We start from the raw sequence: 71,926 nt of genomic DNA on the forward strand, positions 1-71,926 counted from the left end.
CAAATTCAGGGACTGGTTGAGGGGCCATGTCTCTCTACTGTGATGATTTAAGCCAAACTTTTGCTCACCAAACCTGGAGCTTTTCCGCTTACATGCTGCTCACCACTTGCAACTCTATGTACATGACAATGGATTAGCCAAAGATCATTTTGGCTTAGACTACGCTGATTACTGCTTAGGCTTTGCTGCCCATTACAGTCACCATACTTTCATTGTTTTTGCCAAATAAATGCTGCCGCTTGACCCCTGCCAATCTATAATCTCATCATTCCCACTGAATTCAGGAAGCCCTGAAATTGCTACTGTCATTTCTGGTTTACAGAAAACCATTACCATAGATCTCTTCAAGGAGACCAGGGCTCACTTCATAAATCTATTTCTCACAGCTTTGTAGAAGGAAGGAGATACATTTAGCCGGTGGATGAGCAGGATAAAGGTGGCTCTGCGGTACAGAATCTGCCTGCCATTGCAGGAGACCCAGCTTCAATCCCTGGGTCAGGGGTAGGTCCTCTGGAGGAGGAAATGGCAGCCCACTCCACTATTCTTGCCTGGGAAATTTCCTAAGACAGAGGACCCTGGTGGGTTATAGTCTATAGGGTTGCAAAGAGTCGGTCACAACTGAGCACACACGCATAGCACACATGAGCAGGATAAATCAAATTTAACATTCCAATCTCCCTAAGGCCTTGGATACCTTCTTTTATGGCAAAGTTTCTCAACCTCAACACTACATTTTGGACTGGATTATTCTTTGTTGTGGAGGACTGTCTGTCCTGTGCATTTTAGTAAGTTCAACAGTATTCCTGGCCTCTACCTGCCCCCTACCCCTGACCCCCGCTTTGTGATAACCAAATTATCTCCAGACATTGCCAGATTCCCCTGGGCAACACAATCACACCAGTAAAGAATCACTACCATGGAGGTATACTAAGGAAGTTCTGGTATTTCAGCTTCTTTAAGTGGAGGCTACTTTTTGGTCCAAGTTTCAGTCATTATCAGACAGAGATCAAAGGACTGTTTCTCCTGGCAAAGGAGTGTCTGTAAGATACTGGGGCTCAAGGACCCATTTTCACTGAAATCTGCCCATTTATCCCCATCTCAATTTTCAGAGTCCAAAGCAATGCCCTAAACTTTAACACAAGAGGTTGTGAGGTTGGGAATTTAGTTTGTATTGTAATTAATCACTTACAAGATTGGCCTCTTTGTATATTTTTAAAAAATATCAATCTCATGGCTAAGGAGTTAATAGTTTCTTTTTGCAAAGTCATAAAACTTTCAGGTGCCTCACACAAACTTAAGCTAGAAATTAAGAGCCATGGGCCCAGGGACTTCCCTGGTGGTCCAGTGGCTAAGACTCTGAGCTTCCAATGAAGCGGGCCTGGGTTTGATACCTGGTCAGGGCATTAGATCCTACATGGTGCAACTAAGACCTGGTGAACCTTAATAAAGAAATAAAGTTGCTTCTCAAAACCAAAAAAACAACCCATGAACCCATCATCTAGTTTTCCCAAGGTCTCCAGCACACTTAGAAGTAACCAATTGTAGTAGACTCCTTATTTCCACTAAATGTTCTATGGCAGTAAAAACCTGATCACCCGAAGCCTTGCTTTCTATAGGCACCCGATTAAGGCTATCTGCAAAGTGGTATTTTTTTTAATGTTTTGCTAACGCATGCCATGGACTGCCAGCATACTCTTTGCCACTGGAGTGGGGGAAAAGGCCATTAACACTTTATAGCAGATCAAGAGAACCAACCCCAGATAACCCAGAATCCTCGGAGTTATGTTCCTCTGAAAGCTTCTAATACCAAATTTTGTTTCAATCAGATAAGCAAAACTACTAGTTGTTTTGGTTGTTGTTTAGCTGTTAAGTTGTGTCCAATTCTTTTGCGATTTCATGGACTGTAGCCAGGCTCCTCTCTCCATGGGATTTCCCAGGCAAGAATACTGGAGTGGGTTGCCATGTCCTTCTAAAACTACTAGTGAAGTTGCTCAGTCGTGTCCAACTCTTTGCAACCCCATGGACTGTAACCGACCAGGCTTCTCCATCCATGGGATTTTCCAGGCAAGAATACTGGAGTGGGTTGCTATTTCCTTCTCCAGGGGATATATAAAAAGAGATTTATTATAAAGACATGACCTCAAGCAATTTGGGGAGCTGGTTAAGCAGTCCATGTTAGGCTGTTGGTTATATTTCTAATCCTGGTACCCAAAGTTAACCCGGCAGCAATTGAGAAGGAAAGAGAAACTAGAATCTGCAAGGATGAACTAGAATCACAAAGACAGGTGGAAACTCGAGTCAGAGTCTTGCTGACTCTAACCTTGACGGCATGACTTTTAGGAAAAGCTGGCAGCTTCTACCATGGAGCTAATTCACACCTGGCCCACGAGCCAGACAAGCTGGCTTGTGGAGGAGATCCACAAGCAACTGAAGAATCTGTGGGCCTGACTGCTGCCCAACAACTGTGAGGTGAGCCAGCAGATAAACAACACACACAAACTGGAATAGCACCACTCTGTACCAAGCCTTCCAAGTGCAAAAAGAATTTGGCGGCTGCTGCTTCACCTTTTACCTTCAAATCTCAAGCACAATGCCACTCATGGCCAAGCTGACCCATAACTCTGCAGAGAAGGCAATTCTGGAAAACATAAGAACAGGTTAGCTAAACTGATATAAAACAAATACCCCAACAGATTAACATGGTTGCTAGTTGAGGAGTAACAAGATGAAGTAAGCCACTGAAGAGTTTAAACAGGGGAGTAAAATAGAATAGCAGTTGAGAAAGATGCCTGCTAGGGGATTTCCCTGGCAGTTCAGTGGTTACACTCCCAATACAGGGGGCATGAGTTCAATCCCTGGTCTGTGGGAATTAAGATCCTGCATACCACACTGCAGAGCCAGAACCAAATCTAAAAATCTTTACCAGTAATAGACTGACTATAGTACATTTTCATGGTTTATAACTGCACATTTTGAGTGGCATGCTCAACACTTATTATTTTTTTTAACTTTAATTGGAGGCTAATTACTTTACAATATTGTGGTGATTTTTGCCATACATTCACATGAATCAGCCATGGGTGTGCATGTGTTTCCCATCCTGAACCTCCCTTCCACCTCCCTCCCCATCCCATCCCTCAGGGTCATCCCAGTGCACCAGCCCTGAGCACCCTGTATCATGCATCGAACCTGGACTGAAGATCTATTTCACATATGATAATATACGTTTCAATGCTATTCTCTCAAATCATCCCACCCTTGCCTTCTCCCATAGAGTCCAAAAGTCTGTTCTTTACATCTGTGTCTCTTTTGCTGTCTTGCATATAGGGTCATCATAATCATCTTTCTAAATTCCGTATGTATGCATTAATATACTGAACTGGTGTTTTTCTGACTTACTCTACTCTGTATAATTGGCTCGTTTCATCCACCTCCCAACTGATTCGAATGCATTCTTTTTAATAGCTGAGTAATATTCCATTGTGTATATGTACCACAGCTTTCTTATCCATTCGTCTGCTGATGGACATCTAGGTTGCTTCCATGTCCTGGCTATTGTAAACAGCCAACACACTTTATTTATATTGGCTCAGACGGTAAAGCGTCTGTCTACAATGTGAGAGACCCGGGTTCGATCCCTGGGTCGGGAAGATCCCCTGGAGAAGGAAATGGCAGTCCACTCCAGTACTATTGCCTGGAAAATCCCATGGACAGAGGCGCCTGGTAGGCTACAGTCCATGGGGTCACAAAGAGTCAGACATGACTGAGCAACTTCACTTTCACCTATGTGAGGCAGAAACGTCACATATACTATAATCTATATATAGGTCTCACACTCAGAAGACAGATCTTACTTGCCTACCAGTGAAGCAACAGGTGTGAATGAGGTGAGAAAAGGGATGGGATCAGAGCTCTGGGGAACACCTACATTTAAGTAGTGTGGATGTGGAGTCAGTCGTGTCCAACTTTTTGCAACCCCATAGACTGTAGCCCACCAGATATTTTGTCTGTGGGATTTTCCAGGCAAGAATACTGGGTTGGTCCAAGTGGGTTGCCATTTCCTACTCCAGGGGATCTTCCTGAATTAGGGATTGAACCTGAGTCTCCTGTGTCTCCTGCATTGGAAGGCAGATTCTTTTTTTTTTTTTTTCTTTTATTCATATTTGAAATTTTGTGTGTATGTGTACAAATTATTATATTTTAAAAATAGTGAAATATATCCCACAACCCCTTATTCTTATTGAAAAAAAATTTTTTTGTGCTGCAATCACTGTTTTATTTTATTTTTTTATTTTTTTGACAGCTTTAATTTTTCAGCACTTTATTATTTTTTTTTATTTGATAAATTTAACGCCTTTTATTGCCATATCTCATTTTACTGTGCTTTGCTTTAGTGAGCTTTATAGATACATGTGTTTTTTTTTTTTTTTTTTCCTTGTTAATTTTCTGTTTAGTTGATCTATCCATAAGTGTGAGTGGGGTATTAAAGTCTCCCACTATTATTGTGTTATTGTTAATTTCTCCTTTCATACTTGTTAGGATTTGTCTTACATACTCATGGTGCTCCCATGTTGGGTGGATATATATTTATAATTGTTATATCTTCTTCTTGGATTGATCCTTTGATCATTATGTAGTGACCTTCTTTGTCTCTTTTCACAGCCTTTGTTTTAAAGTCTAATTTATCTGATACGAGTATTGTGACTCCTGCTTTCTTTTGGTCCCAATTTGCATGGAAAATCTTTTTCCAGCCCTTCACTTTCAGTCTGTATGTGTCCCCTGTTTTGAGGTGGGTCTCTTGTAGACAACATATGTAGGGGTCTTGTTTTTGTATCCATTCAGCCAGTCTTTGTCTTTTGGTTGGGGCATTCAACCCATTCGTTTAAGGTAATTACTAATAAATATGATCCGTTGCCATTTACTTTATTGTTTTGGGTTGAGTTTATACACCATTTTTGTGTTTCCTGTCTAGAGAATATCCTTTAGTATTTGTTGGAGAGCTGGTTTGGTGGTGCAGAATTCTCTCAGCTTTTGCTTGTCTGAAAGCTTTTGATTTCTCCTTCATACTTGAATGAGATCCTTGCTGGGTACAATAATCTGGGCTGTAGGTTATTTTCTTTCATCATTTTAAGTATGTCTTGCCATTCCCTCCTGGCTTGAAGAGTTTCTATTGAAAGATCAGCTGTTATCCTTATGGGAATTCCCTTGTGTGTTATTTGTTGTTTTTCCCTTGCTGCTTTTAATATTTGTTCTTTGTGTTTGATCTTTGTTAATTTGATTAATATGTGTCTTGGGGTGTTTTGCCTTGGGTTTATCCTGTTTGGGACTCTCTGGGTTTCTTGGACTTGGGTGATTATTTCCTTCCCCATTTTAGGGAAGTTTTCAACTATTATCTCCTCAAATATTTTCTCATGGTCTTTCTTTTTGTCTTCTTCTTCTGGAACCCCTATGATTGAATGTTGTAGCGTTTAATATTGTCCTGGAGGTCTCTGAGATTGTCCTCATTTCTTTTAATTTGTTTTTCTTTTATCCTCTCTGATTCATTTCTACCATTCTATCTTCTAATTCACTAATCCTATCTTCTGCCTCTGTTATTCTACTATTTTGTTGGCTCCAGAGTGTTTTTAATTTCATTTATTGCATTATTCATTATATATTGACTCTTTTTTATTTCTTCTAGGTCCTTGTTAAACCTTTCTTGCATCTTCTCAATCCTTGTCTCCAGGCTATTTATCTGTGATTCCATTTTAATTTCAAGATTTTGGATCAATTTCACTATCATTATTTGGAATTCTTTATCAGGTAGATTCCCTATCTCTTCCTCTTTGGTTTGGTTTGGTGGGCATTTATCCTGTTCCTTTATCTGCTGGGTATTCCTCTGTCTCTTCATCTTGTTTAAATTGCTGAGTTTGGGAGTCCTGCATTGGAAGGCAGATTCTTTACCACTGCGCCACCTATAAAGCCTTAAGAAGTAGGCAAAAGGTTAATAACTGTGTCTAATAAGCACAGGGAAATGAATCATATAATTCTCTTTGAACCTGAGAATGTTATTTCCATAGATACCACAATGATTCAAGTTTAAACATGTTTTGGCTTGAATTTTATGCATCTTTGATAGTTACAGTACTATTGCATTAGAAAATGATGCAGACATCTGCCTCATTTTGCTGATTAGGATGAGAACAATGAACTTACTGACACTATAGACTCTGTGTACTCTGTAGTTATTAACAAGAAGTGTCATAAATAAAGCAGAAGGAAAATGAAGCAAAGGTTTAGTTTAGACAACCTAAGATAGCCGATGCCTTGACAACTGTTATGGAATGTAGTTTAAATCTGCTGCTCCCTATCTTGCTTTGGTTATGAACATTTGCTGACTTCCCTGAATTCACTGAATCAGCTCTTTCTCATGCTATCTTTCCAGGCCCTCCCCCATTTCTGCAGGGCCCTAGGATCTCATCCTTGGGGAAGATGTACACCTGTCTCATCTGCCTAAACACAGCTAATTCATCCACTGAATGGTAAATTCCTAGAAGCAGGGATTATAATCCATTTACTTTCCTTTTTATCAGAATACTAAGTACAATACTGAGAACAATAATGAATAGATGTTTGCTAAGTAGAAGTGCTTATTGTTTTTAATCTCAAGATCTTGCCAAATCTTCCCACTTTCCCTTTTAATATTTTAAAATTCAAACTTTAAGGTGGCATAGTAACATCATAAACTCAGATTTATACTTATCCTAAAGGGCTCTTAATTTTTTTTCCCCCCAGTTCTGGAGTGAGCTGTATGATCCAAGCCAAAAAATAATAAGATAGAGGGTGTTTGCTTTCAATTGTTTTAGAAAAATACAAGTGATGAAATTCAGTGTTTGTTTCCTATCAATACTCTATTGATATACAACTTTTTGCTTATAGGTATTCTCTACTCTATAAGGGTTACAAAAAAATGAAGCCACATACAAGAAAAATAAGAAGTCTTCTGAAAAGTACCTACAAAAATGAATTTTCAATATGTAGCATATTATACTACAGAAATTTCAGTCAGAATTCTCACAGCCTTCAAATTTTTAAGACGTTGATTTCCAAATCAATTACCATAAATAGTCAACTCAAAAATACCTCTGTTGATGTCCTTTAGAACCTAGGACCGGAGAAGGCAATGGCATCCCACTCCAGTACTCTTGCCTGGAAAATCCCATGGATGGAGGAGCCTGGTAGGCTGCAGTCCATGGGGTCGCTAAGAGTCGGACACGACTGAGAGACTTTACTTTCACTTTTCACTTTCATGCATTGGAGAAGGAAATGGCAACCTGCTCCAGTGTTCTTGCCTGGAGAATCCCAGGGACGGTGGAGCCTGATGGGCTGCCGTCCATAGGGTCGCACAGAGTCGAACACAACTGAAGCGACTTAGCAGCAGAACGTAGGACATGATTTTCTGACTTTCACAATTTTTATTTTCTAGTTACCAGCAGAAAACAATCTATATTATGCCAAATCAACCTGAAAATTAGGAGTTATATAATGGCTACAGAAAAACTTTCACTATCCATATTAGACATGACACTCTATTCATCACTTAATTCTCTCCAAACAGGGCAAGGTAATTAAGGCTTTCATAAACTCCTTTTAGAATGGGCAAAAATCACATCAGAGGCGAATGAATGGCCACGTCGTTATTTAAATTTGGTTCAGCTGGGAGGCCGCGTGTGGGAGTGTACCAGACAAGCACAGGAACACATGCAGGTTAGCACAGGTTAGCACGCTGCCTGGGGCTCAGTGAAATTTTTAAAAATAATTGGTTCACCACTGTGCACCTCACTCTTACACAGAAACCTGACTAATTTACCACAAACATAAATGTCTAATATTGAAATATTTGTGTATTCATTTTTATACTTCTTGAAAGTATTTCTGGGAATACAAAGGTAAATTCCAAAAAAACAATCCCTTTTCCCTCAAATGGCAGTACTGTGGGAGTGGAAAGATTTAGTCCATTTGTGCTACTGCTAATCTGGGATGACACTGCAGAAAACACAAGAAACAAAGAAGATAATAAATGTGAAGTATACCTGAGGCCTCAAGCTCCTCTGTAAGCCTGGGGTTCTAAAAACTAATTCCATCTTGTTGAAGTCATAACTGCTATGCCTCAGATTTATTCTGACTCCAGGCCTGGGAAAGAAATGTGCTTAGTCACTCAGTTGTGTTTGACTCATTGCAACCCCATGGACTGTATAGCCTGCCAGGCACTTCTGGGAAAGAAAACCAAAGGAAAAAAAAGTACCCACTGAGATAAAATCAAGAATGCAAGGTGAAAAACAAAAAGTGCATTAAAATGCATGTAATATGATCTGTGGTAATGATTTCCTCTTCTTTATGTTTTCTGTAGTGGAGAAATACTCTGACTGGAAGGTCATCTAGTATTTGGAGAAGGGAAAGATGCAACAATATTGAAAATGTATCTGCATTCTAGACATTAACTCTTTGTTCTGTGTATTATATGCACTCTTCTCTACTGGCTCAGGGTAATTATTTTTAAAGTTGCCATCTGCACCTACTATGAGGCTCTTCAAGTGCCACCAACAGACAGACATGTTCCAGTCAACACTTTAGAAACAGGCAAGGAAAGAATCCAACTACTCTACTTCACTACAGTAAACATTCCAGCAGTTGGCTATAATATCTTCCATGAAATCAGGAAATTTTAAGACCTCTGGCATAGAAATGTCATCCTTCATGTTGATTACACAATGAAGATACTTCTCATCAGGCTACCAGAAAGATCCCCCTCTCCCAAAACATGCTCAGCATTAAAAATAGATGAACTGAAGTATTAACTCAGAAACGGGCTCTTCTCAAAACCAAAAAGATTCCAGAATTTTGTGATAATCTTACTCTGAAAGTACTAATGTACTTATTGCTTGAAAAAAAGCAATGAAAAATATTAAAAGTAGCTATACATAAGAGCTCAAAAATTATGCTTAAATTAAAATGTAAAATCATTGATGGAGAAAAGTACGCAGGAAGCCCATTTGCCCACATTAACTTGGACAAACAGCGGAGGTCATGGAGGGAAGACCCTATAAACAGATACAAACCTGAATTTGCACAATACTTCTGGGGCAAAGGCTCGGTGCTTAGTATCATAATGTTTAAAATTGAGAAGGCTATTTTTATCAGCTGCTATAATCTCTGATGCCTCCCTGACTATTGGGTATGCTCTGACTACTTTTTTATTAGGCCATCACACAGTTATATAGCAGCAGCTGTTGAGTAACAGCTATTTAATTGCGTTTTTCTGATATCCTGGATATAGACTATCAGAGTACCCTTTTACAAATTGACTCCATAGTGTTAAACCTCAGAAACCGAGTGAGTATATGAATCTAGGTTAATCTTAAGACTGACTATATTGGGACCTCCCCTTGTGGTCCAGTAGGTAAGACTCTGCACTTCCACTGCAGGGGCGGGGGGGCATGAGTTCAATCCCTGATGGAGAATCCCACATTCCACACAGTGGGGTCAAAAAAGGGGGGAGACTGATTATATTATTTTCTATATAAGCATGTATCATGAAATCCAGACTGTAAATCATAAGGAATGATTAAATATTAACTTAGCAAAAAAGTCTGTCCAAGACTTACTGTTAGACATCAGTCTCCTCCACTGGTTTTAGCATGATTCAGCTTGCTTTATTATAAAGTTTTCTGATTACAGGAGTTGTATGAACTGAGAGGTATACTTATAAATTTTTGCTGTAAACTCTAGTCTGTTCCTAATAAGATACAATTTAAGAATGGAGAAAAGCTACAGAAACCCCTCAAGTACTTAATCTCTATGTAACCAACCACCTTATCTTTTTATGAGTTATAAAACAGGATTCTTCCTGCCTTTTTTTTTTTCTTTTCCCAAACATCCTCTGGTAATCAAACTACTGAGAAATGGAACTGCCCAGGGAGGGAGAAAAAAATTCAACAAACTGATTCATATAGAGTTGCTGTCTCTGTATAAACAAACCAAAACACTGAAACCCATTTTTAAAGTCTCTTTTTCAAATAAAAGCTCATAAATGATGTTAACTGTTTTACTTTTAAGATCAGAAGGTCTCTAACCTGAGTTGCAAGGCTATTGCTCTTATCAGAAGTTTCAAGGGTCACAAATTAGAAATGAGGGAATTTAAAGAATCATCTTAGAAAAAAATCTGTGCCACTTACAGGATCAAATCATTATAAATGACAAATCCGTGCCACTTACAGGATCAAATCATTATAAATGACAAAGGCGATGTCTGGATTTTTTTTAAGTCTTACTGAAATGTGCCAAGTTTTAGAGTAAGGCAGCGAGGTTTATGCTCAAAGAGGAAAATGATGCTCAAACATACAAAGGCTGCAGGGTTTGCAAACTCAAAGCCTTTGGGGCTGGAAGGAAATGAGAAGGCACAGACTGCATTCCATTAAAAATGGATAGCTACCATTCAGTGTAAGTCAAATGCACTATCATGAAGGGGTGTGAGCCTGGTGTTCAAAATGTTCTGACTTTTCAATCAGATCAATATGCAGAAACTTTCTGCAGAAAGTTTTAAGTATTTAATGTTTTATTATAAAAATGTTATGGAAAAAAATTCTGGTTAGGAAGAAGAATCAAAATATCTATAACCCATACGTGGGCAGGCAGTTTATAACATGTGGACCAATCTTCCAAGTCCCAGTGTGGGTCTAATCTCATACTACTTGGTATAAATAAACTTATAATGCTTAGCATTCCCTAGGAGAGTCAGCATTAGAAACATCAGCCACTCCAGGATATAGACTTTGGCCTAGAAATGGTGTCTGGAGTATTAATGGGAAAAGGGGGAAGACAAAGACATGGTGGGACTATACACACATTAGAAAGAAAACTAATGCCTCCATTATCTTCGTTGGGCTTTGTAAAGTTGGGCTTTGTAAAGTTGGGCTTTGTAAAGTTCAGTGTTAGAATTCTTTTTATACCTAAAATGCTAGAATGGGCTGAGTTCCAATGTAGCATGGAAAACTGATTATTGGTTAAAGTATGATTTCTGGATATTGTTACTAGGTAGTAAGCTCTTTGGAAAATACCATCATATCTCTGAAAAAAAACTCAAGAAAAACAACAACAGAGAAAAATAATAACCACAGAGCACACCGACAACCAGGATGAAACAAGACTGCCAAAGAAAAGAAACGTCTTCTTTTGGAAATGATGTGTTAGTACCAGCAGTTACCAAGGGTTGGTTGATTAAATCCAAGTCAAGTTTAACTGGCCACAGTCAAGTATCACTTTAAAAATCGGTCTATTTGACCAGTTCATTCTGAAAAAGAGCAGTGCTCTTTTTCCTTTGTTACATGTGATTTAGACAAAATAAATATGGTTTATCTGAACAAATTTGTTTAAAAAATACAAAATATCATTTTTATATAAAACTCTACCCAAACCAGTAAGTTCAGGTTTACATAAACATACACACATATATTTAATTCCAGAAGTCCAGGCACAAGCCCATAGGGGTGTGTGGCCACCATAGGCTAATCATTTAACTCTGGCAGCTGTAGGACTGTTGTGAGGTGGTGGGTCTCTGACCTACACTTAACAGCTGTCAGCTTTGACACCCTTCCCATGAGGAAATTTTTAACTTTTGTTCAAAATGTTTGAACAAAACTCACGACTGAACTAACAGAGAAATGTTAACAGGACACTTGGCACAAAAGGACTAAGAGAAAGTGGGTCTTCTATAGTCCCTGAGGCTGTCCGTCATCTAGACACAAGTGAGTCAGCGTCCACGGTGTTCAGAAGGTAGAGTTCAGGTTGAACTGTCAATCCCAGATGGTACTGAGGACAAAAAAGATGGAAAAGAGTTAGACTGATTTATAAGTATTTAAAATTGGCATTCAAGTATCTATAATCAGCATATAAAAGTAGCTCTTATTTCAGTTCTGCTATACTGATTCTCTTTCAGAAAATAAATGGCTTATAAATATATGAATGGTTTACGACATATATAAAATAACTGACAGGAGCTGAAATAGTTAAGGATTTGTTAAATGCCAAATACAAAATTTGCACTTTTAACTATTCTTGTGACATACTCTACTTTGGCATGGGTGTTTCTGATCAGGATATTAAGAGCAAATGTACTGTGAGCTTTTATACCTTAATACTAAGTGTGTTAGAACTCAAATTTCAGGGAGTTCCCTGGCGGTCCAGTGATTAGGACTCTGTGCTTTCCCTGCAGAGGGTTCAGGTTCAATCCCAGGTCAGGGAACTAAGATCCTATTAGCTGCACAGAACGGGCCAAAAAAAAGAAAAGAAATCAAATTTCAAATAGTCTAAATTCTAAGCCCTATTGTCTGGGCCCTAATTATCCTTTGGCACCTGAGCAGAAAAAGCCTTTCATTAAACAAAAGAAAGAAACATAAAACGGCATGTGCTAAGAGAAAAGGCTCCCAGATGTTTATCAGACTTTCTAAGAATGACTTTAGCTGCCTTTAAAACACATTGCCAGGAACTTCCCTGGTGGTCCAGTGGTTAAGAATCCAACTTGCCAGGCAGAAGAAGGTTTGACCCCTGGTCAGGGAACTATGATTGCACATTCCTGGAGGCAACTAAGCAAGCTCTGGCTCTGGAGCCCACAAGCAGAAACTAGAGAGAAGCTTGCACACGGCAATGAAAGATCCTGCGAGAGGCAACCAAGACCCAGTGTGGACAAAAAATAAATATGAAAACAAAGCAAAAAAATATATTGCCAGACTCACTCCGGGAGGCCTAATCCAGATGATGTGTATCAGCATTTGTGAAGTTGTAGCTTACTCTTTTCCTCTCCTTTGCATTCACCCTGGGACAATCACTGAGCCTCCTTTTAGCCCTACTGGTATCACCAGGGGTTTTAGGAACATTGTTGCCCCTTGGTACCAACAGCCTCTTTTGGGCCATTCAATTGTCTCATCTGTATAGAGACTGAACCTTCTGTTGTAAGAATCAAATGAGATCATGTGAGTGCTCAGGATGCACACTATAAATTCACATAAGTATTTCTAGTAGAATAGAGTGCAAAAGGCACTGGGGCTGGGATCAAGCTCCAACTCTGCCATTTCCTATGACCTTGAGCACATTATGTTTCCTTCTTGAGCCTTATCCTACTCCTTTGTAAAACAGGAATAAATGCTGCACTTTAAAATGCCAAGGACATTAATAAACTATCTCATTTTGTGTGTGTGTGGGTGGGTGTGATGTCGTGTCCGACTCTGTGATCCCATGGACTGTATAGCCCACTAGGCTCTCCTGTCCATGGAATTTTCCAGGCAATAATACTGGAAGGGGTTGCGGTTTCCTAATCCAGGGAATTTTCATGACCCAGGGATCGCACCACGTCTCTTGACTCTCCTGCACCGGCAGACCGATTCTTGACCACTGTGCCACCTGGGAAACCTATCTCATTTTAGTCTTCAGCAATTTTTTTAGACATTAAAAATGCCCATCAGAGGTTTATGATGACTGTGTGACGATGAGACAAAATGGGGCCCATGATAAAACTATTCTCAACTAGAAGGCTAGGAACTACTGAGTCACACTGGCCTTAGGGCAGCAGCACAGCACTTCAGGTTTCAGCCTTTATACTCACTTCAGGGTTTTATGACTCAGGTTTTAGTAACCAAGAGCAATTGTCAGATTCACTGACAATCCACTGCAGCCTTTTCTTAAGTGAACTACGGTGGTGGGGTGGGCATGTAGTAAGCAAGGGCTGCATTTTTAGCCCCAAGACCTCCAGGTTGTATCACTTCATGGCTTAGTAGAGAAAACTCCTTCATTGGAAAAGTTTGTTGTATTGCTCAGGGACACTGAGAAATGGAGCTAAATAGCAGAGGAACTGGCTAAACCTTTCAAGGGAAGAGAGGTACGCAAATGAATAAACTATCGGTTCTTACTTACTGCTGGCCCTGTCCATTTTCCACACCCACCAGAAAAAGTATTCAGGTACTTTTGAAAATTTAGCACAGACCAGGCATGCTGCGATTCATGGGGTCGCAGAGTCGGACAGGACTGAGCGACTGAACTGAACTGAACTGCAACAAAATTAGTCTATGAATTGGCAACTTTTGACCTAAAACATATTCTAGCACTCATCAGAGTATTAAGAGGAGTATCTTTGATATGGTACTGTTTTGGTGCTGCTAAACACCAAAGCTTGGTGTCTAAAGTGTACTATTAAGTGTATACTACGTATTGTATCGGATGATTAGTAAAAATAACATGGGTTCTGGAACTAAGCTAGTCAGGCACAAATGCCAAATGCCTACGATTAGTGATGTGTTATTTTAGTTTCTGGCCCTTCAGTCGCCTTATATATATATATATATCCTTTTGCAGTAAGAATTACATGAGGTCATGTGCGTGCTGAGGGCTTCCCAGGTGGCTCAGAGGTAACGAATCTGCCTGTCGATGCAGGAGGCCCAAGAGATGCAGGTCCAATTCCTGGGTTGGGAAGATCTCCTGGAGTAGGAGTACCCACTTGCATATTCTTGCCTGTAAAATCTCATGGACGTAGGAGCCTGGCGGGATACAGTTTACGGGGTTGAAAAGAGTCAGACACAACTAAACCTGCACGCACACACACACACACATACACACAGTGTGCTTAGACCCCAACTACCATAATAATGTGTTATTTTTAATGTTCCAAAGCTAAGGTGTCAAAAGGTGACACATCTGGACTCACTGGTCCTGTCCAAGGAAGGAACACAAAGCACTGCAGAGGGCAGAGCTAAAGGAAGTCTCAAACCAGGATCTTCAAATTGTGATGCATCCTATGTTAGCTATGAAATTACACCCAAATAAAGAGTTGCCTAGTGTCTTAGTGGTTAGAATTCTAAGCTTTTATGCCATGAGTCCAATTCCTGCCATGGGTTCAATCCCTGGGCAGGAGCTAAGATCCCCAAAGGCATATGGTAGAGCGAAAAAAAGATTAAAACAAAACAAAACAAAACCAGGGTAAGAAGGATGAGTTAAATGAGAAGAACAACATGGAAAAGAAAATTCTCAGATGATGTCTATGGTGTTTATTCACAGGATTTAGTTCCTGTAAGACAGACAGGGAAGGCTTGCAACAGAGAAAGGGAAAATGAAGTTCTAGTGACACTCTTGGAACAAATTAAGGGTTGACTTAGTTTTTCATGCCATGTGTTTGGTGACAAGCCTAGCAGTTTACTGTGTCTGAGTTTTGTATTTCTATCCGGTCTTTGTATTTATATGCTTTCATTTCTAAGTTAAACAATTTTCCTTTCACCTTCCAAATATGCACACTTTTTATTGGCAGCATATACAGAATATAAACGCCTACCTCAATGGTGAAACAAGACTACAGACAGAAAAATGTTCAGCTTAGAGCAGAAAAAGGCAGAAGGACAGTTTTTTTCTCAATTTTAAATATTTTAATGATGTAAACTTTAGCAATGGCAAAACTAATTAAATCAGTGATAGAAATTAGTGCTTGGTGTCTATAATTCATCAAGTCTTCTGGGAACTAAACCTATATTGAGCCTTGAACAAACTGAATTTGAACCTCAAGAGTCTCCTCATATACATTTTTTTTCAAAGGTAAATATGACAGAAATACATGATCCCAGGCAGGATGAATCTAAGAACATGAAATCACACGTTCGGAGGAACACTGGACATGAAAGGCTGAGTATACACATGAAGAGCTGACTATAAATTACACGCCGAATTTTTATTTAATGCCTCCATGAAACACCCCTAACACCTAGATGTCCAGGGAGGTCAACTGTATTCCTCTATCCCTTCTACAGAGAAAAATCATGAACAGCGTGAATCTAGTATGTCAATCCAGGTGGTAGTTGATGTTTCAGTATTTCAAAGTTGTTGAGATCCCATTCATAGAGTATTTTCAAGGTTTAAAAAAAAAAATATCCAGGAAACCAAATTGGAAAAAGGAAAAAAAAAACTTTTTAATTACAAACCAAGTTTACATATTGTTAAATGGTCCCTAAAAGCTCATTGTAACCACTCCTAAAACCACTAGCAGGACCTCACAGGAGCCAAACTGCAGTTCTTGTCCATTGCTGATAATTCCCAGTATGCTATAGCAGCGGTTATTTCATGCCATGTTTATAAAGAACAAGGACCAATTTACACAAAGTACAATTGTATATCCTTAAACATTTCACACAAACAGAGTGCACATGCTGGCACTGGAAGATGTCAGCTCTAAACACCGTGTACTGTACCCGAAGTAGTGGCTGAAGAGAAAGCACACTTTCTATCTGAAAGCATGAGGTGGAATACAGCATGGGAGTGTTGTTAACACTGTAAAATACTACACACATAGTGACATAAACTGACATTTAACTGGGAAGAAATTTTCGTCATTCCAAGACATATATATAACTTTGAAAAGAAAACTAGCAGCTTTTACCTGGGCTTCTAAATATTTGTGAATCTGAGACTGACTGCACCCAGCCAGACTCCAAGCAAAGGTAAATGATGTTAGTGTACCATCTTTTACAAAGAATTTCGTCAACATGGCCCTCACCTACTGAGGCCAGACGAGAGCTTAAGAGGTCAGTGCCCGATGTCTCCAGAGTGCCCTTGTGAACAGCTTAGGGAATGATGGTAGGGGAGAGGGAGGAACGGTTGGGGAATTTGTCTCTCATGATTCTGTGCTATGTCACTGGAGGGGCTGAGGTAAAGGTTTGGTCAGTGGAACACACAAGTTTACCCTTAAAGCCATGTAAAAGACAGTCCATTCAGTCTGTGCTTTTGACTGTGTACAAAGTACTGGAAACAATGCCTTTAGGGGCTCAGGTGATCAGAGAACATCAATCAATAGGCACTCCAGAAGGAAGACACCAGAAATGCAGTCCTTCAATTGCATTCCCATTACTGTTCTCACCAAGTCAGTGGCTATAAAAGACCTGATTGTTTATCTCCACCGGGCAATGTGACTTGGTTTGACATAATCACATGGTGTCAGGCTCCACATGTAAAAATGTCAGAAGTGGCTGAAGAGCAGCAGCTCCATGCTGAAGGGACCCATTTCCTCTGACTCCAGAGCTCCACCATCTGGTCTCAAAGTTTTTCCCTCTGAGGGAATGGCTGAAGAGAGGTAGCCCAGTGCAACCCTGCAGAGAGAACTTGGCAACCAGTGACACCAAAGGACTCGCTGAGAGGGAGCGAGCTTTCCAACGCTTACATCCAGAGCTCCTGAGATTGCCTTGCAAGTCGTCTTGGGCATGCTTCAGAAAAACATGATGATTCTGGTAGAAGGTGTTTTTTAGGAATAAAACAGATGGCTCCTCTTCTTTCAAGTTTTTTCACCTCACCCCAAAGTATCTTGAGAACATCAGTTCATAAATGCTACCATCTTTTTCTATCACTACCCTCCTGGAGGAAGGGGAAGGTTTCTCCACTCTAAGTGCTCAAGAAGAAATACCATTGAGAGAGCTCTGTACTAACATGAGAGTTATTAACATTGGGACTCCCAAGAACATTTCAGTAAGCTCTCAATCTCTGAGGGAAATCATCAGAGTGATTTTTGGAAGAGATTAGTATTAGTCACCATGACCACAAGTGAGTTTTACCATCTGTCCATTTATCATCTTCTTTAATGCTTTCTTACCCCTCTTAATTTTCAATGAAATTAAAGTGAAAATAAGTTAAAAGAATCCTGAACCTGATGGAGGTAGACTATCTCATAATTTTATCTTTAATATGACTCAAACCACCCTAACTGAGATTTTATTTTTTATAGTTAATTCAAAAGGTATGCATAAGGAAAGTATTTCTCAGACTTTTCAATCCATTATCTTTTTATAAATAAAACTTGCATACCTATTCTGTAATTTGTATTATGTTTTTTTAACATATAGTCAGTCTTGTTAAGAATCATGCATTGAGAACTATCTCACATAAAGATAAAACAACTGACCCTGGGACAGTGAAAGAATTCAGTGCTGTTTGAGAGCAGGTATCAAGCTGTCAAAGATCCTAAATCCAGTTACCAGGTTAGGAGTTCAGGAGGAAAAATAATGCTATCTTTCAAACAAATATGCAACAATGTCTTTCCCAACAAAGGGCTGAGTCCTAAATGCAGTCTGTGCAACAGCACATACCTTTGGCTATGTTCACACAGTAAACCATAGAAACACACTGGCTCTGATGGCTACCTGTGAACAGTGTTTACTTAGTATAGCCACTGGTGGCTTCTTCGGTCAGCAGGACTTTAGAGATGCTTACCGTGTGCCCACAGTCCAGGAAGGACATGCCCAGTGCAATCAAACATTGCCAACCCTAAAAGAGAAAATATAGTCATCATTCGCTGACCCCTCTGGAGAGCCCACTTACCCCCCTCACCGCCCACACTGCACTGCTCAGATGCAAACCTCTTTGCTGTACTAACTGCAGTCCTCAGCTCCCTCTGTTCCTACTGCTTTGTGTTTGTGGTGTGTTTGTGGCAGAATTCCTTGAAGACCACTACCCATTTCAGTCCTACTCCACTCCTCACAATGCAGGGCAATGACTGACTGGCTAATACAACTGCAACAGTCTCCTGAACTAAACAGTAGGAATTCACCTAGAACCAGTCCTCAGGCTTGAAAATGGGTCTTCAACATTTTCTACAGCCTCAGGGTGACTAAGAACGACTCGGCACTGTCATAACTGATCTGCATGAAGGAAGGATCCTCTTAAGTTCTACAGCACTCTTTTTTTTGGGGGAGGGGGGGCGGGGGGGGCGGTTGCAGAGCTCAGTTCCCTTACCAGGGACTGAATCTGGGAGTTTGAAGTGAAAGCCAGAAATACTAACCACTACACCACCAAGAGTCACCCTACAGCGAATTGTTAAAACAATTTCTGTCAAGGCCATACTGAGTTACTTGGGTTTCCTGGGAGTAAGTCCTTGTATTGTAGGGTCAGTATAATCTTAGTGTGCCCATGGTTTACTGAGGAAAAAAGCAGAGCTATATCTATCTAAGACATAATTTCTCGATATTCATTAAAATGATGTTCCCAGTCAAGTATCTGGCAGACCCTGACACGGGGGCTAGGTAAGTATTGTCAGATGAGCAGGGGGTTTCTATCATCCAGTCTTCCCATTCTCTGTAGCAGACATGGTATAAATTCAGCTGTCCCCAGTCCTCAGCCCCTGTGATTTTTAGAGAAACCTGTCTAGAATAATGAGGGAGATGTGTTGTTGGCATAGCTGCTTTTCACTGATATAAGTAATGTTACAGAAGAAGGTGAAAATAGAGAAAAGAATATATCCATAATCCCACCATCCAAAGGCAACTACTATTACCATTTTACATAACTTACTCTAGACTCTTGACCATTTTTTTATTATCTAGGTGTTTATAATTCTGCATTCCTTTTCTTTTCATTATTATTTATTTTGCATTCCTTTTCGATATAGCTTGTTTTATAACCACCATTCTTTAGTAATTCTAGAATAATTCAACGAGAGATTATCACTATTTACTTGAGTCGTCACTGGACAGCTATTAAGCAGTAGAGCTGGGCAGGGCTGTGAACCCACATGTGCTCCCCGCAAAGATCTGAAATCACAAGACACAGCTCCATTCTCCAACCCCATCTCATACCACTCTACTTTCTACACGGCTGATCTTTGAGTTCTTCAAACATACTACACTCTCTTGTTAGGAATTATTAGGAATGGAAACCAGACAGAGTGACAGATTTTGAAAAATGATGGCTCTTAAGAACAGAGGGAAAATTTATGATTAAAAATATTCTTTAGTCACAGCTGGTTTAACAATTTCATACAAATCGTGTCAGTAACCTGAAGACAGGTAACCATATGCTCTTTTGGGTCCTTTCTCTTCTGAGTGTTAGATGCACCTCACCACCCCTGCCTCCTCCCAGCTGGACTTACCAAGTAAAAGACAAAGCTCAGATAAGCTACGCTGACCACTGCAGCCACCACGTACAATACCACGTGCCCTAGATCCTGCACATAAACCACGACAAAGTACATGTTGATGGAACAGATGATAAGGACCAAGATACCGCCTGCAATCCTCCAGCCTCTGTCAAAAGAATCAGCACAGTTATTGGTAGAACAATCCAACCTGTCCACAAACAGAAAAAAACACTGTGTCTTTTGGGGTCACAGGACAGGAGTAAGTGGCATTTAAAAACAAACCAAAAAGTGCTTATGTCCCAGATTAGGTTAAATGAGCCAAAGTTACACAATGATAGGGAGAAAGAGGAAGAAGAGAAAAAAAAAACACTATCAAATAATCCCTGTTATTTAAGCCCCTAAAAATGCAACAAGCCTTACAAGTGAAAAAGTCATGAGTCTCTAGAGACGCAACAAGTCATTTAAATACCCCAGGTACTTTAGAGATGTATATAAAAGGTATTAGCTTATGCCTCCCTCATTAAGATCATTTAACATGGATTTAAGATACTTTAACCTTCAGTGGCTGAAGTTGAAGAGTTAAAGCCCTAAAAGTTAAAAAATTTCCCACCAGAAACAAAAAATGTGCTTGCCCTCCATTGTTAAATTCATGGTCTCCATTTTCTTTGATATTTTTTACACTGAAGTATAGCTGATTCACAATGTTGTGTTTATTTATTTTTAATTTTTGGCCACACCCTGTGGCATGTAGGACTTTAGTTCCCTGACCTGGGATGGAAATCGCACCTCCTGCGCTGGAAGGCAGAGTCTCAACCACTGGACCACCAGGAAGTCCCCAACAGTCTCTATTTTCTAAGTCAGAGATTGAGAGGGCAGCTCTAGAATCATGTCTTAAAGCACATAGTCCCCCTATGACTTAATTTCTGACTGGTCAGTTTGATGAAGATACCCTTCCCCCACACATCTTGGGGAACTAACAGAAGTACACTCACAATCCATTGGCAAATTCGCTCATCACAGGCCGCAAGCTCGTAAAAGTGAGGATGGGTATGAGAGCAAAGGGAAGCTGCAAAAGAAAAAAATAAGATCAGACAGGGCTACGGGGGTTCCTGTAATACCCTAGAGAGCAGCACAGTTAGCAAAAGGGAACCACAGACCCTGCCTCACCTACTCTGTGAGAAATGATTCTTGTCATCGCAACATGCTGGAGGGTTATGTGGAAATTTGTAGCATGAACCTAGCGTCAGTTATGCTCATAGTGTCTACAAAATTTCTATCTGCCTTGTCTTCTTAATCTCCATAATACCCAACAGTCTCATTTACATTATTTAATGTTCGCTTTGGTTAATGAATAATTTTGTGTTCTATATGTAATTACAGCTTATAATTCCCATTCAACAGGCTTAGAAAAAAACAAGCCACTTCTAAAAACCTTTTAGATTCCAGAGATTTCATATGCATTCACCATAGACCAAGACTGTGCCTCTTTCTTCCTCTGAATTTTCCCCACACCCACACTAGGCTTGGTACCTAAGAGCAATACAGAATGCCTCCTGACTCAATGGGATGTGAGTTTCCCCAGCTCCCTCCTCACCTGTAAACTCTGAAGAACATTCAGGAAGTCATTCATTCCTGTTAGATGCTCCACATCTTGGAAGACGGCCACAAGCAGAGTGGGGATGATGGCAATAGAACGGGTAAGAATCACTCGGGCAAAGCGTGACCACTTTAGGTTCAGGAATCCCTGGAAGAAAACACAGAAGGAGGATGAGTGTCTGAAAGAGGAAACAGAAAAAGGTCTGAGGAGGTTTGGGAAGACCTTAGAGGCACAGAATTAAGAAGGGACAAAAGGGCAACATCCCCTTCCTCTCGTCTATCCCAGTCACAGCAGCGCGTACCTCCATGACAAACTGGCCGGAATAGGTTCCTGTCATGGTGGAGCTCTGCCCCGCAGCCAGGATCCCCACAGCCCAGATGTAGAGAGCGGCAGGCCCGAAGTAACACCCCAGCACAACACCCTGGAGAGGCAAGGGAGAGAGATCACCTGAGACAACACCCCAAACATATCCTTGGTGTCACTTCTCCCCATTCCTGGCTATGCACCCACCTCTACCAAGCGCTGTGCTGGCACTGTCCCAGAAGCTAGACTCGGGTCCTGACCTCGTATTAGAGGCTTTCAACCTAAATTCTGTTGGATAGGCCCCCATTCCTCCTCAGCCTAGTCCCTTCTCTTCTCTAGGCTCCTAAAGCTTTTATCCTCAACTCATATGTTACGTATCAAAAAGAAAAATGACTATAACACACTTCCCAAATTATATTCCTAAACACACTATTCTGGAAGATGGTAATAGGAATGGAGAGAAACCTCCAATAAATTTCAGAAATGTTAAATACTATGTATTGTGTACCACTGGAGGTTCACAATGTAATCAGCATAAAAGGGACAGAGAGGCCCCAGTAAAGACCACTTTACTGGAACTTCCCTGGCAGTCCAGTAGTTAAGACTCTGTGATCCCATGCAAGGGGCAGAAATTTCACCCCTGGTCCGGGAACTGAGATCCCACATGCCACACAGCACAATCTAAATAAATAAATAGTCTTCAGCCACACACACAAAAAAGACCACTTTACCAGGGATACTTCTTTAGTCTCCCCAATTAACACATAGAAAACAATATGCTATCAACATAAGTTTGGGAATTGCTGATACAATTAAATCATCTTGTCAGCTGATCTCCTATTCCCTTCCACGTAATCCAAAAGGCTTGTCTGGCATCTGGACCTCTGAAAAAAAGACACTCCACAGAAGATATGCTGAGCTCCGAAGTGAACCCACTGAAAAGACCAGACACTATGCTGAGAATCTTGATTCAGGAGCAGAGATCAGAAATCCGGACTCGTTTACCCCTTTGTAGATGTCCACAGCCAGTGTTGAGTTATCGTCTGGGAAAAGGTGAGTGTGGGGACTGCTGCTGTTTGTACAGACCGCAACCTGGAACCAAAGCAGTTTAGGATCAACTTTTGAGTCCAGAACTCAGAGAAGACCTCTCCAACAGCTCACACACAGACGGATCATCTAAGAAACGAGTCCTACAGGTGAGACACTGGACACAGGCTGATGAAAGCAGAGGCTGGCGGCAGGTCCTTGAGCTCTGCCTCCCCACTTTTCCTACGCCCCCAGGTCACCAAAAGCTTCTCCTCGAGTCAGAGTGTGCATGGTAATACACGAATGCTGGGTCATTTTAAATGATAATAGGTGGTGAGGGCCCTTAAACAGACTTCAAATATGAGAGGACGCCCAGAACAGAGTGGCCTATTCAAAGCAGAGCCAGGAGTCAGAGGTCCTATGGGTGGGAATCAAAGGACTTATCAAAACTAGATTGGCAAAAAAAAAAAACACCTAGATTGGCAATCAGGAGTCAAGAGGACAGAGAATTCAGTGTGATAAAATAGCCTGTCTAGCCATAGCTTTATTTTCTGTTGGCTGACTCCTCCCGCCGGTAAGCACTAAATGGCAGGACTGGCAAGCAGCCAGTAGTTGGTAAACAGGAAGCAAAAGGGGATGAGAACAGCCAAACAGACATGAAGCCACCAACAACGGCACGAGGCAACCTTGGGCTAAGACATGCTTCCTTACCTGTTTAAAGCTACGAAGGAGGGTCTGGGCTTGGTCACAGCCCCAGATGTAAACCTGAGTAGTGCCATGACTTAGGGGCAGCACTGAGATCTATTTCCCCTGAGCTCGAAGTCACTGTCACGTTTTCCTGCCCCAATGCAGCCTCCTCTTTACCCTCACATCCACTACTACCCAGGACCGGGGCTTACTTACCACCTGCTCGTTGGTTTTCCCAAAAAATGCTTCAGCAAACACCGAGACAACAAAGACATTGATGATAAAGGAAACAAAGAGAGCAATGCAGGATTCAATGAAGAAGTACTTATTCGCTTCTCGAACTTCCTGCTTATTGGCTCGGTCTACCTGTCTGGACTAGAGAGAACAGCAACAGTCACTCTTTGATGAATTGGAACAAGTTTCCTTGTGATATTTCATAAGTCTGTAGTCAGGTGAAAGGCCTAAGGGGCAAACAACTGACCACATGAAATGTGAGACTCCACTTACATCCTGATTCACTGAGTGAGTAAGAAGTCATGACCCTTTGATGACATCATACATCCCAAAGAGGAAAAAGTGAACGAGTGACTGCTGAGCCTTCAGTTATGTGGCTGGAAGAACTGCTGACCTATGAGAACAATCTGATTTCAGACCTAATGGGGACACCACCTTAATTACAAAGGTCTCTGAAATCTTCCAACAAACGATTGTGATGGATTAACTGGTAAAAGACAGATTAGGCTCTTTCCTCCTGATTTCCATGAGGCCATTCAGGCATCTGAGATTTAAAGACAAGAGACACGGTGCCCCTTCAGATCTTTTAAGAAGGACTCTAGTCCCTTCTCTATGTCATCTTGGTCCCATCTCTGGTCACCTTGGTGATACAAGAGTGTGCAGTCCAACTGTGGAAAAACACATGCTCCTTCAGGGCTTCAACAGTTGTGAACTAAGTGTGTGTCCCTTGCAACGAAAGGAAAAGATGCCATGAAACTACACAGGCCACTGAGATAAGAAAGGTCTTGCTCACCTTAACTAAGGCAGAATGCAGGTACATGTTGTGTGGCATGATAACAGCGCCCACGATGCCCACAGCCTGCTCAGTCTGTGGGGTACGACAGCCTGAACAGGATGGCAGGAACATGCCTTTGAGGACCTGGGTCTGGCTGGGTTTCACTGTAACATACTACACACAAACAGAACAGCTATTAGTCTTTTCTGGAATATGAGACTAGGGAGTAACACAGTACTAGAAAACACTGCATCTTTACTCCTTAAACCCCTTCATCAACAACTACACAGGAAATGAGGAACACAGAACCACCCAAAAAAACCAAGCAGTACAGTTCAGAGAATTTAGGAATGGGGTATCCAGACACTTCACACTGTATTTTAGATACATGAAATCGATGTGTAGTGCTGCTGCTCAGTCATGTCCAACCCTTTGCAATCCCATGGACTGCAGCCTGCCAGGCTCCTCTGCCCATGGAATATCACAGGCAAGAATACTGGAGAGGGGTGCCATTTCCTCTTCCAGGGGCTCTTCCCCACACAAAGACAGAATCCAAGTCTCCTGTGTCTCCTGCACTGGCAGGCCGATTCTTTAACACCAGCACCACCTGGGGAGCCTGGATGTGTTGAGAATCTAATTAATATTCTAAAGAAATAAAACAGCTGCTAAGGGCCTTATTGATACTATTGTCACAATAACTCCTGTGAGACACACCTTAGAATAGTCGATTCTTGATTATCCACACTAATCATGCTTCCATGTTCACCTATGTATAGAAAAATCACTAACACTTGCCACTAGCATCTGCTGAGACTCACTCAGAAACACTTTTTCCTGGTTCAGCATTTCTCTTGAAGCCTTAGACCAAGCTCTATCATCTACTCATAGAGTAGACACATTCTCAAAAGCTTAGCTAGGCCAATAAGCAGAAATCAGTTTATAATAACTGGACACAGACAGGAGCATTACTGAATATAATGGTAGGGTTAGGGTTACTTTTAACCCAATGGAATGTCCAGATTGGGGCACAAACTGGGAAACATGTACTGTATCCCCTATAGTTCACTAATTGTTACAATACAGAGAAAGTCCAAGCTGCAGCTACTGTCAACTAGGATGAGCAGAAACAAACCCCTCTAATGTTAACAGCCAAGAATAATGCTGTAACCCCTTTCCTGACCCTCTCCAATGCTGTTCTGTTGCTGAGAATAACTTGGGACCAGAAATTCTAGTACAGTTTTAAACTAGGAGTCCCTGCAGGTCTTCCTGGACACTAGTCTCTGCCACATCCTTATTCCTTTAAAATTGGCCAGTTCTGAATTCGGCTTTTTGTTAGCATGTACTGTCTTTCATAATAAAAGGACAAAAGCCTTGTTTTAAAAAGTTAATAATGATAATAATAAAGCTAATGAATAAGCCTGTAATACTTGCCTCATAGCCAAATGTGAGGGCCATAATAGTGATGAGAAAACCAAAAAATGCTTCCAGCTTCCTCAAGCCTAAAGGGGAAAAATACAGTAGTGAGTTCACAGAAGGCAGATTACCCCATAAGCCACATGATGGAAAGCAGTTCCTTTGAGAGACCCCTCCATTCCCACTGTCCTTACCATATTTGTCCAAAAAGAGAAATACAAATGTATCTGCAATGGTGATGAGAACTCCACCCCATAGAGGAATCCTAGGTCAGAGATTAAAAAGGGAGATTATAGGAAAGAAACAATGAGAAAGACCCATTTCCCAGTTTCCCAACAGCTCTCCAGATACATGACACCTGGAGGACTAAGGACTCGGGAAAAGGGAACAGCAGCAAGGAGGCCAGACCTTGTGTAGTTTAGGATCTCAGTACTAAGTAAAGTAATACATTCATTCGAATTTTGTCTACGATTTCAGATATTCAGGACACAAATCTAAAAAGTAAGGGTCTTATCTCTCAAGGGACTCACTTATCAAGTGGGATAAACTGAGATACAAATTAATTATAACACACACTGCCACACACTGGCTAACAACAGGTCTGCATAACCTGACATGAGAACATGGAAGACAGAGAGCCTACATCTGGCAGGAGAGAAGACGGTGGTTCCAGAAAGGTTCCACAGAAAAAAACAATACTTGAGGTGAATCTTGAAAACTGAAAATGACTTGGGATTTTCTTTTTATGCTTGCTTTGAAATCTGGCAAAACAATGATTATTTGCAGAGGAAAAACCCCTCACCTTCCTACAGACAGGAGATTGATGGCAATAGCTGAGCCAATAACTTCCTGCATGTCTGAGCCAATGATAGCCAGCTCCACCATCAGCCACAGGATGATTCGTGGAACCTAAACATCAAACAGCAGAAAGATACGGTTCTTAATTAATCATTTCTAAGAACTTCCTCCATAGTTTGGAATTCATATTTTGGCAGTGATCCAATAATAGTCCTTTATTAAGCCTTAGGTCTAGAGATGAAGGACCAGAACTCAAGCTTTACTCGGTCCCTTGACAGAGAGGGCCAGGCTGCTCTTTGTGGTAGAGCCTGAGTCAAGGTTAGGGCAGCAGCTGAGAAGTCCTTCTGTTTTACTTGACACAAGAATGGAGTTTCCATTCATTATTTCCACTTAATTTTTTGCCTAAAAACAATCCTGAAAGTGTTAGGGGAAATGAGGATGCTAAGATGGTCAAAATACTGTTCAGGAGAGAATAAAATACTACAGAAGAAAATATCTATCCTGACCATAGCTGAAGAGACAAAACAAACATGAAAAGGTTGGAGTCATCCTTAATATAGTAATGCACAAGCAAGTAAAAAAAAAGACAAGATATGCAAAGGGACTCGGGGCAAAGTGTTGGAATTGGGTGTTCTATAATAAAATCTGGGAACTAATCTGGTCAAATAATCGAACAGAAAGAAATTTAGTAGTGCTAGCTCACTGAGGCCAGAAAAAAAAAAAAAAAAAACTAAGAAACATGAAGTATAAGAAATGTAAGAAGAAAGAGAAGCTAAAACAAACTACAAGTTACCGATTTTTTTTTTTTTTTTTGAAAGGCATATAAGAAAAAAAAGCAGGTAAAGATACTCTCTCACAGCCAGGAAAGGAGATTAAACATTCCGGATGAACCAGAAGTAGCTCAGTCATGTCCGACTCTTTGCAACCCCATGGACTGTAGCCTACCAGGCTCCTCCATCCATGGGACCCTCCAGGCAAGAGTACTGGAGTGGGTTGCCATTTCCTTCTCCAAGAGATAGATTAGTACTTATCTAACAATCAAGTCTCTCAAGAGTCTTCTCCAACACCACAGTTCAAAAGCATCAATTCTTTGGCACTCAGCTTTCTTCACAGTCCAACTCTCACAAACATAAACGACTACTGGAAAAACCATAGCATTTACTAGACGGACCTTTGTTGGCAAAGTAATGTCTCTGCTTTTGAACTGGACTGCAAGGAGATCCAACCAGTCCATTCTAAAGGAGATCAGTCCTGGGTGTCCTTTGGAAGGACTGATGCTAAAGCTGAAACTCCAATACTTTGGCCACCTCATGCGAAGAGCTGATTCATTGGAAAAGACCCTGATGCTGGGAGGGATTGGGGGCAGGAGGAGAAGGGGACAACAGAGGATGAGATGGCTGGATGGCATCACCGACTCAATGCACAAGAGTTTGGATGAACTCCGGGAGTTGGTGATAGACAGGGAGGCCTGGCATGCTGCGATTCGTGGGATCGCAAAGAGTCAGACACGACTGAGCGACTGAACTGACTGAACAATCAAGTCAGTTTAAAGCTATCCTCCAGACACTGGGTCTACCCATTCCTGCCTTAGACAGCAACAAGTCCCAAATGTCTAGACACACAGCTACCTATGATATGAGTAACAAACACTGCTTACCCTGGGATACTGGCGGTGACACACTTCAGCCAGATGCAGCCCAGTGACCACTCCCAGTCGAGCTGCAAGGCGCTGGAGCAGGAGCCCCACGATGGTGGCCAACAGAAGAACCCAGAGCAACTAGAGAAGAACAAAACCCCACCATTACACTCATGAGATAACTAGTGGTTTAAGTTTGCTTGTTTGGCAATGTCAATGGGAAAGAGTACACTCAGGAAGAGCTCCACTCAGGAATCCAATGATCTGCGTTCTGTATCACATTCTGCACAGAACTTGCTAGGTCACCTCGCACCTTTCTGAGCCTTAGTTTTTCCCATCTGCAGTTGTGCTTTTGTTCAAGGAAACTATCTGGGTAAAACAAAACTAAAAACCAACCACATGATAAAATTTAAAAAACAGACGGAAAGGGCTTCCCTGGTGGTTCAGTGGTAAAAAATTCATCTGCTGATGCAGAAGAATGGGTTCAGTCTCTCGTCCAGGAAAATCCCACATGCCACGGAGCAACTAAACCCGTATGCCACAGCTCCTGGGCCTGGCCTCTGGAGCTTGGGAAACACAGCTATTGAAGCCTGCACATCTAGAGCCTCTGCTCTGTGACAAGAGAAGCCACTGCAATGAGAAGTCCGTGCACCCCAACTAGAGAGTAGCCCCCACTCTCACTGCCACTAGAGAAAAGCCTGCGCAAAGCAACAAAGACCCAGCACAGCTAGGAATAAATAAATAAATACATTCTCATTCCTAGTTGGGATTAAAAAAAAAAAAAAGATGGAAAAGCACTTTTCATCTAAGTGTCAGAGCCAATATAGAATCAGCACATAGCCCACAAGGTTGATATCCAACAGGCAGAGCAGAGAAGTACACTGTGAGTGTTTAAAAAGGAAAGGGGGAAAGACTCCATGTTCACCTTAAATCCAGCCACTGCTCCAGACTGCAAATCAGACTCAATGTTTCCTGGATCCAGGTAAGCAATGCTCATAAGAAATCCTGGTCCCGTGAAGGCCCAGAGTTTACGAAAGCTAAAACAAGAGTACTGTACAAGAGAGGAATACAGAACAAAATGATTATCACCTCCAGGGGAAGAATGGATACATGCATATGTATGGCTGACTCCCTTCACTATCCACCCAAAACTAGCACAATATTGTTAACTGGCTATACTCCAATACAGAATAAAAAACTTGAAAAATAACAATAAAATAAAATAAAATTTATCTTGGAGGAAAAAAATGATTACCACCTCCAAATTCCTGGTCTAACTTATGTATTATTTTATCACATAAAAAGCAACAATATCAGCTTCATAAGAACAAAGGATTTCAGAAGTTGGACAAAGGTGTGTCCAAGTTTCTTTTCCATCTTATCCATTCCTTATCAGCAACCTGGCTAGCTCTCTGTCCAAATAAGAGCCCTTCTCTTACCTGTCCTTCCAACAGCCTTTCATTCTAAAACCCCAGCAATAATAACCCCTACCTCTGTGCTCAAACACTACCCAAATGGGACAAAAGGCAACGTAAAAAAGGGAACATGAAAATCATGCTTTCTGGATCAAAAAATGCTCACCAGTAAAACTTGGCAATGGTTTTTCAAGGACCTTAGTTTCCTTAACAGTTTCTCTGACTACAAAAATTCAGTCTTCAGAGATTGCCTGCCAGAATTGACTCTGAGGTTGCTGATCTTCAGTTGTCTAGCAGACATTGTACACAGGTTTTCCCTAGATAATAATATTTTCCTCCAAGGACCTGTCACTAACCTCCTCCTCAGGAATGGCAATCTTCTCATCAAAGTAGGTGGTGAAGGGGTCCTCTGAGCCCGCCCCGGGGGACTGTGGAATTGAGGAGCTACTGTATGCAGGGTTGATGGCACCAAGACTGGCAGAGTCTCCATGGTCTCCAGAAGCATCTTCTGAGTTAAAAGAATTGAGAAGAAATGAATTAAAATGAACAAAATACACTACTATTAAGGTGCTTGGTCGTGTCTGACTCTTTGCAACCCCAGGGACTGTAGTCTGCCAGGCTCCTCTGTCCATGGAATTTTCCAGGCAAGAATACTGGAGCAGGTTGCCATTTCCTACTCCAGGGGATCTTCCTGACCCAGGGATGGAACCCACATCTCCGGTGTCTCCTGCATTGGAGGAAGATTCTTTACCACTGCACCACCGGGAAGTCCAGTGCAGTTGGTAATATCAGTAATCATCTTTAGAAGTACTAACATTAAATCTTTTTAATACCTCAATAAATGCACAAGATCTACCTAACTCCGTCTCAATTTCCAATACTATATTTTTAAATTAATTTTTGAATTGGCAATACATTCAAATGGCTGAAAATTTGAGAAACACAAAAATGCTTACAGTAAAAAAGCTCCCTCACAACCCCCTTCTCCAGTCACCAAGCCCTATATTGGTTTTCAACACTAATCTCACAAACGGCCTCCCCGTAGTTTCACACTTCTACTGTCACTTGCCAATTTCTAGAATCATTTCATTTTCTTCCAAAATCACTGATGTCTAGGGCTCAATATGTAACATCCCCGGACTAGCCTCACTGATCACCTAAATCTTAACTTTTAGAAGGAAATAGGCTAACAGGACACTCTCTCCACCTCCCACCCATTATTTGGTAGGATTTAGTCAAAGGATCATCCTTGGACATTATATCTCCATCAGGCGTCCCCAGAAATGGCTAACTTACAAACCACTATCATATTTCAGGCTAAAATCTGTAGCCGCAGAGAAATGACCAAAAAGGAACCCTTCGCCACCTGACATAGGCCTGCAGTGAAGAGCCTGGGGAGGGGGAGGTGTCACCCTTGCGACAGGAAGGCTCACCGCAGACTAATCACCAGAGTGATTAATCTTCCTCCTGCATTTTGCTGCTAATTTTAAATCCGGCCAGTGGGGGTGGGGGGTGGGGGGGTAAGGGCGAGGGTCTCACAGAAAAGGGCTAAGTCACCAGAAAGTTAGGAAACCCAGTCTGCTGAGACCATCAAATGGCTATTTTTAACCACAAAGCTCTAATCTCAGGGTTTCCAAGAACCCCTTGCAACCGCCAATCAGAAAAACAAAAGCTTTCTTTTTATAGGGAACTGAACCACTTCACCTTAAGTGACACTGAATTGAGGAGTAAATTTACTGAAAAGGAATGGAAATTCTAAAGGAGAAATTTAGACTCAGGAAGGATTAGTCAAAGCATAAAGTCTAATGAAATACTCTATAAGGTGCTAGCTCAGTATTTTCCTGTTCCACTCTTATCTGAAGTGTCTTCAGCAGCCAAAGCACCCCAGAGGTTTTTATACCAGGTCTGCAAGTTAGACTGCCTTTACAAGCACTACTGCTACAGAAACCAGACTTGCAGCTAATCTTGGCTCATCTCAGAACTGGAAATAAAATTGAGGCAGGTCTCTGTGGTTATAAATCCATTTTCATTTACAGCCTAAGTCACCAGGTCACCTAAGTCACCTCTGAATGGAGCAGGTCTCCATATAGTTGGCTGGGGGACAGGAAATGGTGACAATTTTTGATGGAACAGAGGACAAGAAGGACAATATGGTAAATTTCTGTTACTGGCTTAAGCCTAATTTCAAACAAAAATGAGTCAATAACACAAAGCTGTAAATTACCATCTGGTATCTTCTGTTCAGGACCCAACACCATGGTGGATACCTGAGTGCCTGAGTTCTTAGAAAAGGATTCTGGAAAAGAGAGAAGAGAAGGAAGAGAATTAGCAAGAACAAATTAAAACAAGTTCACAACCAGTATTCTGTGACACTGTTTGACTGAACCCTTACTACGCAAAAAGAATAATTGTTCTACTGAATTAGATAACCTTGAAAATAATCACAGTTTTCAGAATATGATTAAGAGATATTTAAGGGGAAAAAATGAAATACTGGCAACACGTGGAAACCAAAGTAAAGCAAAAGCTATTTCAGGGAAGTGGGCAAGTAGTTTTTAATAAGTATCCACGGGAGATAGTGAAGGGCAGGGAAACCTGCCATGCTGCAGTCCAAGGGGTCGCAAAGAATTGGACACGACTTAGCAACTGAACAACACCAAAAAAGCCTCCATACAGAGGCTTCCAGGCAATCAATCACCCAGTCTCCCACCCTTTACCTCCAATTAACCCAAATATTTAAAAGACTGACTTCCCACCATTTTGATGAGCTTTTAAGGACAAAGATCTATAACTCTTTGATCTAACTAACAATTTAAGTTCATGTTTCAAGTTTCTGGAGGGTGGGGAGAAGGGGGAAAGACCTCACCAGCACACTGGTAGAAGAGGGCCACTATTTCCCAGTCTCATCTTTCCCTGAGAGAGACTTCAGCTGTAAGGTTTCAGGTCTCATTCCCCAACACTTCAACAACTGAGAGAAGAGTGAATGACCATGCTCCCCTCAAGGAGAGCTGAGGCACCAGGAGAAAAAGCCACCGACAGCAGCCCGCCTGCACCTCTCTCCATCAGCAATAAGTAACCTACAAGGGGGGATGAGGAGTGAGGGATATTAGAGGTGAGAGGGGGTGTGGTAGTGAGGGGGTATCTCAGATGTCCAGCCTCCTAGTGGGTTAAGTTTAACTGGGGTAGAGGGCTTAAGTTTACTTGGGCTAAGTTTAACAGGGGATAGAGGGAATACTAGTAAGCCCACTGGGCCACAGATCTATGGCATATTCTCCAGTCAACTCCACCAATAAGGTTAATTGTTTAAAAATTCTGATCTACTGATTAAGGAATCTACTTCTTAGTTATTTCTAAACTTAGAAATAATGGGAAAGGTAAATAATATTGTTCACCACCACCCCTTGAATCCCAATAACAACTATCCTGAAAAACTGAGGAAGCCTCCCCTCTCTCTCCTTCACTATTCCTTTTCTACTCTTGGACGATTATTGCTCTTATGTGAACAGTGCTCTACTTTCTTTTTTAGATAATCTATCGACATATTCTAGGACTTCCCTGGTAGCTCAACAGTAAAAAATCCTCACGCTAATGCAAGAGACTTGGGTTCAAGCCCTGGTAGGGAAGATCCCCTGGAAAGGGAAATGGCAATCCACTCTAGTATCTTGCATGGAAAATCCCATGGACAGTGGAGCTTGATAGGCTACAGTCCATGGGGGTCCCAAGAGTCAGACATGACTTAGCGACTAAAACAACAACAAATCAACATATTCTATATCTGTTTTGCCAAATTACAGAATTAAGACCTGAAAGGAGTATTAGATTTCATCTATTTTCTGGAGTACACAACATACCAACATCTAAATCTTGCTAATTTAGAAAATACAAACTTTCAACTCTATAGTCACCAATAAGGAGACTCCTATAATAAACAGTAGCCATGTCCTTCCTATCAGTTTGTGCTATGAGATGGTTTCGTCAGCAGACCTCAATACTGCTGACTAAATCCCACCCCTCTTTCAGCCAGCACCTCAACTAAATGGGACTTACACATCTGACCACTCAGCAGCAGTACCACTTGGATTCCAATCACAACACAGATACTTTTACTTAAATTCTAAGAAGCCAGGATAACACACAATAAACTAGAAACCACAAATCCGATCTGGGACTACGGCTCTTACACGGGAAATCGTGGGCTATTTATATGAGACAATTTCCTTATACTTCAATCAGCTCTGAGAACATTATTATTATCGGGAATTTCCTGGTGGTCCAGTGGTTAGGACTCCATGCTTTCCCTGCAAAGGGCAAGTTTAATCACTGGTCAGGGAACCAAGATCCCACAAGCCACAAAGCACAGGCCCCTCAGCCCACTCCCCCCAAAAAGAGTATTATTATTGGGAGTTCCCTGGTGGCATAGCGATGAGGATTCTAGCCTTTCATTGCTGTGGCCTGGGATTCAGTTCAATCCCTGAATGGGGAACTAAGATCCTGCAAGCCACACAGCACAGCCAAAAAATAAATCAAATAAAATGGAAAGACATGCCAAAAAGTGTTAAAAGTGGTTATTTTTTAAAGAATATTATTATTAATGTTATATTGTTATTATTAAGAATAACTCAAGTTTCTAACTGCTGCCCTACTCATAAAGAATCGATAAACTTCGACTACTTTTGCGTGATGACACTCGGTATCAGAAGGCACAGAAGCGTTCAGTGTACTTGAGGACAGCGTTCAGTGTACTTGAGGACGATCCCTGTCCAAAAGGAGCCTTTAAACCTTGCATCTTTAAAAAAGCATAACAGTTGAGATAGTAGTGTGTTTTTCCCCAATATGAAGTGTGAAAAGGCGACAGTTAAGTAATTTTAAAAAGAAATATCTCAAGATAAAAATTTTAATAATTACTATTAGTATTCTAAGTGATTGTTCCCAAAATTACTTACAGAACTTGTAAAACACAAGAAATCTGATCTTCTCTGTGAAATCTCTCTCCAAGAAAGAAAATGGGTTCTAGATTCCAACCTGTTTGCTGGTTTGTTTGTTTGTTGTGCTGCATCATGCAGCTTGTAGGATCTTAGTTCCTGGACCAGGGATCAAACTGGGCCCCGGCAGTGAAAGCACTGAGTCCTAACCAGTAGGCTATCAGGGAATTCCCTATTCCAAATTTCTCATCAAAACACTGAGTCAACAAATTATAAGCTCCATTGCTTGCAGTATCTAGAGAACATAATTACAGCAAGGAATGGAGAGTCAGTAGGCTCTGGGTGCTGCCCAGTGTTAAGGTCTTCACGAAAATCCAACACCCATACAGAAGCAGTAAGTTAATATAAGACCACTCTGCTCTCTAGGACCATACCACCAGGTCACTTCAGTCATTAAATTACATTAAGAAATAGATCAAGTGGAGATACAAGCAACAAGATTCAACCCTGCAGTACTCGGACAGTTATGATTAACAATGTGCCTTGACTTTCTAGCTCACCCCCAACCACTAAGTGTCACCTTCTCTTAAAGCCAGTAATTTCCTCCTATCAAACAGCCATCGACAGCAGGGGGAAGAAAAGGCACTCACGGGTCAATGTATTATAACTATTTTATCCCATTCCTTATCAAAAAAGTTTTAAGACTGTTTTACAAGATAAGAATGCTAATTACATTTTCTGTCTAAATGTCAAAAGTCTACATATCCTTTGACCCAGCAATTCCATTTCTAAGAATGCATAATAAAGAAACATTTGTACAGGAAGTATCAGCATATGCAAGAATATTTCCCACAGCACTGTTTGCAGTGTCAAAAGACTAAGACAACTACGACATTCATAGAATGGAACACTGTAAACAAGGGAGATCTAAACGGACTGACAGGAAACAGTCTCCAAGATACACTGTGAAGTTAAAGATACAATTTATAGAACTCTATGCTATCATTTATGCAGCAAAAGAGAGAGATTGAGAAAATACATGTACAGAGGAAATCCAAAGGACATGCCCAAAACTGGTAATGCCAACTCCAAGAGCAAGGAGTGGAGGAGCACAAACGAGGTCAAGCAAAAGGACCTCTCATGAAAATACACTGTGTGCAGTTTTACAATTAAAAAAAAAAAAAAATTGCCAAGTAAATGCATCATTTATTTTTTAAAAACATAAAGATCATGCAGATTTACTCAGTTCCCCAACAAACACCTCAGGAACCTTCCGTTTTTCAACGAACACTTCAGGGACCAATTCTCTCTGATGGAGCTTCTGCAGTGGATTCCCAGAGAGCTGAAGCCTCAAGCTTAACTTACTACTACTTGGACTTAGTGCGCAAACAGCCATGCTCTGAAATTGTGATTTGGAAGTTTCTCCTGAATCCAAAGAAATAAAAAAATCCTCCTCAGCAAATCCTCCTCCTCACTCCCTAAAATGGGTTAAATGGCCCTCTTTCATGTTCCCCAAGGCATCTGCTGCTTACTACTATCATATCATGTTATTCTGAAAGCACTTATTCCCTGATACTACTCTTGCAACTTCTCTGCAAGTTTGAAATTACATCAAAATAAAAAGTTATATCCTCCAACACTTACTAGTTATAAAAACTTATGAAATTTAATTCACAGTAATTCCAGGTGTTCTCTTGGCATTTACAAGAACTCTAGAAGAACAGTGTGAATAGCCCAAAACTGGTTTAAAAATCGCCAGCAAGGAAGTGTGAAATACTGAATATTAAATACATACAACTTCAACTTTTCCCCCCACGGCTAAAAAAATGCTTGAATTTAAACTAATATTTTTCTTAGAAAACTCTCTTATAGAGAGCAAGGGTACCCCAAGCCATTTCATTGATCTTAGGAGCTGTTGCAAAGGTCTCCCTAAAATTAATTTGAAGTTTTGGAGAGGACTGTTTTTTGAACTGTCCTCTAATTCTTCTCCCCGTCTTTCCCCCATTATATAAATAAAATCAGAGACAGCATTAAGTAGGAAAAGAAGTTTCATAGAGGCAACCATAAAAGTGTGCATGGAATCAGTTGATTAGATATATATGAACAGGAATGTTTAAAGCTGACTGGCAAACCCACCTCTTCTTCCTCAGCCAATACTCAGTGTTCAACATGCTGGTGACAAAGTGGAAACTGCCAGAAACAGGCATTAAAAGTCATACTCAAGTTGTTTATTAGAGAATAAAAAGGAGTTGTGATGAAAAAAAAAATTAAAAAAAGAATTCCATTTGCTTGAAGAAAACATAAAGATTTCTAGATCCTTCTAAAATTCCCTTTTCTCTAAAGGTCTACTTTAAGGCTAAAGTACTTGATAATCTTACTAAACCACTATTATTAATCTAGCTTTTATATTATATAAGATGTTCCTCATGAAGGTGAGCTCCTGCCCCCGTATGATTGAGAGTCAACAAAACTAAAATATTCCGTGGTTCAAACAGAGCTCACTGCTGTCTGAACCTATGTTTTTTAGAAATATCTATTTATTTATTTGGCTGCGTTGGTCTTAGCTGAGGTGCAAGGCACCTTTAGTTGCGGCGTGTGGCATCTGGTCCCCTGACCAGGGATCAAACCCGCCCTGTACTGGGAGCAGAGCCTTTGCCACTGGACCACCAAGCAAGGCCCTGAACCTACAGGCTTTAATAAGGAGTACTACTGGCCATTTTTCAAAATGAGAAACGGTAACTTCCTCTGTTTTTCCACTCCAGGTCAATAAAGCACCCATTTCTCAGTATTTCCATCAAGATATCCATCTAATTGATTCCAAAAATCTCCCCCCACAGTGGATGATGGGAGAGAAATCAGCTTAGAAAAGTCATGTGAATTTCTAAATTATAATTGAGGATGTGAAGTGTGGAATTGCTTTTTAAATTTCAATTTAAAAAAATCCTATTTTTCTCTCATAAAAATGAACTTGATATAAAATCGACATATTGAAAAAAAAAGATAGGTTGGAAAGAGATTACCTCTACTTCCTGACAAAATAACAAAACGAAAAGCCCCTCTGGTTAACAAAAACGCCTTGAAACTCTAATCCTCTCCACCCTAGTGGGTAATACTTCAGTAAGCTGAAAGCCACACAAGCACACCCAGTTCATTGAGTACAAACAGTGCTGCCGCTGTACAAAGTGCTTCACTTACAGAGCATCTCTCTCTCTCTGGCACAAGGTCCACAGACTGTGTTCCTTTTTTTTTTTTTTCATGTTACTGACTTTTTATATCATAGTAATGATCTGCAAATTGGACACATCTCATTTAGTCTTTCAGAATACCACAATTTCAACTCACCAAGTTTGCTGTTTGCCACCTGACTTAGACTTTTGAAAATCTGTTTTATGGTTGAAAGGAAAACCTAACATGGAGAACATCTAATGATTAAGACAGAAGAGAAAGGTTAGGCAGCAATTAGAGGAGAGAGGGGGTAAGATACCAGGAGGAAGAGTACAGTTGATAACAACATCAGCTGCCTGGGTGTCAAAGACGATAACAGTGGGGAGAAATGTGGCCAGGCTGTCAAGAAGTACTGTGCTTTTAGACAAAAATATCACTCATCAGCCAGAGACTTCAGAATTAGAAGGGCCCAATTAGTATCTGTTAAACTGGGCTCTTCACTTTCTCTGCTCAGCCCTCTGAGGCTTAGTCAGGTTCCAAACCTCCTTGCCTGCTTACATGACAGGGCCACTAATATCTTACTTCCAGAAACTACAGCTTGGTCTTTGTTCCTCCCAACTCTCACTGTAAGTTTCCCCTGATTTCCTCCCGATCGACCGATGTTTACAGTAGCATTTCCCTCTGACAGCCCAACCTGGCCTTCTGGGCCTGACACAACTATCTCAGAACACAACTCCAAGCATTGCAAAAATTTCAAAGACAGCTTTACCCTCAAGTAAGAAAGTCTATTAATCTAATCTATACCCACTTCTTGCCTCAGGGGAAAAAAAAAAAAACGTTTTGCCCTTATACTTAAGATAGCTTTTCTCTGGCAGAAGTGAGGAATGATTACCATTAGATTACATTCAACTTATTTATTCCAATGAAAGATACTGGCTCCCTCAATGCAGACTGACCTTAACAATATTAAGTACATATTTTCCCCAAAGTTTCTTTGCTTAAAGCAAAGAAAAATTATCTGTAAAAACAGAAAATATATATAAGATTCTCCAGGCCTCCTTCTACTCTTTGGAACCTGCTGAAATTTCAATAGTTAACTTGCAGCCTCCTTTCATTACCTAGGAATTTTATAGACACTCTATAAATGGATGGAACCAAAGCAAACAAAAATACCCACACAGGATGACCTACTAGTAATAAGAACAAAGACAAGACTGAGAACCCTAATTTCCCAATCTAAGTTTTTACTGGGAGCTGATCCTTACATTAAAAAATGTAAGTTACTCTGATCTTAAAAGTGGAAGAGGAATTAGACAATAAATATATTTTTATCATTCCTGGCCAACTCTTTGACATTCCATTCTGATATTACAGTTTATAATTCATATTTATTGTTTTACTATATCCATGATATTCCTGATGATACCTGGAGGGCTCTTCATGTCTCCAGGGGCCAAAAACGTTAATTGTTCAACATGCGTTTGTTAAATTATCAAGACTAAATGGCACTGGATGGCTGAGACAACAAGGATCTCAGTCTCCTAACTCCTCATATTCTGCACATTCAAATGCTCCCTGTCCTCTTTTCCAAAATATTTATTCAAACCAGACTCACATGATAAAGATGACAACAATATTAAAGAAAAAGGCTTCCCTCTCTGCCTCAAGCACTCAACTCTTTAAAGATATCACTCCCTGTCCTCCTTATTAAAGCACAAAGGTTTCACAATGGTCTTCACTTGCACAAAGCCAACATCAAACTTTCAACACTATACAAATACTAAATTGTCTTAATAAAAAGCTAGCAAACAGGCCAGCATACTTTATGCAGTAAGCCATGTTCTTTTTTTGTAAATCCAAAGTTTCTCATTTAGCGATTAGTTCCCAATTCTGCTACTTATGTAAACAGCAGTTTTCCTGGAAGGGGAGAACTGAAAGACAGAAATGTCTTCTATTAAAGCCTTCCAGATAGTATCAAGAGAACCTCAGAGAAACTTTTAAACTCACAGAAAGAGCCTAAGTCTGTCGGCAGACATTTCTATCTACATACACAGTAAGAAGATAGGGGCTAAAGACGTCTTTGATTTCACAGCACTCACCCAAACTCTTAGAACTAAAAGTCAATTATTAATAGAAAAGATGCTGCTTTGTAAACACCAGTATGTAACCTCACTTCATTGAGTCAAAACTGAACCAAGGACTTCCTGGGTGGTCCATTGGTTAAGAGTTCACTCTCCAATGCAGGGAACGTGGGTTTGATCCCCGGTTGGGTAACTAAGATCTCACGTGCAGTGGGGCAACTGTTGAGCCCATGCCGCAGAGAGAACTCAGCGCATCTCAGCTGATGTAGCCAAATAAATAATAAACAAAAGAAATAAATATTTTTTTTAAAAAATGAACCAAAGCTGCTTAGCTCTGAGGCGTATTCCAAGGGATCACCGCTGATTTCCTAACAGTAGAGTAAGACTTGCGTCAAGCTTCCCCATTCACTAATAAGAAGTGCAGCCAGGCTGCCCAGAAATTCCCCGCCCAAGTCCCATGGCCATCCCGGAAATTTGAGGAACCAAGTGTGCTGCAATCATGGCCTTTTTGGTAGTGGGTCCAAAAAAAAAAACAGTCTGTAGGCCAAGACTGTGAATGAAATATTACTCAATGAAAAACTAAACAGCCAAAGAGGTTTTCATTTACCCAACACAGCTATCATGGACAGATGGTACTGCAGAGCTGGAGTTTCCAACCTGACTTAATGATAAACACCCAGCAGAGAGTCTATAGTCACAAGATGTGAATGGAAAACAGGCCTAAGGGTTCACTGGCCATAGGCTCAGGGGATTCTGAACAAAGAATAAGTAATAAAGTCAGAATTCTTTTAGTGTGGAATCTTTTAGGGGAAAGAAGGCACTTACAGGTAATATTAATAATATTATAACAAAAGCTCCTACATGCTAGGAACTGTTCTAAGCACTTTATGTGTATTAATTCAATACTCATCACCAACTCTTTAAGATACTATCAATCCCCATTTTAAGTATGTGGAAACAAAAGAACAAAGAGCCTAAGAATCCTGCTCAAAGGTTTACAGAGCCCAGAAGTGCTGCAAACTAGTTGGGGTTCAGATTCCACAAGAGTTAAGGGAGAAACACAAGGTCCCCTACTTGCAGCAATATTCACTACAACTATGGCCAGCAAAAGTTTCTGGAAACTTGTCTCCTCTTGCCTCGCATTCCATAGAATTTTTGCTTTTGCTTTTTGCTTTAAAGAGGTGTCACACTCCCTTAACTCCATCACACTTCTTTTGAAAGCAGTGGACGGTATGAGAGTATCTTCACTTTACACACAGGAAAACTCAAGTCCAGGTTATTCAACCTCTTCAATGATGTTCTTTGAAATAGTCTGATATATGAAGAGAATTGGGGGAAACCAACTGAAAACAAAACAAACAAACAAAAAGAGAACGTCCAAAAGTAAACATAGCTGCAACAGCACGAACCTATGAAACCGAACAGATGTCGAGCAGCCAGCCACCCTTCTCACACACGGAGTGCGACAAGGCCCCTACAAAAGTTCCTGAGCCTGGAGGCTGCACAAACAGCCCTAAAACCGATCTACACAGCAGGACTCAGCGGTCTGTCCAGGCCCTTCACACGAAGAGGCCCTTCTTGGATGTCGCCCGTAGTAAAATGAATTCTTTCGCTGAAGTGCGGCGGCGGGAGGCCCAGGAAGCGGACGGGGCATCAGGGCTCCGAAGATAACAAGGAGGCCGAGGGGACCTTGCCCCTCGTCCGTCGGCCTCTCCCGCGGCGTGAAGCGGGGTCAGCAGACCTTCGACCACGGGTCCCGGGACCGCGGCAGGTCCGCCCAGGGGTTCAGCCATTTTCTCTTCAGGTCTCTTTAGGCCGCGGCGGGGAAGGGGCGAGGCCCCTGCGACCTCCGGCGTTCGCTTCCCGCCCCCGCCTCCCGGCGCCCTCCTCTCGCTCTTCCTTTGAAGAACGCGGCTCCATCTGGAACCCGCGTCCAGGCCCTCCAGCCCGCGCCGCCCCTCGCAGACCCGCCTGGCGCCCCGCACGCCAAATACTGGCAGCGGCGCCTGGTCCCAGGCTTGCCCTCGAGCCGCCGGGAGCCCGGGAAAGCGGGGCGCCCGCGTGACCCCTGACCTGGCCCGCTCCCCACCTTACCGGCTCCGCAACCACCTGACAATCGGTCCCCGCTCCAGCGGCTCCATGTCCCTGGAGCCAGCGCCACGCCAGCCTACCCCCTACACGCCCCGCGATTGGCCGACAGGATCGCAGCCGCACGTTCCTATTGGCTGGACTCTCCATATTCGCCGCAGAGGCCAACGCGCGTGGCAGGCTGACTACTGACCCCGAGTCTCCGCCCACTCCATGCTGACTGGGGGCGGGGCCACGGAGGCCTGGGCGGGAGCTGTCTGCGGCTGAGCTAGTGCTGGAGCTGGTCCAACCCACACTGTGTTGTGGAGTCTCCCACCCCGCTAGCAACCTGCGGACGAGTACGTTTCCTGCTGTAGTTCGCCGTGGCCTCGTTAGGCCCTGGAAGACAAGATCATTTCTTCTGAGACACGGCTCTATGAGAGTTCCAGCTCCACCCTGCAAAGTATAGCCACCTCCCGCCCCCAGAACCACATCATAGTATCTGCTGCCCCACCAAGAGCGCCCCACACCTGGGAGGAACCGCGAAGCATCAGCTAGTGCAGCCAGTTCGACTGCATCAGGTGCCCTATTCCGAAGTCTCGGCAATGAATTTTCCTTTCTCCTACTCAGCTGCCTCGCTTCTTCTCCCAAACTTTATTTTCCACCTACCCAAAAGCAGTTCCGCTCCATTCCCAGTTTCAATCGCACATCCCAGTCTTTGTCTGAAGATGACGACCAGGCTAGTGGTGCTTCAGAAGGGAGAAAATAGTCTGACTAACCACCCTAATTTTCTACAATGTCCTTTACAGCTGCCAGAAACATTCTTAGACCCCTCTCTCTACCGGCCCCCACATCGCCCCCATAACCGCTTTCCTTAAAGGTAACCAAGCGTATCTAACCAAGTCACAGACCTAGAGAAGAAAAGCATAAAGCCCTCCAACATGTTTCTTCGTGTAAAAACTGCTAGGAGAAATTTTTATTAGTTGATAAAAGAGTCCAAGAGAAGAGAAAAGGAGGGTTGTGCAAAAAGGAAAATCCAAGTAAAGTACAAACAAATTCAGGGACCAAAAAAACTGATCTGAGCATCATCAGTGATCCGATACAGGCTGGTTTCCATACCGAATTTCTCCTAGGGAGAAAAGAAAAGGTACAAATTAGTTCTGAGAATCTCTCTACAACACATACAGAGTGTTTCAGAAAGGCTTGATGAAGTCCCTCCAGAACAGAACCTTTCCTTTGGGAACTTGTACTGCAACTAGAAAATAAAATGGCTGGAGCCTTCTTATCGCGTTCCAGGTCTGCTCTGGTGGGTAGATTCCCTGGGCTATTATATGCTTATTGCTGGCTACTTACTTAGCTCACACTGTGGGGCATCCTCCTTAAGCTGTTTCTTCATTGTGCAGGCTCGGTCTGACTTTACCAGTGGCGCTCCTGTTTCTTGCCTCTATATAGAGAGACAAGTGCGCCTCCCCTTGGTTAGACAGGCCCCTTACCCTGCTCTGGGCAACACATTGTTAAAGACACTGCAGAGAATTTCAAGAAGCAAACCACACCCTTCAAAGCATAATCAAATTTCATCTTTGACCTGCCATGAAAAGGAAAGCATCATATATCTGCCACTCCTGGATATTAAGGAACAATTAACTGCCTGTGAAAACTTTAATTCTAAGATTTCATCTCTGTCTTATTTCACGGGTGCTCGAGGCAAGCTTGTGTGTGCCAAGTGGTGGAAAGGGGTGGAGTAAGAGGAATTGCTTTCCTTCCCAGATGCCACCCCCACTTGGAGTGAAGCTGGTTTGGGCACTTGAACCAGGATTGCATGTGCACTAGGACTCTGCACCCTGAAACGTAAAGTGAAACCACTTAACCCCAAGCCTGACAGTCTACGAGTATTTTCCACATAGGTACGTGCAGTGCCAGTGTAATTATAGGGAGTCTCAGAGTATGGGTAAAAACGCCACCCAGTCCATCCCTTGAGATCTGAAGAACCCGCTGGCATCAGCCTGGTCAATCAGTGATAAACAGGAGGACAACAAAGCCACACAAACCCGAGACTCAGTGTCTGATGTTAAAGAAAAAACAAAAAACACCTGAGGCTGCTATGTATATGTGTGTGATATATATATCCAGAGAAAGCCAGGATTGCTCAGTCTGGGGGGGAAATGGTGGAGGAATTTGCCTCGGGCAAATATACTAGATTATTATTTCCAGCCAGCCGGAGGCAAAGCTGGAAAGGAGAGGCATTGGAAGGGAGTGAGGAGAATAAGGGGGTTACTGGAAGGAAGAACTGGCTGCCTTCAGGAAGTTTTCTGGCAGTTTTATGGGAAATCTGCTTAGTACCATAAAAACATGCAATAAGCGTAAAAGATATAAACACCATAGAATGGAAAAGAAAGAAAAGAGCAATCAATTCATATCCATCTTCCAGCAAGAGGCTCTAGTTCCTATACAGAATACCGTAGCATCGCAAGATGAAGATCCTTTCATTCCAGGACTAGAAGTCATCTCACTACGATTTGACCTATCTCTTTGTCCTTGTTCTACAGCAGACAAGTTTCCTAAGGCAAAACTACCTTAGATTGGGTTGAGCTCAATTTATTGCTGGCTACTTACTTAGCTCACACTGTGGGGCATCCTCCTTAAGCTGTTTCTTCATTGTGCAGGCTCGGTCTGACTTTCCCAGTGGCGCTCCTGTTTCTTGCCTCTATATAGAGAGACAAGTGCGCCTCCCCTTGGTTAGACTCCCCTTCATGGGAAAATAGAAGAAAAAAAGAAGAAATATGACATTACCCAAGAACTAACCTGTTGTGGGAAAAGACCCTGTTTTGGTTTAGGACTTCCGAAATAGGAATGTATTTTACAAGGAGACTCTACCATAGTCCTCCTGTGGCTTTTTCTCCAAAACTGCTCCCAACATACACGCTCCAGTCTTGCCTGCTAGGTCCCCAATGCACTTATAGTAACTGACAACATTATGGAATTCTTATTATGTCTCAAACAATATATTTGATATGCTATAAACAAGAATTAATGTTCACAATAAATTTGTGAGGCAAGAACTGTATCTTTTATTTTGCGTATTAGGAACCTAAGTCTGAGGGAGGGAGAGTAATTTGTTAGTTAAAGAGGTTAACTAGTTAAAGTTAATTAAGCGATCAGGAAGTGGCAATAGAAGTAACACATTCCCGGAGAAGGCAATGGCACCCCACTCCAGTACTCTTGCCTGGAAAATCCCCATGGACGGAGGAGCCTGGTAGGCTGCAATCCATGGGGTGACAAAGAGTTAGACACGACTGAGCGACTTCACTTTCACTCACTTTTCACTTTCATGCATTGGAGAAGGAAATGGCAACCCACTCCAGTGTTCTTGCCTAGAGAATCCCAGGGATGGGGAAGCCTGGTGGGCTGCCATCTATGGGGTTGCACAGAGTCAGACACGACTGAAGTGACTTAGCAGCAGCAGCAGCAGCTTTTATAAATTTGGTCACCAGTAAGTCAACAGGATAAACTGACTGTTGTAGAGGTGCTTTTCCTTTGAGACTCAGAAAAGCTCACTGTGAATTTAACTTCTGTTGGGACCTTTTGTTTTTAATGATCCATTTGTACAAATATTTGGGTTAACAGAAAATAGAATGTGAGGCACTAATACTACACAATGGAATGCAAAGTATGGATAATTAAGAAAGAAGTCTGTTCTGTTTTATGTCTTACTACCTCAATTTTCCAAATTGCTTCCCTGAAAGTTATAATTTATTAATATGTCTTTAGTTGTGTCATATATGATAATTATGAAGATTAATAAATTAGTCTTAAAAATCTAAAAAAAAAAGAACACATTCCAAAACAAACACCAGAAGCAGAGTTTTAATAAAGGATTTGGATAGTAATTTGAAGTAGAGGATTTATTTGGCAAAAACAGAACTATGTTCAGCAACATGGAACTGAACATTATTTTTTATACAAAATTTAAAGCATATTATATTTCCTTCCTGACTACTTGACAGTCCCCATCTCTTCGAGGGAGATAAGCTTCATCTAAATTATTTCATCTTATTGTTGATTGTCATTTATAACTTTATTGCTACTTCTGTCTCCAGTATTTCTTTGGAAAAGGTGTATGGCTTCACTCATATTCTAATGTATTGTCTATAGCTTATAAGATAAAGTCAAGCATGTATTTGCTAATACTTTTTAAGTTAACCTCTCTTTATACTTAGAAATGTCTCTTACTAGTAGGCTTCCCTAGTGGCTCAGATGGTAAAGAATCTGCCAGCAATATAGGAGACCTGTGTTCGATCCCTGGGTGTCAGGAAGATTCCCTGGAGAAGGAAATGGCAACCTATTCCAGTATTCTTGCCTAGAGAATTCCATGGATAGAGGAGTGTGGCAGGCTACATACAGTCCATGGGGTCGCAAAGAGTCGGACACAGCTGAGTGACTGTAACTCACTCAATTTAACTTTAACAGCAAGTTAGTGGTAGAGCCAGGCTTTGAATAAAAATTTATTAGATCCAAGAGCCAGCATCCCAACTACCGTACCATCATACCTCCATCTTACACACCTAAAACTATTCCTTCCATTCAAATCTCAAGCTCAGAAATGATATCTTTTGTAAAATCCTATTCATGTAAATTCACTGAACATTTCATATTAACACAATAGCCAAGTGATTTCTGTGTAGATGTTAATCTGTATCCGTATCATGTGTGCTTTTTATTTGAATAGGAGACTTTTTTCCTTCCATGCTCACCTCCCATCCACTCTCCCACTATTCTTTTTCATGCTTTTGTAGTCCCTGAACAACTGCCTGATATTAACTCCTCCCGTGCACATTTGCTCAGTCACTTAATTGTGTCCAGCTGTTTGGGACCCTATGGACTATAGCCTGCCAAGCTTTTCTGTCCATGGAATTTTCCAGGCAAGAATACTGGAGTGGGTTGCCATTTCCTCTTCCAGGGGGTCTTTCCGACCCAGGGATGGAAATCATATCTCCTGTGTCTCCTGCATTGACAGGCAGGTTCTTTACCATTGAGCCACCCAGGAAGCCCCCTCCTAAGTCCTCCCACCCCTCCCTTTTTGTTGGAGGACAGAGGGAACAAAAAGCACCCATCAAACTGAGATGGCATCTTGAGACAGGAAAGCAAGACAAGCAGTTTCATATAATCATGTTTCCGTTTATTATATGGTAACTTACTCACAGGGCGGGATTGGGGGAATAATGATCCAGAAGACCTCAAAACTACATTCCACACCACAATGTCCACTGGGACAATTTTACTGTTAAACTAGAGTATGGGGGTAGGTGCTCAAAACAGGACCTGCATTCCCAAGGCAAGATTTATGAATGGGTAACTAGTCTCATGGGAATACCTCAGCAAAGGCTGCATTGTTTGAGGATCAGCAGAGCATAGGGGCCACCTGATCCTAAATGATTATTAAACAGTACCTACTAACTACAAAACACTTGACAACAGAGAAGTGATTCACAGCACAGTACAGTCCTGGGTTGAGTCAGTGAAGACAAAAGGAACTGTTGCCATCTTGGGCATGATGGCGTCAGTTATGTCAATAGTCATATACCTTCCTTACCTGGAAAACTTATTATTGCTGTTGTTGTTTTTATTGTCACTATTATTGTGTATGTATTAGGTTGCTTCAGTTGTGTCCAACTCTTTGTGACCCTATAGAGTGTAGCTTGCCAGTCTCCTCTGTCCATGGGATTTTCCAGGCAAGAATACTGGAATGGATTGTCATGCTCTCTTCCAGGGGATCTTCCTAATCCAGGGATGGAACCGACGTCTCTTCCGCCTCCTGCATTGGTAGGCGGGTTCTTTACCACCAGTGCCACCTGGGAAGCCCATTACCATTAACCATTAAGATATCCCCCTCTGTTGAAGCATTCCCTGATGCCCTCCTCCAGGCAGCATTAGCCCTATATTCTCTCTGCTACCCAAACCCTTCTTACTCTACTCTAGCACTAACTCATTCTGAATATATTTATTGAAAATCAATTATATATCAGGCAGAATATGGGTGGTACAGATACAGTACAAATAAGATAAGCATAGCTCCTATGGATTAATGTTTTTGTGCTTTCTTCTCCCACTAAAATGTAAGCTTCTCAACAGGGGCAATTATTTTATCTTGTACACCTGGTGCTAACAAAGGCCAGATATATAGGAGGTATTCCATAAATGTATCATCCCATTGTTTTAATATGTTATGACTGTCCAGCAATGAAGATGGATCATTATACTATATCTGTTATATACTATAAACAGATATAGTATAATGATCCATCTTCATTGTTTATATCTGTTTATATTTATGTATAATAAAAAATATCTGTTTATATTTATGTGTCTATTTCCAAAATGGAGTTTTTTTGTGTGTGCTCAATTGCTAAATCATGTCCAACTCTTTGAGATCCTGTAGACTGCAGCCTGCCAGGTTCCTCTGTCCATGGGATTTTCCAAGCAAGAATACTAGAATGGGTTGCCATTTCCTCCTCCAGGGGATCTTCCCAACCCAGGGATCGAACCCTTGTCTCCTGCATTGGCTGGCAGATTCTTTACCACTGAGCCACCTGGGAAGAGAGATAAAATGAAGTCTTTATCTTAAAAATATTTCTCCTTCTGATGACACTGGAATGCACAGGAAGTATTCTCTTTGAGAATGAAGGACTTAACACTTCTGTTTGGAATGAGAATGCTACTGGCCTCGAGAGTCATGTCTTACCCTTTCTCAGGCAGCCCACATCAAATGACTGATGTATGTGGGAAGGTGAAGATTCACTCCTCTCACCCCAACCAGGGACAGCTCTGATGATCTGCTCAGCCTTTATCCTACATTACAGCTCAACTTCTCCTCTGCAGACTGCTTCCTTCCCTTCCCTCAGTGTCTATCCCAAGATCACTTCCTAATAACAGACTGCCTCTATCTCAAGTTGGCTTCCCTTCTTTTTATTTATTTATTTTCTTCAATTAGTGATAATCGTGCCTCGGATAAACCTTATCGGTTACAATACTGCCACTGCGAAAAGCTTGGCTGTGCTTCTTAGGACTTCCTGTATCCAAAAATTAACGTATCTGCAAAAGTGGTCTGCACTCCTCTACTTCCTTAACACTTATTTTTTCATCCTTTTGTAATTCTCCCCTAGAAATTATGTTTTCATTAGCTAAATGGGATCACTGCCAAGTAGGGTCAGAAATCACTAACTCTACAACTCTCTCCATCTTTGAAATGGAGAAATACCATTCCTCTTACAACTCTGTCTTTGGCTTCCATCACACTGTACCGTTTGAGTCGTTCTGTTTGAATTGTCTTTCTCGCCTACCTTCACTGGGACTTTTCTTCCTCCTACTTCTTACATGTAGGCACTCCTTAGGTTCACTCCTTTCGTCCTCTTCTAATTCTAAGCAATCTGTCCGGAGTTTCAGTGTAATAATACTGGGGACCCCCTCAACATTAGAGACACTCATGGGACAGTGAGAGTAAGAACAGCCTCTTAAGGGTAAAATAGACCTGGATACCAGGTCAAGCCAACTGAGAAATCGTGGGTAAATTATTAAAACTTTGTTTCATTTCTTTGTCTGAACTGAGTATGATACCAGCCTCACAAGGATACTCCCTACATTTTTTGCTCCCCAAATGCACCGACGCTCTCTTTTACCTCCCTGTGTTCTCACATATTGTGCCTATGCTACAGCATTCTGGCTCTGCCCATCCTCTGACTAACTCCTACTCACCATTCATGTCTCACTTCACTTTTTAAAAAAATATGTTTATTTTTCTATTTGTTTTATTTTTAGCTGTGCTAGGTCTTCGTTGCTGCACGGCCCTTTCTCTGGTTGTGGAGAGTGGGGGCTACCCTCCAGCTGCAGTGCACAGGCTTCTCATTGCTGTGGCTTCTCTTGTTGCCGAGCACAGCCTCTAGGGTTTGTGGCTTCTGGGTTCCAGCGCTCAATAGTTGTGGTACATGGCCTTAGTTGCTCCGTGGCATATGGGATCTTCCTGGACCAGGGATCAAACCCGTGCCTCCTGCATTGGCAGGCAGATTCTTTACCACTTAGCCACGAGGAAGGCCCATTTACTCTTTTTGCATGTTTGTTTGCATGGGTCTTCATTGCTGTGCATGGGCTTTCTCTAGCTGCGTTGAGCAGAGGCTACTCTTCGTTGCAGTGCATGGGTTTCTCATTGTGGTAGCTTCTCCTGTTGTGGAGCACAGACTCTGGACCCACAGTCTTCAGTAGTTGCATCACATGGGCTCAGTAGTTGCAACTCTGAGCTCGAGCTCTGGCTCTAGAGCTCGGTCTCAGAAGTTGTGCTACATGGACTTAGTTGCTCAGCAGCATGCAGGATCTTCCTGGACCAGGGCTCGAACCTGTGTCCCCTGCATTGGCAAGTGGATTATTATTCACATCTCACTTTAGATATTCCTTCCTCTAGCGGGGATTTCCCTGGTGGTCCAGTGGCTGGGCCTCTATGCTCCCAATGCAGGGAACCCAGGTTCCATCTCTGGTCAGGGAACTAGTTTCCACATGCCACAGCTAAAGATCCCACACGCTGCAATAAGACTTGGCACAGCCAAATAAATAAATAGATGTTCCTTCCTCCAGAATGCCCTCTGTAATTCCATTCTCTGAGTGAGTATGTCTTCTATGTCACCCTATACTGTATTCTTCCCTTTCCTGTAGCATTAGCCCATGGAGTTGCTTTGGCTATTTCTTTATCTAGAATCCTCTGTCGGGGCCAGGACTTTGTCCTGGGCACTCTCACTGCCTTAGGGAAGACTCCAAGGCTGGCAGCATTGCTTCAAAGCCCCAGAAGCATTTCACCTTCCTGAGGATGACTTCCGAGGGTTAGTCTCTGTAGCCTCCTCCCCCAAGCTACATCCGCCTCTGTCTCTTTCCCTGGACATCCAGCTGGAAAGTCAACGTTGCTGCATCCCAAGCTATCCTCCTCTCTCCTCACATCATCTTGTTCCAACAATTTCCCTGTATTTGCAACTTCTGGAATTTTGGCAATGAAAAGCTGTCTTGATTCCTCATCATCTCTCATCACACGATGCTCATGACTATAGCCTATCTGCCCAAGTCAGGTGTTCCTGTCTTTCTATTTCCGCTGTCACCTTCCTGCTTAGGCCTCCACTGCTCTGACCTCAATGACCTCATATCCTCCTGGTCAATCTAATCATTTCTCTTCCACACTTAGAAACTACCAAAGGCTCCCGACTGCCTACAGAGTAAAGGAGAAGAAAGGGGAAGGGAGCACGATTGACTGAGTGCCTTGTGGAAGATGTTTTGCCCACATTATCAAATTTAAATAAAGAATAGATTTTTCATCTGACATTCAAGGTTTCCCATGCCATGGTTCCAGCCTTCTTTCCACCCCATCTCTCACCTCTCCACTATGCAAACCTTTCACTCCAGTTGAATATCATATTCTCTCCATCCCAAACACACCCTGAGCTTGCCTAACCCTGCACCTTGACTCCTATTGTTACTTCCATCTGCGCTTCTAGTACTGAAATCTTGTCCATTTTTCAAGATATAACTCAAATGCCACCCACCTTTTAAACCCTTTCCTGACTCTCATGGGATGTGAACTTTAGCTTGGATTTGACTTTACACGTATGCAACCTATAACAATGTTTTTCAAACTCAGTCTCAATACATTATTGGATTATGAAATCAATTTAGTGTGTCACAATTAGAATTTGTTTAAAAAAATGGAATAGGAGATCTCAGAGAATGTCACAAGCACTAAAGTAGGTATTATTTTGTGAAACTTTATTTTAATAATATGTGTGTGTATACTGGGTTGATGTAAAATATTTTTCTTACTGTGGCAGTCAAAAAAAAAGGAAAACCACCACCGTGATCCATATGCATTATTTCAGCAGCCGATTACAAACTCCTTAGACCTAGCAAACTCTACCCTTGCATTCAGTGAGAGCGAACCCTCCACTCTGAGCCCCACTTATTCCAGGGAGCTGCCCTAGGGATTAAAAGACTCAAGGTGAAGAGCAAGGTCCTATCTCTAAGAGAGCTTCTCTTCTATTAAGAGAGACAAAAATAAAAGGCGGGGAGGTGGGGGATGTTCCCTGGTGGTCCAGTGGTTAGGACTTGGTGCTTTCACTGCCAAAGGTGTGGGTTCAATCCTTGGTTGGGAAGCTAAGATCTCACAAGCCACCCAACGTGGTTAAAAAAAAAAAATTTTTAATTTTTAAAAATAGAGAAACATAAAAGAAATTCGGAAAGAAAGTCTACAGTTACTTAAGTAGTTGAGAAGCCATAGAATAGAGCCAAAGACCTACTTAGAGTTCTTGCTCTGACATTTATTAGCTGTTTGTTATTGGGTAAATGGCTTGATTTCTCTGATCTTCAGTCTAGCCAACCAAAAGAATCATCTATACCCAACCTCACATACTTGTGCTAAAATTAAGTGGTCATATATACAAGATTATTTTGTAAGCTATAGAAACGTTCAAAAGTTTTAGGTAAAAACCTGCATGTGCCATTTAGTAAACAAATGAAAATTGATGTAATATAAATTATACAGCTAAATGGGCATTAGATTTTTTTTTTTTTTTTTTTGGCTGCACCTTGAGTTTTGCAGAAATCTTAGTGTCCTGACCAAGGATTGCACCCAGGCCCCAGTAGTGACAGCACTGAGTCCTAACAACTGCACCGCCAGCAAATTCCCTTGTTTTGGTTTCTGCTTATTCATGATAGAAACCCAATTCAAACCATGCTCAAAGAGACATAAATCACACACATAACCCAATGGTACAGTGAATTTGGACAGGGCTTCATCTGGGGACTCAGATAATATCAACCAAGCCACCATCCACTAGTCTCTTTTTACTAACTCCCTCTCACTCTGGGCTCTACTTCAGTCCCAGCATGGTTTATTCTCAGACAGGTTCTGCCTGCATGGTGGAAGCACCATCTGCTCTGGGCTGATGGAATCCTCACCACTAGCAGATAGATATCTTTTCCCTTATTGTTCCAGCAAAAATCTCAGGGAGGGCTCTGACACCTATCTTGGGTTATGAGCCGTATCTTAAACCAAAAATAGTGGTCAGGGGTACCTAAGATATAAGCTGACCCTTGGAGTTAGAGGGTGAGTCACCTGTACTAAAAAGAGGTTGGGGAGGAGTCTTCTCAAGAGGTAGGGTCAGCGGTTCAGAATGACCAAGTTTTCAAAGCTGAATAGGATTAGTTTAGAAAGACATCTCAGTCTCTTCTGTTTAATGTCACCAAACAACATTAGAATAAGGACACACAAACACATATTTGTTCCATTTCATTTCATTCATATAATACAGCACTGAGGATCTACTCTGTGCCAGATACTGTTCTGGACACTGGAAAATAGCAGCAGTTAAGACATACGGGACTTCCCTGGTGGTTCAGAGGTTAAGACTTCGTCTTCCAATGCAGGCTGTGTGGGTTCAATCCCTGGTCAGGGAGCTAAGATCCCACACGCCGTATGGCCAAAAAAAAAAAAAAAAACATAAAACAGAAGCAGAAGGAAAAGAGGGCAGCAGAGGATGAAATGGTTAGATAGCATCACCGGACATGAATTTGAGCAAACTCAGGGAGATACTGGATGACAGAGGAGCCTGGTGTGCTAGAAGGCTCGCAAAGAGTGGGACAGGACTTAGTGACTGAACAACAACAACAGAAACAGAAGCCATACTGTAACAAGTTCAATAAAGACTTTAAAAATGGTCCACATTAAAAAAAATCTTTAAACAAACAAAAAAGACATACAAAATTCCTGCTCTCGGGGAACTTACATTCTGGGACATGGGTAAAGATAATAAGTCAGTAAGTATATGTCAGGCAATGATAAATTCTATTTCAAAAATAAATTTAAAGAGCATGGTAAGAAGCAGTAAGAGCCAGAGGTGGGAGATAAGGACTGTTTTAGAGGGACTGGTTAGGAAAACCTCACTTTGAAGGATAAACCTGACTGAAGTGAGAGAGCAAGTCACAGGAATAACTATCTGGAGGAGAACTTCCAGGAAGAGGGAAAAGAGAGTGTGAAGACCCTGAGACAGAGCCAATGACTTCCACCTGAGCAATGCATGTACACTTAGTAACATATATATTTGCATGTATATGTGAACATATTAGTCCTTTATTTTCCTACATTAGAACATTTGACAGTGATATTCTGAGAGTGATATTAAACTGCGAAATCCTTGGAGTCTTTCTAATATTGATTCAGCTATGTGAGACACCGACGAATCTCACTGAATGTGCAGAGGTGCCTGCCCTGAGAATACCTTGGAACAAGGGCTTCCATTTCCCCACAGAAACCAAAGGCAGGAGAAGCTCAGTGAATGGGGCAGGTGGAGTAATGAGCCATGTGCCACAGTGAGTATCAAGGCTGATGGTAGAGATCCCGGGTGACCCTGCCAAAGTAGGGTGGGGAGACCTTCCCTCCAGGAGTCCTTACCTCTGTCCTTTTGCCCTAATTGCTGTGGACGTGCCAGGGAGCACAAAGTGGCTCCTGAGGGTGGTTCCCACTGATGCTGGGTAAAGGTCCCTAATTCAGAATCAAAGACTAATACAAAGTAAAACTTCCTCTGATCTTGAGCCTTGGCAAGGGTTATGTTGCCGTGAAGAGGAACAGTTTGGGGTGGGGCATGTGTGTGATGGGTAGAAGGGAGTGGAAGAAGTCAGAAGGCAAGAGACCTGCCCTCCCTAATTGTTCGGTAGTTTCCCTGAACTTGAACCCTCATCACCTACCAGGCTCTGCTCTTCTCCCAGAAAGGCTCTTTTCCTTGAATTGCAGTGACTTCTGACATGTTTGATGTTAATACTTTACTGTCCATTGGTCCACATCTTCTTTATTGTCATATAGATATGTTCTTTGCTTATCTGCTTATATTAATTTTCATAGAGCGTGAATTCTTAGACTGTGTTTGTGAGCAATACATTCTAAATTTATTTCAGTGTCTACCTTAATTGCTCATTGCAAGGAGGCCCCAATAAAGGCTTTTTGATGATTTTGACTGCCAAGATTACACTAGAAATGGAAGGTTACTTCTTATAATTTTGGGATACTGCTCCTCTCTTACAAGTCTTCTCTCACAACTTGGTTTCAAGCTGGGCTTGCCTGAAACCTTCTAGTTTGATGATAGGAGACCTGGATCTTCCTTAAATTCACCAAAAACTTCTATGTGACTCTATATGCTTCACTTTCACAGTCTTCTAGTCCAAGACAAAAAAAATCTCACAGGGTTTGAAGGTAGGGGAGAGAGATAAAATAAGAAAGTAGATGTAGACGGGCTTTAGGACATAACTGGAGGAGAATGGAGATACACATATGTGTGTATGTATAGCTGAGTCCCTTTGTTGTTCACCTAAAACTATTACAACACTGTTAATCGGCTACGTGAAAGTTGCTCAATCCTGTCTGACTCTGTGACCCCATGGACTATACAGTCCATGAATTCTCCAGGCCAGAATACTAGAGTAGGTAGCCTTTCCCTTCTCCAGGGGATCTTCCCAAACCAGAGAGAGAACCCAGGTCTCCCGCATTGCAGGCAGATTCTTTACCAGCTGAGCTACATGGAAAGCCTTAATTGGCTATATCCCAATACAAAACAAAAAGTCTTTTTAAAAAGTCATAGAACATAGGATCCTGTCTCAAGTCTACACATCCTTTCTTTCAGGGCCTGTCCTCTGAAACACTTCTTTCTCCCCACAAGCATAATTCTTCTTGCAGGCATCTTGGGTTCCTAGTCCTGGTGTGAAGGGTGAAGAAGGGGCCACCCAGTGTAAGTCAGTGTATCATCTTTTGCAGGGATGCCTCTGGATGTCTCCTTTTACCTCAGCTTTGCCACTTCTTCTTTACAGTCTTTCAAAGAGCTAGTGTTCTAAACCTGGATCCTCACTTATGTTCCCATTCTACTGTTTCTAAGAGAAAGACTCAGAGGGAGGAGATAAGATGGCTAGAGTGTCAGAGACTTCACACTAGAGAGAAATGTGGTGAACAATCAAACGGTGAGCACTAAAAGTTTCAGAAGACAGAAAAAGCACAGGCAAAATAAACTCTAGGTGAGTGAAAGACCTAAAGTTGTAAAACAAAACCTTCAAAATTATCTGGAAAAAAAAGAATATACTCATAATCTAATTTCTTACATCAAATTATAAAAAAAGGGCAATTTTGATAAAATTTATTATAACAAATTTAAAACCTCCTACATAAAAGACATCTTAAGGTTAAAATATAAATGACAGGGAATGGGGAGAAGTTATCTGCAACATACAAATATATTAGAAAAAGATGGGTATATGTACAGGATTCCTACAAACCAGCAACAACAACAATAATAGAGATGATAAACAACCCAATAGAAAAATGGACAAAGGCATGAATAATTTCCAGAAGAAGAATTCCAAATAACCAATAATATATAGAAAAACTTACTCTACCTCGCTAGTAATCGGGAAAATGCAAAATCAACAATGAGATTCATTTCACATCTATTGGATTCACAATAACCTAAAAGTCTGACCATTTTAAGTGTTGGCGATGATGTGAAGAAACTAGGAGTCTCATATCCTGTAAAACAGACACAATCACTTTGGAGAGCAACTTGACAATACATATTTACTGAAGTTGAAAATGCACATATATTTGGAACCAGAAAATCTGCTGCCTTACAGCAGTATTTTTCAATCCATTAGTAGGTCATGAATAAATTTATTGGATACATTCAGCATTTTACAAAAAAGGAATAGAACAGAAAATAGAGTGCATGTAGCAAAAGTAGGTATCATCTTATTAAACATTTATTTCATACATGAGCAGGGTCTTGATATAAAGATGTTTCTCACTATGAGTTACAGTTACATAGAAAAACATTCTGAAAACACTGTTTAAGAGAAACTCTCATTAATAAAAACAAGAAGACATGTTAAAGCCTGTTCCCTGTAATTTAGAGTTTGTAATAATGAAACATTGAAAATGAAGTACATGTCTATTGGCAGCAAATAAACAAATTGGAGTGTATTTATGTGATGGAACACCACACAGCAGCTACAATTAATGAGCTTGGTCTATGTGGATGAATTTTGAAGACAGAATTGAGGGAAACAAAACAAAAATGTCACACTAAACAAATTATATGAATTTTACAAACATTTAAAAATACTATATAGTATATATCCACAAGTATGTATCTATATATACATACTATATACCACAAGTAGTATATAGTACATGTATTTTTTTTAAAGCATTAGAAGTAGACTGATATAAAAGGGATACCTAAAGGAAGGAAAAGAAGTAGGACTTGGGAGGAAAAAATAGATATGATACCATTTACTCATTTTGGGTGGTGGATATATTGATGAATATTATAATATTCTTTGTTCTTTTCCTTGAAAAATTTTTAACACGTAAGAAAAAATAAATGGAATTATGAATTTTTAATCTTGCTCTGAGTATCATAAAGTTGCATTAACCACTGGTTATTAAAATTCTTTTATCCTGCGATTCTTTTTTCCAGTGCCTGAAGAAGAATAATCTGCCCGAAATCAGCCTGTCAAACTCAATAAACTAGTATCTAGAGGCAGCAAATCACTGTGTCTATTATCTGTACTAGTGTTGCCAAAATATTGTCTCCCTGTCCACTGATGCTGAATAGAAATACAGAGACAGAGTTTGGAGTTTGGAGACGGTGCCCCCTTCTCTTAGTAACAGGGAGAGGTTTTTTATCCTCCTGAAGGTCTTGCTTCTTTTTTTTTTTTGGCAAAGTTTCAAAATGGCCACAGCTGGCATCCGGCAACTCAGCAGCTGGGGTCTGGTGTCACTAAAGCTACCAGCTCATAATCTTTTTTGAAATGTAGAGTGCTACAAGAGAATATAGGGGAGAGAAGAAAGCCAGGTGCAGAGTACAACTCATATGTAGTCAAGAGAGCGATTAGCCTTGTTTAGTTTTTTGAAGGACAAGTCCAGCTATGAGTGTTTGTTAGTAGTAATAGCTCAAAAATAACCAAGATTGCTTAAGTCTTGCAGGCCTCTTGGGCTGGTATTATGGAGTCCCACACCAGAGTCACACCAAAGGCACAGAAGCAAAGCCCAGTACTAAGGTCCCTGGAACTGACTGAGCCCCATTGCAACCATTGCCAAAAGCCCACTTGCTTTTTACAGGTCAGCTTCCTGATCTTAAATGAGGCAAAAATACCCACCCCTGTACTCACCGTATAGCATCCTAACCAATCACCTAACGCCACCCTTCCAGCAGGAATTTTCTCTGTCTTGAAACTACAAAAATTGGCTACTAACCCACGAAAAGTGTCAGCTCTCCCTTGAGCTGGCTTGCTGTTCTAACAGTATCTCCCAGAAATGAACTCTGTTCTCCCCTGGGTCAGGTCTCCCTTGAGCTGACCCACCGTTCTAACAGCATGCCATCAGCTCTTCCTGGCCTGTCAGGAGGTCGGCCTGCAGTGCTTGCAGCACCCACATTATCTCTGCTCTTTGTTCTTAATAAATTCAGTCCTTTCTGCAATACTCTATGTCTGGAAATTCTTTTCCAACCCGAGTTTGGACTGCCACAACAAGTATGTGGTGACAAAGGCCACTCACTCATTTCTGAGTGAGGCCACTCACTCACTCATTTTGCTGAAACACTAGCAAAAGAGATTTTTCTTTCCCTGAAGCTTCAGCCTTTGGTCTTCACATAATCTATTCCCTCTTCTCAGAAAGTCTTTCCTCCATTGTCTGCCAGTCAATCTCCAATTTACCTTCCACTATGTGGTTCAATTCTTACTCTCTTCATGGTGAGACCAGAGGACAAGATGTATCTTTGGCTGTTGATGTCAGACCACACCACACACCTTCCCAGGCCTCTTCTGGATACTCTCAGACTCCCCCCTGGCCCCAAACCCCAATTCAGGAAAGTCTGAGATGGGCACTGTATTGGATATCTTTGTGCAACAGGAGTTAAGCATTTTGGGACATGAAGATTAACAACTAGAATGAAAGGGGTGGGTCAGAGGCTAATGGTATTCACTATATATAGTTTTCAAAACTATTCTATAAATATACATGGTGGTGGTTTAGTTAATAAGTCATGTCTAATTCTTGCAACTCCATGAACTGTATCCTGCCAGGCTCATCTGTCCATGGGATTTCCCAGGCAGGAATGCTGGAATGGGTTGCCATTTCCTTCTCCAGGGGATCTTCCTAACCCAGGGATTGAACCTGGGTCTCCTGCTTGGCAGGCAAATTCTTTACCAACTGAGCCACCAGGGAAGTCCCATAAATACATATAAACATATAAAATTTAGTAGATGCCCTTCTTTTCTCTCCTTCCCTTCATCAACCACTGGGAATGAGCTTCTCCTGTTCCTCAAAAAAGACAGTCTTCATGGATGACCTTGTCACCACCAGAATTTAGCAATTTACTACTCCTTCCTTTAACTTTCATTGTACCTTGACGTTTCTCTGTTACATCTATTACATGAGAACATAATTATTTTTGAATGTCAACCATCTCTACTAATCCTGAGCTTTCTTAGAAAACTTTTATTTTTTTTTTTTTTTTGGCTGGGTCTTTGCTGCTTTGCACGAGTTTTCTCTAGTTGTGGTGAGTGGGGGCTGCTCTCTAGTTACAGTGCACGGGCTTCTCACTGAAGCGGCTTCTCGTATGGCAGAGCATGGGCTCTAGCTCACACGGACTCAGTAGTTGCAGTTTGCAGGCTTGAGGGCTTAAGTTCCCCATGGCATGTGGAATCTTCCCAGACCTGGGCTTGAATGCATGTACTCTACATTGCCAGGCAGATTCTCAACCACTGGACCACAAGGAAAGTCCTGTTGCTTTTTATTTCTTTCTGTTGCTTTCAAAGACTTATTAGCAACAACATCGAAAACTTAAAACTGTGAGGTCCTAACCCCAGGATAATTCATTAAATCTGTGTTAATTTTTTTGGCTTTTTTTTCTGGTGACACTGCCCCACTTGCAGCTTGCAGGAATCTTAGTTCCCTGATTAGGGACTGAACCTAGGCCACAGCAGTGAAAGTGTCAAGTCCTAACCACTGGACCACCAGGGAACTCCCACTCCTGTATTTTTAAGTGATTCCATCCAATGACCTCTATAACCTTGCAGAACTAGCACTGACTGAGGTTGTATCAGGTTGCATCCTCCCAAGCAAAACAAAATATCATATATATATATATATACTGGACATTATGGACCTACAATAGGACACTTTGTAAGAACAAGAAATATAAGGAAACTTCCTTTCAGAGGAATTATTATATTTTAAATTATTTATTTGTTTACATTTTTTACTACGCTGGGTCTGTGGACACGGAACAATAGACTGGTTCCAATTTGGGAAAGGAGTTTGTCAAGACTGTATATTGTCACCATGCTTATTTAACTTTTATGCAGAGTACATCATGTGAAATGCCAAGCTGGATGAAGCATAAGCTGGAATCAAGATTGATGGGAGAAATATCAATAACCTCAGATATGCAGATGATACCACCCTGATGGCAGAAAGTGAAGGGGAACTGAAGAGTCTCTTGATGAAAGTAAAAGACGAGAGTGAAAAAGCTGGCTTAAAACTCAACATTCAAAAAACGAAGATCATGGCATCCAGTCCCATCACTCCATGGAAAATAGATGGAGAAACAATGGAAACAGTGACAGATTTTATTTTATTGTGCTCCAAAATCAGTGCAGATGGTGACTGTAGATATGAAATTAAAAGACACTTGCTCCTTGGGAAAAAAGTTATGACCAACCTAGACAGCATATTAAAAAGCAGAGAAATTACTTTGCTGACAAAGGTCCATCTAGTCAAAGCTATGGTTTTTCCAGTAGTCATGTGTGGATGTGGGAGTTGGACTATAAAGAAAGCTCCAAGGAACTGATGCTTTCGAACTGCAGTGTTAGAGAAGACTCTTGAGAGTGCCTTGGACTGCAAGGAGATCCAACCAGTCCATTCTAAAGGAAGTCAGTCCTGAATATTCATTGGAAGGACTGATGCTGAAGCTCCAAAACTTTTTCTATCTGATAGGAAGAGCTGACTCATTGGAAAAGACCCTGATGCTGGGAAAGATTGAAGGCAGGAGGAGAAGGGGATGACAGAGAATGAGATGGTTGAATGGCATCTTCAACTTAATGGACATGAGTTTGAGCAAGCTCTGAGGTTGGTGATGGACAGGGAGGCCTGGTGTGTTGCAGTCCATGGGGTCACAGAGTTGGACAGGACTGAGCAACTGAACTGAGCTGGGTCTTTGCTGCTTCTTGCATGCTTTCTCTAATTGCAGCAAGCGGGGGATACTCTCGTTGCAGAGCACGGGAGCACGGTCTCTAGGCATGCAGGCTTCGGCAGCTGTGGCTCAAGGGCACTAGAGCGCAAGATCAGCAAGGGCTTAGTTGCTCTGTGGCATGTGGGATCTGCCCAGACCAGGGACTGAACCGGTGTCCCCTGCCTTGCAAGGCAGATTCTTAACCATTGGAAGATCAGGGAAGCCCCCCTGAGGAATTAATCTGAGAAGAAAAATATTACCTTATATTCAGGTACTTGTTCAGTTGCTAAGTCATGTCCAACTCTTTGCGACCCCATTGGCTGCAGTGCACCAGGCTTTCCTATCCTTCACTATCTCCCCGAGTTTGCTCAAACTCATGTACATTGAATAAGTCATGTCATCCAGCCATCTCTTCCTCTGTTGTCCCCTTCTCCTCCTGCCCTTAATCTTTCCCAGCATTGGGGTCATTTTCAATGAGTCAGCTCTTCCTATCTGGTGGCCAAAGTATTGGAGTTTCAGCTTCAGCATCAGTCCTTCCAATGAATATTTAGGATTGATTTCCTTTAGGATGGACTGGTTGGATCTCCTTGCTGTCCAAGGGACTCTCAAGAGTCTTCTCCAACACCACAGTTCAAAAGCGTAGTTCTTCAGTGCTCAGTCTTCTTTATGATCCAACTCTCACGTCCACACATGACTACTGGAAAAACCATACCTTTGACTACACAGCCCTTTGTTCTCAAAGTAATGTCTCTGCTTTTGAACACGCTGTCTAGGTTTGTCATAGCTTTTCTTCCAAGGAGCAAACATCTTTTAATTTCATGGCTGCAGTCACTGCAGTGATTTTGGATCCTAAGAAAATAAAATCTGTCACTGTTTCTACTTTTTCCTTATCTATTTGCCATGAAGTGATGGGACAAGGTGCCATGATCTTAGTTTTTGAATGCTGAGTTTCAAGCCAGCTTTTTCACTCTCCTCTTTCACCTTCATCAAGAGGCTCTTTAGTTAGGTATCTATTCATTTAATATTTAATGAGCACCACTTGTGTGTAAGGCACTGTGCTAGGAACTGGAAATATAGTGAGTTTAGAATCTCACAGGGAGGAATCATTAAGTGTATAATGCCACCACTAATTAATTATGATTATTTAAGCACCATGAAGGATAAGTTTAGTTAGCTACAAGATGAATAACTGGGGAACCTAAGTCTGTGGGGTTAAAAGTCTCCTATAATCATGCTGCTTATGTACAGTGCAGCAGTAATTCATGTGCCCAATTGGTCTGGGTTTAAATTTTAACTCAAATACTGAGTAGGTTATTTAACCTCTCTTTCCTTACTTATAAGGGGCTTCCCTGGTGGCTCAATGGTAAAGAATCTGCCTGCCAATGCAGGAAACAAGGGTTCTATCCCTGGGTTGGGAAGATCCCCTGGAGAAGGAAATGGCAACCCACTTCAGTACTCTTGCCTGTGAAATCCCATGGACAGAAGATCCTGGTGGGCCATAGTTCATGGGGTGATTAAAGAATCAGACACAACTTAGCAACTAACAACAACAACAATAGTATCTACCTTTTGAAGTTATAGTGAGAATTAAATGAGTTTATACACTAAGAACAACATGACACACAGTACCTACCCAATAAATGTTATCTTTTGTTACCATTTCAGCTGAAACCTGAAAGACAAGCCAAGAGGAAAAAGGAAGGAAGAAATGCTAAGTAGAGAGCTACATTTGCAAATCCTAAATGAAATCAGTCCTGAATATTCATGGAAGGACTGATGCTGAAGTTCCAATACTTTGGCCACCTGATGCAAAGAACTGACTCATTGGGAAAGACCCTGATGCTGGGAAAGACTGAAAGTGGCAGGAGGAGAAGAGGACGACAGAGGATGAGATGATTGGATGGCATCACCGACTTGATGGACACAGTTTGAGCAAGCTCCGGGATTTGGTGATGGGCTGGGAAGCCTGATGTGCTACAGTCCATGGGGTTGCAAAGAGTCGGATACCACTGAGAGACTGAACTGACTGAACTGACATGTGCAAAAGCCCAGAGGCATAAAGTTGTCTGGCCTGTTCTAAAACTGAAAGGTCAATGGTTCTTAGCATAGAAAGCTAAGGGGAAAGAGATACCATGAGATATGAGATGAGGCCGAGAAGGTAGGCTGAGATCAGTAATGCAAGACCTTGTAGGCCAGGTTAAGGAGTCTGAACTTTATCCTTGGAGTCCGAGGAAACTTGAAAGGTTTTACAAAAGGGTGCGACAATCTTAGATTTACAACTTCAAAAGCATTCTCTGGGTACAGCATGGAGAACTAATTGGAAGCAGGCCAAAATAGATGAAAGGGAAACCGGTAAGGAGGCTGCTCTGGCAATTTAGATTAGAGGCTTGTCACTTAGACTAGGGTAGTGGCACAGAAGAGAGAAGGAAGCTGGATGACTGAAGAAAGAGAAGACAGAGCTGACAAGACTTAGTGCGTGCATATTAAGATGAGGGGGCATGGAGGAAGAGGCAGTATATAGTAAATAAATAATTGAGGAAGGAATGAATGAATTCCTGTGTGCCTGTCATATTGTTTTACCACATGAAACACCTTTTCTCTAGTCCATCCTTCCAGGCAAAATTCCTTCTCATTTCCTCCACAAACTTGTCTCTGATTGATCTTAGCCCCATCTTTCTGGGATATTCTAGAATTTTAGAGCTGAACAATTTTTTTTTTTTTTTGGTCACAACACACGGCATGCAGAACTTCTGTGATCAGGGATCAAATGCACGCCCCCTGCATTGAAAGTGCAGAGTCTTAACCGCTGGACCACCAGGGAAGTCCTAGAGCTGAACATTCTTGAGAAATACATTGAGGGCTGTTGAGAGGACTTAGGAATTGTCTGAAGATGGAAATCATGCATTAGTCAACTTTCTGTCCCACCCATCCCCATCTTGCAGAAATACACTCATTTATAGAAATTTTCCTCTGATTACATGAGTGGTTCAAGCATAAACAACCTATGCGACTATAAAGCTCTGTGACCCATAAAGCAATACACACCATGGGAACATTCACAACTGTCTTCTTCTTGGGTCTTCAAAGAAGTCTTATAAAAATAGGTACCACTGTAGAGGAAATAAACTTATAACTAAAGTGACATGTCCAAGGTCACACACGCACTAAAGGGAATGGCAGGGCTCAGATTTGAACCTAGACCCCTGGTCCAAATGGGATGGACTTTCTACTACACTGCCAGCCCTCCCACGGTAGGTGAATATTCGTATGTACCCAAGGGGATTATTAACTCTTGGAAGCAACTGAATGCCACTGTTAGGGGAACCACTGACCAAAACAGCTCAGTCAATGGCCACTGTGGCCACTGACCTTCAACACCCCCTGAAAGGAGTTCAGGGTGGAGACCAGAAATGGGGCACTCTGTGCTGTGAGAAAAACTGGCAGAACAGACCTAGAGATAACTATTTTCAGAAGATTTTATGAGCCCAAGTTCTTGCGTCTTCTATATCTAGAAAGGCACAGAGACTGTTAACAGTAACATCTGCTTTGGCCATTGAGGAGGGAAATGTTAATACATTCAAAAGTCAAAACAGACTAACTGGTTCATTCAAGGTAAAATTGGGTGACCGTTGTGGATTTCAGACACGTTCCTGTATTGCTGAGAACAGCTATGTCAGACTAGCTTAGAATGGCATTGCTGCTGCTGCTGCTGCTAAGTCACATCAGGCGTGTCCAACTCTGTGTGACCCCATAGACGGCAGCCCACGAGGCTCCCCCATCCCTGGGATTCTCCAGGCAAGAACACTGGAGTGGGTTGCCATCTCCTTCTCCAATGCATGAAAGTGAAAAGTGAAAGTGAAGTTGCTCAGTCATGTCCGACTCCTAGCGACCCCATGGACTGCAGCGCACCAGGCTCCTCCATCCATGGGATTTTCCAGGCAAGAGTACTGGAGTGGGTTGCCATCGCCTTCTCCCTAGAATGGCATTAGCCATTCTCAAATCAGTGTCCACTAGTAGCTGCAATCTTACGGTTTCAAGGTATCTGTCAGGCAAGTGTAATCTCCTCGGTTCTGTCTCGTCTCAACAAAAATTTGAAGCGACGGACATTTAAGCCCTCGGTGCATCACAGCTCTTGGACAGACTCTGTTATAGCTCTCGGTTCTTGAACAGATGGTCAGTGTTACAGCTCCATGTTACAGCTCAGTTTTATTTAGAAAATATCAGGAAAATACATCCTCGAGGCGTGAAGGAATGCTGACCCAAAGACTCGAAGAGAAGAGAGAGCCCAAGCCCTTTGGCTACTCTTTTTATATGTTTTTTCCTCCCCCCAGGCCTTCCCTGTGTAAATTGGGCTAGCCAGGAGTGCTGTTTGTTCTACCTGAGGTCCTCACTCCAGTCCTCGGACCTTCCTTTAACCTTGCTTTGTTCTGTTTTTGCGGGCTTTTCCCTTCCTTATCTTTCAGCCACCCCCATTTTGGATTCCTGTTTCCTATTCTAACTACCTAACAGTATCCTCTTGTAACTATTAAATATTTTAGAGAATAAAATTGTTTTAGATCAGATATTAATCAAAAAGGGGAGACATAAGTAATGGCCAATAGCTTCTGTTATATATATGTTAATACTACATCAGGAGTTAAAACTTAGATAAAATTAGACAACTGGCAGGACTTCCCTGGTGGCATAGTGGATAGGAGTCCACCTGCCAATGCAGGGGACACGGGTTTGATCCCTGGTCCAGGAAGATTACACATGCCTCAGAGCTACTGGGCCTGTGTGCCACAACTAGAGCCCACGCTCCACAACAAGACAGGCCACTGTAACAAAAAGCCCATGAACCACAAAGAAGAGTGGCCCCTGCTTGCAGCAACTAGAGAGAGCACTCACGCAGCAACAACACCCAGTGCAACCAGAAATAAATAAATAAAAATGAAAAAATAAACAACTGGCTATCTTGTTCCAAGTCTCCCTTGAAGTGCAAGTCCAGACTGAGTTTCAGGCTTAGTCTCCTAAATTCCCAAGGGATTGAGATCTTACTCATACTAAACTCAGATCCAGGACTTAGAACTCAGAAATACTTCCAATTCAGTGTTTATTCTCCAAATTGAGGTAGGACTATACAGCCATGAAATTAAAAGATGCTTACTCCTTGGAAGAAAAGTTATGACCAATCTAGATAGCATATTGAAAAGCAGAGACATTACTTTGCCAACAAAGGTCCGTCTAGTCAAGGCTATGGTTTTTCCATAGTGGTCATGTATGGATGTGAGAGTTGGACTGTGAAGAAAGCTGAGCGCCAAAGAATTGATGCTTTTGAACTGTGGTGTTGGAGAAGACTCTTGAGAGTCCCTTGGACTGCAAGGAGATCCAACCAGTCCATTCTGAAGGAGATCAGCCCTGGGATTTCTTTGGAAGGAATGATGCTAAAGCTGAAACTCCAGTACTTTGGCCACCTCATGAGAAGAGTTGACTCATTGGAAAAGACTGATGCTGGGAGGGATTGGGGGCAGGAGGAGAAGGGGATGACAGAGGATGAGATGGCTGGATGCCATCACTGACTTGATGGACCTGAGTTTGAGTGAACTTCAAGAGTTGGTGATGGACAGGGAGGCCTGGCGTGGTGCAATTCATGGAGTGGCAGTCGGACACGACTGAGACTGAACTGAAATGATGCCTCATTTTAGCAGGAAATGGCCAGAGCCATCATCACCCAGTTTCCTAAATTAAAACTCAGCAGGACTCCCTGGGGCTTCAGAATACAAATCCTTTCTGTGTCCCTTGTTTCTTGTTTGTAGGATATAAACTTCCTTCAGCCTCCTGGACCTTCCCTGAGCTTCAAAGGGCAAATTCACACAGTTGCTAATCAGGGAAGAGAGGCGATGTAAAAACCAGGGAGGAATAGTCGAATAGTGGTACAGCCTTGGGGCAAGGTCCTGGTTCCTCCTCAAGGAATATGCCTAACAATACCTCTGAGTTCTTCTGCAGAACTGGAGCCCCTACCCAGGCAGAGGATGGTAATGCCAAGCTGAGCACAAGATTCCTGAAGCACTGCCTTGTTAACTGCGCCACCAATAATCAGAGGAAAAGTCACACAACCTACAGCCCTCACCCCAAATTTTGCCTTCCTTTGCTTGGCCCAGCGATGACCATCCTGTTAGACCTCATGCTTGGCCACTGTCTGCTTCAACTGTTTACACGGTTCATTTCTGACAGGGTCCAACAGTCAGGTCCAACTGTTACTATTAGGATGAATGCTAATTTGAGGCACAGAATACCTTGATTTAGATCAGGTGGCAAGAGATTTCTACTAGGCAGGGCTATGCCCACTCTCAGCAGGAAGTAGTTACAGAACAAAGAGTCCCGTGCCCCAGTTCCCAAAGAATGTCTTGAGAATGATGTCTCAGCAGGGGGTTGTTAGGGGAGCCACTGACCTGATCAGGCAAGATCGTAACCACTTGCATGAGTTATCTTAAAACAGCAGGTCCTGGTAAGGAAGTGGAACTACAAGCTACTACCAACCAGAGGAATTCGGGAAAGGTGAAAGAGAGGAGATGCCAGTATGTATGATTTTGGCAAGGCAACAGTGGGTGGTGGTGTAAAATGAGATCTTGATTCCTTGCCCAGGAATTGAACCTGAGTAGCCTGGATGGAAATCTGGAATCCTAGCCACCAGACCAGCAAGGGCTAGAGGTAGAGCTGTTTTTCCCTGGATCTTTGCCCCCAATGAAAAAATTTATTTCTCACGGAGGCAAAAACTAAACGCAGGTACAAAGTTTAGAGATATAGCACAACCAAAAGTGGGAGAACACAGAGAGAAATAGTTTGTTAAGATAGAAGCAAGGCAGAGATGTGTATCAGGAAAGAAAGGGTGTGGGGTGTTTCCCTGAATAAGGAGTGTAGTGAAGAGGTGGTTAAGTCATTTATATAGGTCAGTTCTTCCAGGTCTTTGTCTACCTTTAGCCAGTTATCTAGTTTCTTTTTCCACATCTGACCTGCCTTAGGACCCTTCCCACTATGACTGCGCAGGTTTTGTCCAAGATAGATTTCAGTCCAGGAGCCCATGGGATCACGTATTAGCATCATATATTATGGAGTGGAGCTCCCGCCTCCTTTTGACCCCCAAGGAGAGTTTCTGCACATGTGAAATGTCTCCTTTGCCCCAAGAATGGGAGGTGTGTGATTACCTCTTATCGTCTTTTAATAGGGTTTAGTCCCACTCTGTCCCTGCCATAAAAATGCCTAATGTCTGGTTATTTATTTTCTTCCTTTTGCTGAGATCTCAAAATATAGACAGGAGTCCAGTCATAAATATGTAGTCCTAGAGCCCATTTGTCTTTTGCTTCAGGAAATGTATAGGCGGCTGGTGATGAATGGCGCTCATCCCAGGAAGCGTGAACAGGAGCCCAGTTATAAATGCCTAGACTGAAGCCCATCCATTTCCTGCCTCACATACGTCCTACCAACCTCCCCAAATCCTTCTCACTGGAATCCATCTTGGCTGGGTGATGCACGTGCCACCAGAAAGGACCCTTAGAATAATTTGCCAGAGACAACCAGAAAACTAACTCCATCATCATAAAACCTGAAGCTGAGCCAAGTGGCAGAGCAGTTCTGGGTTCCCTTACCCTGCTGCTCTCTGTCCAGACGCCCCTACCTAATGAAGTCTCTTGCTTTGTCAGCATATGTATCTCCTCATACAATTCATTTCCGATTATTAGATGAAAAACCCACTCTCTGGCCCTAGCTGGGGTTCCCCCTTCCTGCAACATCACTTCTGGCAATCCCTCCCAGTTTCAGGGATTAATGAATGTAGTCAAACATGTTTATTGGGCAACTACTAATGCGGGAGACCCAGGTTCCATCCTTGGGTCAGGAAGATCCTCTGGTGAAGGAAATGGCAACCCACTCCAGTACTCTTGCCTGGAAAATCGCATGGATGGAGGAGACTGGTAGGCTACAGTCCAAGGAATCGCAAAGAGTAGGACACGACTGAGCGACTTCACTTCAGGCGACAGGCATGACACCTAGCGGTGGCGGAACAGTACAACAGTAACTAAGGCAAGAAGGTGCTTGCCCTCAGGCTGGTTCAGGCACCTGGTCAAAAGAAACAAACGTATAAACGATGTGGTTAAACGCTATAAAGAAAATACACGGAAGGTAATGGGAGAAAATGCATGTCCTTCTGGTCAGAGACAGCCTCCCACAAAAGTGACATTAAGGTTGAGACCCAAGCTTGGTCTTCAAGAGGCACTTAATGAAAGACATTATTCCCACAGACCTCCTTTGAAAAACGCCCACAAAAGGGAACGGCGTAAGTGGTCCACGCAGGGGCCGCTCCCAGACCGCCAACCTTCGCGGCCAGACCTTGACTGGCACTAGAGGGCGCCGGGGGTCCTCCCAGGACCAAGGAGGAGCCGTGGCCAGAGGCCCTGCCTAACTGCCCTCTGGCACCTGCCGCCCCAAAGCCTGGCGGCACACGGACAGAAAACAAGGGCGGTGGTGCCAGGAAACCTGGAGGCCCTAGAGCTTCTCCAGGGGTCACCAGACCCTCAAAGAGCGAGCTTCGCAGAACCACAACCCAACCAAGGCAGATACTCCCTTGCTCCCTCTGGGATAGCCGGGTTCCGGCGTCTCTAAACCAGGAAGTGCTGGTGGCATCCAATCCTAGACCTCCTTCCGCTCTTAACCTTCGCGTCCACGGCTCGCCGCGGGGGCGCGCGAGGCCAGCGGTCTACGGTTACCAATGAGCTCTCAGGAAAGACGCATGCGTTGTCGAAGGAACGCAACGTACGGGAACTTTGACCTGAAGACGACTTTCCCCTGTCTGCCCCTCCCTCGCTGTGAAGATGGCGCTCTCCAGAGTGTGTTGGGCTCGGGCTGCTTTGTGGGGTTCGGCGGTGCCCCCTGGACTATATGTCGTCCGAAGGCTGCAGTTTGTTCGCTCTGGCCTGACCTGGGGGGCCCCTCGGTGAGGGACTTGGAGAGAGAAAAACATTTTTGACGTTCAGGCCCTGCCAGTGTCTCAATATTGTTTGCATGCTGTCTTAATTCTCAGGGCTCTACGCCCTGGCCCCTGGATTTTTATTCTTCCGCTAAGAAGTCGCATCCGTATCCCTGCTAGAGACCTGGCTTCCTGACCCTCTCAGTTCTCAGCGCCGCGTGTTGCCTGAATTCTCCACGTGTCCCGAGCCGCCCTTTTTCGGCTCAAGATTTTACTGCTGCTTACCTGGATCTCACCTCTCTGGCTTTAGCCTGCTGCTCAAATTGTCCCTCAGGCCTGCTTTCTCCAGGCTCACCACTCCCCCGACATTCATTCTTGTCTGGCCTCTTATCTGCCTTATCTGTTTTTCTCAGTCTAATTGCTTATCTCTCCGTGATCTCAAGATCTTCCTTGGATTTCAGAAGTTTCAGGTCTTAGCATACATTCTCTGAAGCCTGTGTTTTACGTTTACGTGCGGAGAAGCGAGTTCCAGGGCTGGTTCCCAGATAGTCTCTTTCATCTTCCTTGTAGGTCTTCAAAGCTTCATCTTTCTCCAAAGGCAGATGTGAAGAGCTTGATCTCTTATGTGGTGACCAAGACAAAAGTGATTAATGGGAAATACCATCGTTTCTTGGGTCGTCATTTCCCCCGCTTCTATGTCCTGTATACAATCTTCATGAAAGGTAAAGACAAAACTAAAATAAAAATCCATTGGATCAGCTCTTGGGCAGTGTCAGAGAGAATAAGTAAGATCATTTCCGGCTCTGCATGGGGGGGTGTGAGCTGGTGTGTCTTGTGTTTCATAAATGCTTGAGCTGCTTCTTACAAGGTAGAGCTTCTTGAGGATGTTTCTAGAAGGATAATATGAGAAACAACTTCTCACAACACCTAGGAGGAATATAGGTATTTTTGCACTTTGCTTAACCACACATCTGCTTATAGTAGAAATTATTTGTCATGCACAAGGCAGAGATCCATAGCTGCACAGACCTGCCCTGTGATTTATCAGTTCACCTGGCTTGTAAGAAAATGTGGTTTAATGTTTGTCACAGATCTCTCCTCGGTGGCATGTTGTGAAAAGAGCACTGTATGTACTTGGTTTCTGAATGTTTCAGTTAAAATCAGAGCTCTGCTAGTTACTAAGAGATGGTACAATGTCAAGCATCCACTCTGAAGCCAGACTGCCTGGGTTCAAATCCCAGCTTGTCACGCTAGCTGTGTGATTGGACTTGTTACCTAACCTCTCTGTTCTTTGGTTTTCTCATTTGTAAAATGAGGGTAGTAATAGAACCTACCCATCGACTGCATAGTTATGAAGATTAAATAAATTCTTACATGTAAGCTCCTTAGGACCTAATACATAGTAAGCACACAGTAAGTGTAGCTATAACTATTAACTCTGTACTTCTATTGTAGTACCAATTATAGTTAACTTCACATTGTCAGCCCTGAATATTATCATAATTGCTACTAGCTTCATGGACTTGTAAAAGCTGTACAGTGGAGATAAGAGTGGCTGCTTTGTCTGCTCCCCAGTTTATACTAGAATCAAACAAAAAAAAAGTCTGAAAGCATTTTGGTTGTTTGTTTTTAAGCCTTATATTCTGGAAATTTTTAAACATACAC

The 71,926-nt window shown here is 42.1% G+C and overlaps 2 protein-coding genes, 1 long non-coding RNA gene and 1 other non-coding gene across 12 annotated transcripts in view; 1 reads left to right on the forward strand and 3 right to left on the reverse strand.

Annotated features, from left to right (window-relative positions):
- Window positions 1–11,175: 11,175 nt before the first annotated feature.
- Window positions 11,176–43,402, reverse strand: SLC11A2 (solute carrier family 11 member 2). Of its 4 annotated transcripts, none has more exons than XM_070370780.1 (17): window positions 43,382–43,402; window positions 32,018–32,089; window positions 30,150–30,301; window positions 29,304–29,429; window positions 28,400–28,519; window positions 26,747–26,853; window positions 26,139–26,209; window positions 25,963–26,030; window positions 24,550–24,705; window positions 23,739–23,897; window positions 22,815–22,901; window positions 21,808–21,927; window positions 21,504–21,653; window positions 20,902–20,975; window positions 19,922–20,075; window positions 18,268–18,321; window positions 11,176–11,847 (listed from the first exon to the last, which is right to left on the reverse strand). In XM_070370780.1, the coding sequence occupies exons 2-17, from the start codon at window positions 32,049–32,051 to the stop codon at window positions 11,770–11,772; spliced, it is 1,710 nt and encodes a 569-aa protein (XP_070226881.1). In that variant the 5' UTR covers window positions 32,052–32,089; window positions 43,382–43,402; the 3' UTR covers window positions 11,176–11,769. The 4 variants fall into 4 exon arrangements, with proteins under 4 accessions (XP_070226881.1, XP_014338018.1, XP_005908743.1 ...); XM_014482532.2 differs by lacking the exon at window positions 43,382–43,402 and adding an exon at window positions 42,056–42,188 and having other exon boundaries at window positions 30,150–30,298; XM_005908681.3 differs by lacking the exon at window positions 43,382–43,402 and adding an exon at window positions 42,056–42,187.
- Window positions 43,403–59,239: 15,837 nt separating this feature from the next.
- Window positions 59,240–59,312, reverse strand: TRNAG-GCC (transfer RNA glycine (anticodon GCC)). Its single transcript has one exon. It is a non-coding gene; the product is annotated as a tRNA-Gly (tRNA).
- A 9,816-nt stretch (window positions 59,313–69,128) lies between these two features.
- LOC138987821 (uncharacterized) lies at window positions 69,129–69,966 on the reverse strand. The gene is made up of 2 exons (XR_011464114.1): window positions 69,599–69,966; window positions 69,129–69,414 (listed from the first exon to the last, which is right to left on the reverse strand). It is a non-coding gene; the product is annotated as an uncharacterized lncRNA (long non-coding RNA).
- A 163-nt stretch (window positions 69,967–70,129) lies between these two features.
- The window catches only part of LETMD1 (LETM1 domain containing 1), a 7,823-nt gene continuing 6,026 nt past the window's right edge, over window positions 70,130–71,926 (forward strand). For 3 of the 6 annotated variants that reach the window (XM_005908685.2, XM_070370798.1, XM_070370794.1), the window contains exons 1-2: window positions 70,132–70,288; window positions 70,832–70,983. In XM_005908685.2, the coding sequence (XP_005908747.1) occupies window positions 70,167–70,288; window positions 70,832–70,983 (274 nt within the window). In that variant the 5' untranslated portion in view covers window positions 70,132–70,166. Of the gene's footprint in view, window positions 70,289–70,461; window positions 70,732–70,810; window positions 70,984–71,926 lie in introns of those variants that run through there. The other 3 variants (XM_070370797.1, XM_070370796.1, XM_070370795.1) reach the window with 3 other exon arrangements.

Source organism: Bos mutus, chromosome 5 (assembly GCF_027580195.1).
Source record: "Bos mutus isolate GX-2022 chromosome 5, NWIPB_WYAK_1.1, whole genome shotgun sequence".
Taxonomy (NCBI): Eukaryota; Metazoa; Chordata; class Mammalia; order Artiodactyla; family Bovidae; genus Bos; species Bos mutus.

Coding starts and splice junctions, on each gene's coding strand:
- SLC11A2 (XM_070370780.1), bottom strand. CDS start 32,051: ATGGTGTTGGGTCCTGAACAGAAGATACCAGATG. Junction 28,520..29,303: donor GAGCAGTGGCTGGATTTAAG/GTGAACATGGAG, acceptor GTTCTTCTCTAG/TTGCTCTGGGTTCTTCTGTT. Junction 24,706..25,962: donor CCCTCACATTTGGCTATGAG/GCAAGTATTACA, acceptor GTTTGTGTGTAG/TATGTTACAGTGAAACCCAG.